General features: G+C 33.0%; 3 protein-coding genes across 3 annotated transcripts; 1 reads left to right on the forward strand and 2 right to left on the reverse strand.

Annotated features, from left to right (window-relative positions):
• The first annotated feature begins 25,738 nt into the window (after positions 1 to 25,738).
• LOC139494118 (uncharacterized) lies at positions 25,739 to 33,137 on the forward strand. Its single transcript, XM_071282292.1, has 3 exons — positions 25,739 to 26,199; positions 26,697 to 32,355; positions 32,853 to 33,137. The coding sequence occupies exon 2, from the start codon at positions 27,517 to 27,519 to the stop codon at positions 30,268 to 30,270; it is 2,754 nt and encodes a 917-aa protein (XP_071138393.1). The 5' UTR covers positions 25,739 to 26,199; positions 26,697 to 27,516; the 3' UTR covers positions 30,271 to 32,355; positions 32,853 to 33,137.
• An 11,557-nt stretch (positions 33,138 to 44,694) lies between these two features.
• LOC139494119 (nipped-B-like protein B) lies at positions 44,695 to 47,259 on the reverse strand. The gene is made up of 3 exons (XM_071282293.1): positions 47,161 to 47,259; positions 46,085 to 46,228; positions 44,695 to 45,765 (listed from the first exon to the last, which is right to left on the reverse strand). Exons 1-3 carry the CDS (start codon positions 47,257 to 47,259, stop codon positions 44,695 to 44,697), a joined length of 1,314 nt encoding a protein of 437 aa, XP_071138394.1.
• A 4,852-nt stretch (positions 47,260 to 52,111) lies between these two features.
• LOC139495426 (uncharacterized) lies at positions 52,112 to 53,988 on the reverse strand. Its single transcript, XM_071283718.1, has 2 exons — positions 53,094 to 53,988; positions 52,112 to 52,624 (listed from the first exon to the last, which is right to left on the reverse strand). Exons 1-2 carry the CDS (start codon positions 53,244 to 53,246, stop codon positions 52,154 to 52,156), a joined length of 624 nt encoding a protein of 207 aa, XP_071139819.1. The 5' UTR covers positions 53,247 to 53,988; the 3' UTR covers positions 52,112 to 52,153.
• Between the last annotated feature and the right edge of the window lie 18,101 nt (positions 53,989 to 72,089).

Genomic DNA, 72,089 nt, shown 5'->3' on the forward strand with positions numbered 1-72,089 from the left:
CTTCATTTTTAAAAGATACTCGTGTGTTATTCTATTTCCATTTCAGTTTCGTCGGCAAGTGATGAAAATCTGTTGTGCGAGGAGAGTCGTCGATCTCCAGGACCACACGCAGCTGGTTTTACTCCGCCTCGACCCCTACCCCGCGACCTCGAATCAGAAGAATTCTGCGAGGATGTATTTACTGGCTTCTTTTGGACATCCTTCTTTTCTGAACGAAGAGGAGATGGGGCTCTAGTAGACTTTGTACTGGACGAAGAAGTTAATTTCTTAGATGATGGAAGACTTTTGGAGGTGGAAGAATCATCTATGTCAGTGGGAAGATCCCAGACAGATTCACCGCTCCAATTGTGTATTTCTACTGTATCTTTTTTATTTGATTTCTTTTTCTCATTTTTTTTTGGTGATGATATTGAGCTCTGTAGGGAAGATTGAGTTGACTGAGTACTGGTTTTATAAGATTTTGGTTTTCTTGGAATTAATATTTTATCGGTAGGTTCTGTTTCAACAGGCAGCATTGTAAAATTGTCCGCATCAATTGGCCAAGTCATACGAGTTTGTGTATTCTCGTGACTGAATGAGCGGACAACCTTGCTGGCGTATGATGGTCTGTTTGAAACAAGGAGATGTCAACTCTGATTCCGAAGCAACCTAAAGTAATAGATGGAGGAGCAGTTGGAGTTCTAAAGGTCAAAAGATATGTATTTAATTTGATTATATTGCCATTCTTTTTAATTTGAAATCTAATAACATCAGTTACACCTTGGCTTGAAAGTTCCTCGCCGATTTCTTCCACGGTAAGGTCACCAAGGTATTGACTTCTGTCTCGAATGATCCCCTTACAGCTGTTCAAACTGTTATGAGGAGAGGCAGAAACAGGAAAGTTTGTTATTGTAGTCATTGTAAGTAAATTTGTTGATTGACTTTTGTTGGAACATTCAACCAACAAATTGCCAGATCTCATTTTGGAAACTTTTTTTACAGTACCAGCAACGCTTTGAATTGGTTTGTGAATTACAAAGGGCGATATTTTTGAAATTGGTTTTTCATCTGTTCCTTTTATTACAATAAATCTGGGCCAACTGTCATCTTCCCGACAGGGCTCTGAATCATCACATTTTCTTTTTTTATGTATTAAAGCTGATTTAGAGGGTTTGTTTTGTTGTGCCATATGAAAGGAGAAAGATTCACCATTCTTGTCATCCACCCACCTCGGAGTGCCTACAAGGGCGATGCTGTGTTTCCGTGGCGAACCGGGATCAAGTGCTAATGCTGAAAACGAGCTCCAAATATAATGTAGCTGGTCCTCAAAATCAGCACCTAAGATCCACTGCGGAAAGCACCAGATGTTCCAAGAATAGTATACTCAAGCAGAGCGTATCCATCAAGCGAAAAAGAAAGCGTACCACTTGATTGACCCATGAGCCATCGCCTTCTTCAGTTATCCGAAATATAAATAGCTTAATTTAAAATACATGTGTATATTATGAAAATTGTTACAAGAAAGCTTATTGTTGAGGATTAACTGAAGGGCTCGACATGACCAGCCGATTGATCGAACCGGGTCCATCCGACCTCCCGTTTAGATGATATCGAAGCCAAAGCAGCTTATTGACCTATAGTCTCGTCCGTCCGGGTATTTTCTGACCGTAAGGAGTCTGGCTATAGCCCTCATCCACAAGGATCTCGTCAACCACCGACACGGGTAGCAACCCACGGCAAACGGGTTGGAGAGCCTATTGTATTTAAAACATCGGGCATCTCGCGATGTTCGGATCACTTTAGTCTGGTCTCTATCCTTCGACCTGTCCAGCATGGGTAACCCTACCAGGAGACGAAGCTCCAGCTGGCATAGCTCTTGGGGTCACAGAGACACGCAAGCCCCCCGACCACGGCAAGGATAGCGATCCACCGGAGGGTACCGCTTTACATCTTTGCTGGCAATGGCATATATACTGATGAACTCCTCTTGCAGACATTTTCATCATTTATCACTGCAACAGATAGTAACCTTGTGAACCATCTATTATCAAACACAAATTGGGACGGTTTACACGCAGAGATTGTAAATCTCATCTCTACATATGGAGATTTTGAGGTACCAACAAAAGGTAATGTTAAACAGACTATTCTTGACTTGGCGAAACTAAATATGACTGTTATCCCATGTGTTCCTATTTCTAAAATCAAGGTGGGTATGGACTGCTACCATTGGTTATGGAATGGTGTTACTGAACATGTGATTATTAATTTAATGAATCAATACAAACCGACACATTTGAAAGTCATCATCAACCTAATATCCTATACAACATCAAATGACTCAACCCTATGTTCCGCAGAAAAAATAACAAGACTTATTTTGGAAGATTCATCAGAAGCCTTTCCAATCAACAACTCTTCCGTTTTCTTAAGTTTTGGACATCAAGTGACTTTATACCCAGGCTTTACGTTTCTTTCAATTCAACTCAAGGCTTCCACAGAAGACCTATTGCAAACACTTGTTCAGCTACTCTTCAAATAAGCCGTTTTTATTTTACTGCCGTTGAACTTATAGAAGAATTCAATATGTATTTATCACATAGTTCTAGTGCAATGTTTGATTCAATATAAATGGTATTGTAGAAACAGATCTGTTGCTATGAATGACACTAAAATTTATTGCTTCATGTTCTTGACATTTATGTTTACCTAACAATTTTCACAAAGCTAAATTCTCATCTGCTTTTATTTTTATAAAGATTTGGAAATTAAGAATGCATTATTGCTGTTTGTTTGAATAAATTTGATGAAACTGAAGGAAATATAGTGCTCAGTGGCAAAATTAACATTTGAAATTAATGTAAACTATATATAGTAGAAATATGTGATAGGAATATTTAAGCTTCTAGTCTCAAGATTCCTTAATGGTCAGTTTGAATTAGAGATATTATTAAATTTCTGATATTTTAAGATATATGTAAATACCTTTGTTGCTTCTTTAATAAAAAAAAAAAGAGAGGTTATGCTAATCTAATATTAGTGCTCAGTGGCTGGTTGGTGTTTGAATTCCAAATATATATTCTACATAGTTAAAGGTCCAAGTTCAATTTTAAGATCTGATATATCAAAACATATTCTTTGGAAGAAAACAAAAATTTGGATTCTTTTTTATATGGAAGTGCTCAGTGGTTCATTATCTTTTGAATTAGAGATATTATTAAATTGTTATATTTAGGAGTTATGGAAAGAAAAATTAACCACCGACTTTATTAATTATATTTAATTTTGTATGATAATTTACGTTTGAAGTTGGATTCATAACAAACTGGACATATATATATTATAGTTAATTGCTATTAAGTATTGCAATATGCATTGTTTAAATGTAATATCAGTATATAGTTCTAATATAATCTTAAATCAATCCTAATTCTATCTTACTTTTAATTATAGTTTTTCATATGTGACGTCATGCTGTTTCTAAATTTCATAAATTCAAATGTGGCGTAATGTTTGTGCCTTTTTGTCATTTTAAATTCACTTTCATGCTTACAAGCTATACGAAATACTAAAATTAACCAGGTGCTCCGCAGGGCGCAGCTTTATACGACCGCAGAGGTCGAACCCTGAACAGTTGGGGCAAGTATGGACAAAACATTCAAGCGTGATACAGCTCTGAATTTGGATTGTGATCAAATTTTTGACATTACATGGTTTTTTTTTACACAAAACAAATGTCAAGATTTTACAAATCAATTAAAAATTTCTTCTTCAAACTTTTTAAATCTAAAATTAAATAGTTGACACAGCATAGGTTTCTGACACAGAATGAATGTGGTTTAATGAACTTAAAAGTCTTTTTGCCTTTGAGCAATTCACTATGCTGTTGAATATTAATCCTCTCAAAAAAATGTTTGAAGAAATTTTCTTTTTATTTATGAAATCTGAAATGACAAAAATTAAACCCCCCCTCCTTTTTTTCACATCCCCGTTTCCCTTTTTCCAAAACTGATATCAATTCAAATTTCTAATGGAGTTTGCAACAATAACTACTCTTTTAAATACATCATAAAATATTAAAATGTAAAATAAAGTGCTTGTTATCACTGAATGGTAAAGATTGGTTGGTAGTAAAAGTGAATATACATTGTTTATTGTATAAAACAATAAAAAAAACTTCATCAGCAACATTTTATATTGGCAAATTTCCAATGAAGTTATTTACATAAAGTTATTGGCAAATAAAAATAGAAAATGACATCATAGTCATGTCTGGCAAATGTCCAACATACATTATCTAAAAACATTTTAGATAAGATAAGGGAAAAAAGCTTCATCAGCAACATTTTATATTGGCAAATTTCCAATGAAGTTATTTACATAAAGTTATTGGCAAATGAAAATATAAAATGACATCATAGTCATGTCTGGCAAATTTCCAACATATATTATCAACTACTATTCTATACAAAGAAAGATAACTCCAATTGAAAATTAATTGCTATTGCACAATATTGTGCAATTAGATATTTCTTGCTATTGTGCAATACTGTGCAATTGAAAATTTCTTGCTATTGCACAATACTTGATATGGAATCCTGATTTGGACCAACTTGAAAACTGGGCCCATAATCAAAAATCAAAGTACATATTTAGATAAAGCATATCAAATAAGCCCAAGAATTTAATTTTTGTTAAAATCAAACTTAGTTTAATTTTGGACCCTTTGGACCTTAATGTAGACCAATTTGAAAACTGGACCAAAAATTAAGAATCTACATACACAGTTAGATTTGGCATATCAAAGAACCCATTTATTCAATTTTTGATGAAATCGAACAAAGTTTAATTTTGGACCCCCATTTGGACCAACTTGAAAACTAGGCCAATAATTAAAAATCAAAGTACATTTTTAAATTCAGCATATCAAAGAACCCCAAGGATTCAATTTTTGTTAAAATCAAACTAAGTTTAATTTTGGACCCTTTGGACCTTAATGTAGACCAATTTGAAAACGGGACCAAAAATTAAGAATCTACATACATAGTTAGATTCGGCATATCAAAGAACCCCAATTATTCAATTTTTGAAGAAATCACACAAAGTTCAATTTTGGACCCTTTGGGCCCCTTATTCCTAAACTGTTGGGACCTAAACTCCCAAAATCAATACCAACCTTCCTTTTGTAGTCATTAACATTGTGTTTAAATTTCATTGATTTCTATTTACCTAAACTAAAGTTATTGTGCGAAAACCAAGAATAATGCTAATTTGGACCCTTTTTTGGCCCCTAATTCCTAAACTGTTGAAACCAAAACTCCCAAAATCAATCCCAACCGTTCTTTTGTGGTCATAAACCTTGTGTCAAAATTTCATAGATTTCTATTAACTTAAACTAAAGTTATAGTGCGAAAACCAAGAAAATGCTTATTTGGGCCCTTTTTGGCCCCTAATTCCTAAAATGTTGGGACCAAAACTCCCAAAATCAATACCAATCATCCTTTTGTGGTCATAAACCTTGTGTTAAAATTTCATAGATTTCCATTCACTTTTACTAAAGTTAGAGTGCGAAAACTAAAAGTATTCGGACGCAGGACGACGACGACGACGACGACGCCGACGCCAACGTGATAGCAATATACGACGAAAAATTTTTCAAATTTTGCGGTCGTATAAAAACCCAACAATCCTGAAAATTTCATATGTAATGAGGAATTTAAAAATTCTTCTGAAGAAATAATATTTCTCTGGGTTCCGAGTCATGTTGGTATCCTTGGAAACACAGCTGTAGACCTTGAGGCAAAGAATGCCCTGGGTTACCCTCTATCTAACTGTGATATAACATATACTGATTTTAAATCTAATATTAGAGAATATGTTTTTAATATATTGAAAAATAAATGGAGTAAAAAAGATGATAATAAATTGCATGAAAATAAACCTAATTTAGTTTTCTATGTTGTGTCGTGTGTACTATTGTTTTTCTGTTTGTCTTTTTTATTTTTTTAGCCATGGCGTTGTCAGTTTGTTTTAGATTTATGAGTTTGACTGTCCCTTTGGTATCTTTCGTCCCTCTTTTAGGCAAACCTTTTAATAATATTATGTGCAGAAAAGATCAGTGTGTTATTACTAGATGTCGTATTGGTCATACTAGAATAACACACGAGTATCTTTTAAAAAATGAAGATGAACCACAATGTGTTCCCTTCAACTGCAAGTATACTATTAAACATGTTTTAATTAATTGTATTGACTTTGCCGAATTTCGTAAGAAGCATTTCAATGTCAATAATATGTATGATTTATTTAATAATGTCCCATTTACAAATATTGTTGCTTTTTTAAAAGAAATTGGAATTTATTATAGAATATAAAAATGTAATTACGTTTAAATCGATTTTAATTTTTATCACGTTATTTTACTGTTGATTTTTATTTGTATATACTCAATTTCCTTTAGTCAAGAATTTTAGTATATTGAAGGACTTTTTGTCTTATTTTAAAAATATGCTTTAAATTGTAAAAATATTCGAATTAGCTCTCGCCGCGATATAGCCTTTTTGTGCTAATGCGGCGTAAAGCAACCAACAATCAATCAATCAATCATTTTAAAATTTACGATTTACTGCGTTTAGGCCTGAACTGATTCGGGTGTGTCTATTCTGTGTTGGTCTTAGCATTATGTATTCGGGTTAAGTTTTCAGTAATTAGTTAATACTTTAGTTTCATTATGTATATCTCTTTCATATTCATTTGATAAAATTTACTGTTTACAATAGCATTTATTGTTCTAAATAATTAGGATGTTCTTATCCCCAAGCATAAAAACTAACCATATTTGACACAACCATTTTCAACTTTTGATCTTCGGTGCTGTACAACTTTGTACTTTTTTTCACTTTCGATCTTTTATATCTGGGCGTCACTGGTGAGTCTTGTGTTGACGAGGCACGTTTTTGACTTATGAAATTTTAAACCTGAGTTTGTTTGTTATCTATTAATCAACAGTTTCTTTGCTTAATATGTTCTCCTATTTATATGTATTGTAGTCCTGTAATATTATGTTGTCAATTCAATGTTATATTTCACTTTGTCATTAGAGTGCGAGGTTTGACCCACCATTTTTAATGTCCTGTACCAAGTCAGGAAGATGGCTATTGTAATTTTATTGTTCGTTTCTGAGTGTGTTGCATTTTAATGTTGTGTCGTTTGTTTTCTCTTACTTTTGAGATATTAACATAAGACGTGGCTTGTTTATCCCAAATTTATGTATTTGGTTTAGATGTTATATGTGTTATTCTCGTGGGATTTTGTCTGATGCTTGGTCCGTTTCTGTGTGTGTTGCGTTTCGGTGCTGTGTCGTTGTTATCCTCTTATATTTAATGCGTTTCCCTCGGTTTTAGTTTGTGACCCCGATTTTGTTTAATGTCCATGGATTTATGAGACACTAGTACTACTGTTGCCTTTCTTTAGGACGTAAGGAAGGCCAAACTCTAATTTGAAAGTCCGTAATCACAAAGCAAAATCAAGTAACAAAACACATCAAAAACGAATGGACAAGAACGGTCATATTCCTGACTTGGTACAGGCATTTTCAAAATGGTAGATTAAACCTTGGTTTATAGCGCTTAACCTCTCACTTTGATGACAACTTATTATAAAGATATAGCAAAGAGCCCTTTACTGATTATATTCGATGGCTCTTTAGCATTGGCGAATTACACTACATATGTCATGAAATATACCCTATTTTGATTAATCATGGAAAGAGCTTTCTAGAAAAACTCACAAAGTCGACAAGGCTTCATGATTTTTCGAATCTTTTGGACTGAAACCTTCTAGTTTGAAACTAACCACTGTATCAGGAGAACAAAAAACGGTTACATTTAGCGATTAAAGATGATCAACCCGTAGGAGCATGTATCTGGAGAAAATGAGGGCAGTATTATTCTTTTTAAAAGTTTAAAATGAGTGACCAGGCTAACCACGAAATAGTAAGGAAAACCAAAGATCTGCCACGGCTTCATTCAATCGTGCGTTTGACGATATGGCGAAAAGTACGTTCGCAATATATCATACAACAGGCAATAGTTCGGGTTCATATGCCAGTCAAAAGTCAGCGCTTGGGAAATGTTATAAGACATTTGAAACATTGCCATCAGACAATAAGAAATTGAAATATCAGGAGACGGACGGTATACGAGTTACTCGAAGTTTAATCCTTTTCATCTGCATATTATTTCAGTATCTTTCACCGAGAGTCAATCTGATATTGTCGTGAGGCATATGCCTCATATCATAACTTTACAGTTAGTGATTTGTTTTCCCGAGGGTATCACCGGCCAAGTAGACATAAATTATTATTGATATGGTTATCTTTATAAATAACTGTTTACCAAATTTGGATTTTTTTGAAATACTAACGCTTTTCTACCTCAGGCATATGTTACCTTAGCTGGATTTGGCAACACTTATAGGAATTTTTGGTTCTCAATGCTCTTCAACTTCTTTTTTTGGCTTTTTAAAACTTTAATGGATTCGAGCGTCATTGATGAGTCTGTTGTAGAAGAAACGCGCGTATGGCGTATATACAAAATTTGGTATCTATGAGTTTATTTACAACCACTGGGTCGATGCAACTGCTGTTGGAGATTTATTTCCCCGAGGGTATCACCAGCCCAGTAGTCAGCACATTTTGTGCTAACATGAATTATCATTGATATTCACTGGGGTAAAGCTGATGACCGTAACTGCATTCACGGTCATCCCAAGATGTCGGATGAAAAATTAGGTCAGTTTCTGTATTGTCTGTTAAAGTGTTTCTATATCATTTTCTTTACAAATCATACATTGAAACGACGTAAATTCATAAAAGAATCACTCGGAAATCACAAATTACTACCGAGAAATGTGCGTGAAATGGGAAATTCGATTTGAAAAAATCGTTAAGATGACCGTAAATCATAATCAAAATATTTTCAAGATGACCGTAACATATAACAAGGATGACCGTGATTGGTAAAAAGATGACCGTAACTTGTAAAGGATGACCGTAATTTGTATAGGCTGACTGTAATTTATAAAGGACGACCGTCAATTCTAAGAAATATCCGTACTTGTATTCAAAGCTTTTTGTAGAGTTTGTCGATTTCAATAGGGGCTCGGTTAGCGGATATAAATATGTTTCATAAATTTCTTTTTTTAAACTATTTGCCGTATTTTGGGTTCATGACAATGATAGTAAATTGCATATTTCTCGTAAACAATGAAATATTTATTGATAACGACGTTAAAATTTTAATAAAAATTGACAGCGATACGACGAAAATTTGAAGAAACATGAATGTGTCCCTAGTACACAGATGCCTCATCTACACTATCATTTTCTATGTTTAGTGGACCGTGAAAATGGTATAAAACTGTAATTTGGCATTATAATTTAAAAGATCATACCATAGGGAAAACGTGTACTAAGTTTCAAGTTGATTTAACCTGAAGCTGGACAAACGGATAAACGAACAGACGAACGGACGAACGCACGCACAGACCAGAAAAACATAATGTTCATAAATGGAGCATAAAAAACATTAATAATATGTATGAATATTCAGTAATCGAGCCCATGTGTATGGTTCCAGAGGAAGCTGATTAAAATCTTAATTTGTCTTGATATATATATGCAGGCGGAAACCCAGTTGAAATAGAACAAAAGAATCGTAGCTCTTTGTTAGAGAAGGCGATAAATGTTTACTGTAATGTTTACTATAGTAACACAATTTTTAAAAGTTATTAGAAAAAAATAAAACGACAATTTTCTTCTCAATTACGAAGTGTTTAATTTTAAAAACACCATTTGCATAAGTTTTCAATTTATCTATTACATAGTAATGCAGAACAATAAGATATCAAGTCGACGACATGGGCACTATAAGTTGAATGTAGAAAATGCATACCCTCCGATTTTTTTTTACCACGGACGGAGAACATTTCCATCTAATAGTTCAGAATTTTTCTTGTCTGCCCTTCCATTATGTGAATCAAGAAAAAATTCCCAAAACGATTGTATCGAAAAGAGAAAATCGAGTGTACCTTTTTATGTTAGGGCGTGTTTGATTTGTATATTTTGTTTTTAAATAAAAACGTACAAAGCAGGAGAATTTGATATAGCATCTCGCTTCTGATTCTATAATTTTTATATATCAAAGCTACAGGTTGACTTTATATAACGTAAAAAAATTACAGTACGAAAAGATGAAATATATGGGTCAAGTGAAATACCTATCTAATGAATCACAAAAACAGAGTAGGTGTGTTTAAATAGCTATTTTTTTTCTAAAAGTACTTTACGACAGTCTTTTAATTTGGATGATGAAACTGCATATCTTCGAAAAAAAAAAAATTTTTGTGTGTGTGATAACTAGGGTTTATAATCTTCAACCACTGAACATTTTTAGTCTGCCCTTCCATAAAATATTTAATCAGATTTTTTTTTAAATGTTTAAGAATTTTCGAAAATTCCACCTGACATCCGATTAGACAATAGTTTTAAGTTGAATCAATGCAGACAAAATCATTTACTGATGCTCATTAGCTAGTAGATACATTTGTCTTTTAAAATTAATACAACTGACATATAAGGATCGTAACGGTGCTATGTGGATAAATTTATCGGTTTTCAAAATCAAAATTGGCAGCGCGTCGTCCCTACAATGGCTTCCATTTCTACGATTGTGAAAATGAACTGTCTGGCGTAATGGGGAGATAATTTTGACGAAGAAGAATCCTGACTGTATGAATAACATTTCTGTATATATACAAATTGACAACGTTTCCCCTTGTGATACGCTATTCGTACAAGACTATTTTAAGAATCTACTTTGCTGCAGATCACCATCACTAGTTTAGTCGTATGATATTTTCAAAATATTTTCTGTTATTTTATCTGCACGACAAAATGGAAGACGATATAATATCAATGGGTGTTCATGCATTGGCATTTTAAAAAATGTGTGTGTATTTATTATCCCAGAAATAAAAAAAAATCTTGTCTTGTAGTTGGAGGCTGTACACCGCATTTTTTTTCATTATACTTGTAAGGTGTCATTTTATCGCACTTTTGTTGCATGGTTTCCCCACTTGTTCATGTGCATGTCTTGTTGCAAATTCATTTTAAAAATTCAACCCTGTACTGTAAAAAAGATACATACATGGTGAACTATGCATTTGAAGCACGTCTTAGTTTCTTTTACTTATAGAATAATACTCTGATATTAATACGTTTATACCAACACGATTAACTTCATTGGATACAAAAAGGTAGTTATATAAATACGGATATTTCTAATAAATGATGGGCATCCTTTAAAAGTTACGGTCATCATTTACAAATTACGGTCATCTTAAAACCAATTACGGTCACCCTTGTTATGAATCGCTGATTCTGTTACGGTCATCTCGATTGTGATTTACGGTCATCTGAGCGATTTTTTCAAATCGAAATTCCTGTTTCATGCACATTTCTCGGTAGTAATTAGTGATTTCCGTGTGAATCTTTTATTAATTTACATCGTTGAAATGTATGATTTGTAAGGAAAATGATATAGAAACACTTTAACAGACAATACAGATACTGACCTAATTTTTTATCCGACATCTTGGGATGACCGTGAATGCAGTTACGGTCATCAGCTTTACCCCAGTGGATATTGTTATATTTATAAATTAACTGTTTATAAAATTTTGACTAATTGACAATACTATAAATGTAATTCAGAAAGTTTTTAAAAAATGAAGAGTTAAACTGATGTATCGTTGCGTTCTGACACACAAGCTTCAGCGAAGGGTATGCTTTGAACAATATTGTCTTTGATATTTTATGACATTTAAAAACAAAGTTTTACATGATGTCTTTTTTATAAAAGCAATATAACAGTGGATTATTGGTGATTAAAAGGAAGAACAGTTTTTGATGATAAAGAAAATGTATTTCAAAATGAAGTACAAGACCTTGCTTTTTTAAGTGCTCTTATTGATGACAGCGTACACCTTTTAATTGATGAACAAAAGAAGCAATGAGTGATGTGATAAGTGTAGTGGAGAGAAACAAGGAAAACTCATTTCACAAATGTACTTCATGCTCTTTGGATTTGAATTGTGAAAACTAATGTTGTCAATGAATACTACTTGAAAATACCATTTGTAATACATGGTTGGTTAAGCCTGTCCTACCAAATATTTGTGCAGTAGCTTGTCATGACAATGGGTCTTTGTATTTTTCTATGATGGGAAATGCAAGCACGGGAATATCGTATCAATTGGGAACTATATACCCCGTATGCAGGTGCTGCTGGAATGTGGAATGTTTCTTCTGAGAAATAGAAAGTTCACAATTGGAAAGCTGAAATCATCATCTTTTTTGTCGTCAAGTTGTTTTCAACCGACCCTCATAGTCCAGTGGTAAATATTTCATACATGGTCAAGACGAGAACAAGTTCACCGCCATATGATTTTTACTTTAAACAGTTTTTGTTAGCACTATCACGTATACATTTCTTTTTCAGAATTTTATGAAATTTTTGTCAAAGTTACTAATAAGCAATATCCCGAACAAACCAAAAATTGATGGCGATAGTTTTATTTTAAATGTTGTGCCCCTTAATTATACACTTCAAATTGCAACGCAAGTCAATTAAACTAACAGATTAGTAACTGATTTGTTAATTTAGGGGAGGGTGCAGGATTGGTTTTTTTTATAGGACTCGTCAATATTGACGATGGTGGGTCAAGCCATTTATCAAATGATTGGTAAAAACTATATGCCCCCATTCCATCCATTCCACACAGCCGGACGGACGCCCTACATCGTCAAGCGTTTTATTGCGGGTCGGGAGTAAACAAAGTGACCATTTTTGATGTGCAATGTGAAACGTTAGCTAGCTCAATTTCCGTTATTCCTGTGCGAAAATAGTGCTTTTAAAATAGTTAATAGCTGCATTTCTCCATACTGTAAACGACAATTTATTTTCCCATTACCTGTGTGACGTAAAAAGAATAATTGCCACTTCATCTCCTGTAACTTGCTGACCTAAATATACGACCTACGTAAAAGACCAATCGTTAGAGATACACAGTGTTTAAAGTTTCATTTATTGGTGGATTAGACCTTTTTAAATCATATATATATTACTTAAGCTAAATGAAATTGTTTAATACTGTAAATTAATGAAAGCTATTGTGATGTCAGAACTGTGCCACTTGTGCCATAGATTTTATATTGAACTTTAAAAATATAAATTTGATGATTGTTTTGAAAATTAAATAACATATCTTTAGCCAAACTAGAAAACTGATTGTGCTTGACATTTTATAACACACGTAACTATACAGTGTATACAAGTTTGTTTTATGTCTTTACAAATTAATACTTTTGAATTTGCAGATTCATATAAAATGGCTGTAATGAAGTCAAAGTTAGCTTTTGACACATCCAATGTAGAGAGTGAGGATCAGGGGGAAACCCAGAGAGATAGTATTGTCAATGTCCAGCCAGCACAAACAAATAGTCCTGTCAATGTTCAGCCAGTACAGACAAAATCTAGGACAATTAAAAGGCCTCAAAATATGCCAGTATTCCAGATGGTAATATTTGTATACTATGATTGCGATTTTGTCATTTTAGGCTCAAATGCAATTTTAAGTTTAGCGATATTGAAAAAATCCTGTTTAAAGCACAAAATTTAGACATGTGAGTTTCAATTACATTGTATTTTCAATTTTCCTCTGAGTTCAGTATTTTTTTGTAAGATTCTATTAGATCTATTAATTGCTTACCAATACAAGAAATTTTAAGATAACAACTTATATTTCATTTGCATATTTATACAGACTGGACCTCTTCACCACCCCAGCACTGTCACCAGGACTATCCCTTACCCCAGCACTGTCACCAACTCCAGGTGCAGTTCAAGTAGTAGACTTTCAAGACATGCTAGTCATAAAAAATCATCTAGATCTGATGCAAATTTAGCCGATTCCTTTTTTGTTATCATTGATTGATTGGTTGTTGGTTGCTTAACGTCCAGTGGCAAATATTTCATGCATATTCAGGACGAGAACAAATTCACAATAAATACAATTGGTAGGTTGATATATTAGAGACCATCTGGGATAATGGTCAGGGAAATTTGAACTGCCACTGGAAAATGAGGGAATATTGGATTCGTTTTTTGTTATCACAACCTCCATGTTCATGCATATATTAAAGTACCTTGTACAGTTAACCCAATACTTGTGTATATCATTTGTTGCTAGCTTGTGCCAAAACATTCCAACTTTAACTTGATTTGAAGTTCAAATAGAAATCTTCAAAGTTCCCCATACACCATTAAATTTGGCGTAAATGATCGCACCCCCAAAATGCCTTTACAAAACTGGTGATATATTTTTTTTCAGTATTATTTGTATTTCCCAACCCCATATTTCCGAGGAGTAAGTGAAAATAACCGCCAATGCATCAAATACAGTCTACCAACTTTCTTTTTCGAGCTAAAGAGAAGTTTCCGTTGTAATTACATAGCAGACCAAGATAAACATATGATCTTTAATTTCAATAATGTCATTACATTTAAAAGTAAAATCCTTATGAAACTTTCTCTTTGAAAAAAATACTATCTTTGTGTTTGTCAGTGTATAGTTGTTAGAATGTTTTGATGTAAATGTAATTTTTTTAGTGCTTGCTATTTTGGTCTTCTTTTTCTGCTATTTGAGTGTGTAGTAGTTTATATGTGTTATTTATAAGGCATGAGTGTTGATTGATTGTTGGTTGCTTAACGTCCAGTGGCAAATATTTTATGCATATTCAGGACGAGAACAAGTTCAAAATAAATACAATAGGTAGGCTGATACACTAGAGGCCATCTGGGTCGGAGAAATTAGGACTGCCACCGGAAAAGGAGGGTATATTGTATAGGGACAGAAATTATGCCTTGCAACAGGCCACCTACGGACCCCTCAGAGAGTTGTTGCAAGGGTTATTAACGTGCAAAGAGCGTGGCACTCTCTTTACACGAGGCAGCGGATTTAACATCCCCCTTCTGACCGGACGTGACTGCGAATTTGATACATCCCGCACTGCCAAACGGACGCCCCACTTCGGCAAGCGTTTTACTGCCGGTCGGGAGCAAGTGACCATATTTCTATACCCCAGTCACCCCTTGGGATGGCATGAGTGTTTGTTGTGAAATGAAATATAAGGTTTTTAGTGCTAACTGTATGAGAGTTTTACGTACAGTTTTAGTGTTTACTTTTGTTGTATTTGTTAACTGCATACATACATGTATATTTTGTTGTGAATATCACACCGCAAATAAGAGATCCATGACTGTTTTGTTCTTATTTCTCCATGAACAATTCATCTTTTTTCAGAGAAATTGATATCGAAAAAAATCACCTCAAAATCTGGTTCATGATTTCTTTGTCTCTCTGTATTTTTTCTTGTGTAGTACTTTTACATATTTTTATAATGATTTAATAATGTACATATATTATGGTATGTACAGGTTTTGCGATAACATTGGCTTAAACTAATTGCCAACAGAAGAAATCAGTATATAATTATTTTCTTAATCAAAACACCTATAATTGCCATTCAAAGCATCTGTGAAGAGTGAATTTATATATAATTAAGCATGGGAAAACTCCTTTAAAAAGTCTGTCATGGTAAGAGTCAGTGAACTTGAGCGAATATTTGACAATTGAAGTGCCCTTTATCAGTTCCACAAATGCGGGACATTTCCCCAAAAGTACAGTGTTCACTATTCAAACATGTGTCTTTCTTAAAATTAACTGTTCTTAAAAAAACAGAAAACAAGAATGTGTCCTCAGTACACGAATGCCCCACTCGCACTATCATTTTCTATGTTCAGTGGACCGTGAAATTGGGGTAAAATCTCTAATTTGGCATTAAAATTAGAAAGATCATATCATAGGGAACATGTGTACCAAGTTTGAAGTCTATTGGACTTCAACTTCATCAAAAACTACCTCGACCAAAAACTTTAACCTGAAGCGGGACAGACGGACGAACGGACGAACGAACGGACGAACGAACGGACGGACGAACGGACGCACAGACCAGAAAACATAATGCCCCTCTACTATCGTAGGTGGGGCATAAAAATGTGATTTAGATTGATTGTTGGTTGCTTAACGTCCAGTGGCAAATATTTCATGCATATTCAGGACGAGAACAAGTTTACAATAAATACAATAGGTAGGTTGATACAATAGAGGCCCTCTGGGATGATGGTCGGAGAAATTTGGACTGCCACCGGAAAAGGAGGGTTTATTGGATAGGGATAGAAATTTTGCCTTGCAACGGGCCACCTACGGACCCCTCAAAGAGTTTTTGCAAGGGTTCTTAACGTGCAAAGAGCGTGGCACTCTCTTTACACGAGGCATCGGATTTAACGTCCCCCTTCTGACCGGACGTAACTGCGAACTTGATACATCCCGCACAGTCAAACGGATGCCCTACTTCGGCAAGAGTTTTACTGCCGGTCGGGAGAAGACCAAGTGACCATATTTCTATACCCCAGTCAACCTTGGGGACATGTGATTTAGAAAACTTAAAACTTATGAGTAACACTGAGGTGTACGACCGCACTTTTCAACATCACTGAAGAAACATTTGTAAGAGTGTAAGCATAACCCCAACTACTAAACTACAAAAGATAAAGACATGCTGTCTTCGCCATCGTCTTGGTTTCCTTTTAGGATAAATATTTTAATTTCGATCCGATAAGAGCGCTGATTTTAACAAATTCTGGGATTGCATTACCTTCTGACAGTGTCTGGTACACCTAATCTGTATGCTTTTAATCGTAATCGATGCAACAAATAGCGGGACGAAACACAAGTTTTTGTCCCGAAGATGCGAGTCCATCAGCCTTTTCGGGACAAAATGGATTTAAAGAGATTTGATAGATGTTATCACTACAAACTGCTCAGAGTCTGAATTGAACAGTTTTTGTGCTTGACAAGTTATATCGAGCACACATTTTACTCTACTAGTCTCGACATTGTATTGACTGAACTTAAGTATACTCGACTAGGTCTCGACTTTTCTTAATTTAATTCAGTACTTAATTATCTTGGTGTAGTCTGAAATGGTCTTTACTGAGGCTCGATCTCTCTTGACATGTCTCGACCTGTCTTGACTAGTCTCAACTAGTCCTGACCTGTCTCTACTAGTCTTGACCTTCAAATATAGTTGTAAATCAGCCCATCCAACTAAATTAAATATTTATATATTTTAAAATTCAAGCTTATTTGGTAGTTTAATTTATTGCTGAGAAATTAGAAATTTAATTTTACAAAAGGTAAAATTAAAAATAATTATTTAAATTCAAATAGACATCTTAATTTTTTTTATAACTTTTTTCAACTCAACTTGGATTCTCATCAAACTATGCCGCTATATTCAATATGTATTAAGCTTACTAAATCCCAGGTCATTTTGTGTTTTGTTCTATTGCTGTAAAATTTGACAATTAAAATAATCTTGGTAAAAAAAGCTAGGATATGCAATTCGGACAAAATAGAGATAGTACACATTAATTTTTTTACAACCTTTTCAAACCAAGTTGGATTTTCATCAAACTATGCAGCTATCTTAGATATATATCAAGCTTTCTGAATCCCAGGTCATTTTGTTTTATGATTGATTGATTGATTAAACACGTTGATTCTGTTACTAAGTTAGTTAGTATAGGAAGTTCCTGGTTAAACTGAATGTTTTATAAACGTTGAATGTTAAGAAGGAATGGTCTCTTCTGATACTGAAACAAGTTGAAGACAACCCATACTTTGCAAATTTAAGGGAGGGCGCACGCCCGCCACGCCCCCGCCTAAATCCGCCCCTGTTTATCGCCCAAAAAACACATGTCGGCCAAATGACTTGGACAGTAGTAAAAATATTAGATCTGACAAAATTATGAAGTGTAAATAATCGCAATCAATATGTGGTTAATACGATTTCTGCCATAGGTTCAACTTACTAGAAAAAAAAGTGCCTCAAACCCTAAATCTGTTGTATCTACTCTGCATATTCGTCCTGTATTATATCCTGATCGAAGATGTACTGAACTGATGATGATTTCAGGAGAGTATGCTGATATTTCAGGACAGGAGGGATCTTGATCAGTACTTTACGTAGTTGACATTGGTTTTTCAGTTCTCTTGAATGATTTTGGATAGGTCATGGTGGTAATAGTTAAAGAGCAGTTGCGTATTGGTTGATGGAAGTTACTGGTGATAAAGATGTTCATACTGATTCTGGAGCTAAAATATTAAGATCAGGAGCTGCCACACCATCCAATAGATTCGAACATTTATCTCCAATAACTTTCGAATTGGTTCACTTGTAAATAAACTATGTAAAATTAATATTCAAACGTTTGTATAGCGAAGGACTGCAGGAACAAGACACCCTTAAATGTGAAGCAAATAGGGTTCTAAGAACAAGTTTGAATCCAAATGTAAATGACCATTTTGATGCAGATAAGAACTTTATTGTGTCGTTCAGAGATGCGTATATTATTGAGGCCATTACCTTTTTTTTTTTGTATGGAAAGTCTTTTTTCTGCACAAAGAAAAATGTATTACCTGACAATGTCTGAACAGAGGATCAAAAGAAGGAATTATATCTTAATTTGAGCATTTAAGGTTTTATTTAAAGTTTTGAAATCAGTGGTACATTATACATTTTGTAGATTCTTATAGTGAAATTATGATATTTAATTGGTCAGTAAACAAAGTTGGCAAACGGTTAAAATGGTAAATACAAAAATAATATTTTGAGATATTAAAAAAAATTGAATGTGTAATAAAAACAATATTCTGAATAGGAATTATGATTTATAAAAATCAATGTATAATGTTTATTCTTATTCAATTGCAATGTTGTGATGATAAAAATAGGAAGTGAGAATTTGTGTCAAATAGGTGAAGTTGTCCCTTTGATATTTCTTTTACAAATAATTTTATCGTTTCAGTTCATGGTGTTGTCATTCCAATTTAACTTGGGTTACAGTTCAAGGCAAAATTGGATCTTTGTAAACTACCAGATAGGAATGGCGGTCTACGACTAGTGAAAGTTTAGATGATACATTTCAAGGCAAACGACAACTTGTCAAAGTATGCCTATGAAATTTTAAGACCATTGGTTCTTCAGTTGCGCATATTGTCAGACCAGGAGGCACATACAGAGTTTTATGGACTGTTTGTTAACACTAAAGGGAAAATAGACAGCCATATACTATGTGATTTACAAATGAAATACATTGAGAAGTCCATAAAACGTAACATCAAACTCATGTTTTAACAAGACCGATAAAAACATAACGACAAGAACAAGTGCTCTTCCAGCAATAAAGGATATGCACAATATAACCACCCGATGCAACTGAGGTTTTCCTTTTCAATAGGTGTTAGGTACTGCGGGGTTATGCTGTTCAACTGTGGACATGGTATACTTCATGACCCAATCACGTTCGACTAAAATTTCGTCTTCTTTGAGATTTTCTAGGACAGATTTACGAGCACAGGTCTCAGCATCATCGGCATATGGCATCCATAATGAAAAGATATAACAGTAGGTTTATTAATTTGAAGTATTACCCTGAGAATACAAAACACTACAAATTTCTAGCAAGTAAACTAGCATAAAAACTCCGTTATATATACTAGTAATACAAAGGAAAACGGCTCCAAATATCATGAACATTCCGTCTAAATCAGACCTATGTCGCCTTCCATGATTTCGAGCTTGGGGAAATTTCCACACATTTTCGAACGTATATTCAACTTGGTGCTTTGAGATGAACAAGTATTGTAATACTATATTATTTACTTGTTACTTATGAAGTGAATGGCTATAACTTATAGTTGGATAGTTGTTTTAAATTCACGTAATTTAAAAATATCTCAGGCACGTTATATAACCCTTGAGGTCACTAAAAGCCGACTTGGCGATCGTAAAGCCTCTAAGCTACTAAAATTAAGTGTTGGTCGCCATTTGACGAACATTATTTTTACAACTGGGCTACGTTTTCCTTTAACCCTTACCCGGATTTAATCGGGTCCGATACGGATTCAAAAATATCTTCAGCGGTGCATTTGAAAGTAAGCTGATTACTGGTTGCAGCAGCATCAAGCATTTTATTAACCATATCTATCTATACTATTAAACGAGAAGACCTCATTTCGGGTGTCGCTTCTCTTCCTTCCACAATAAATCAATCATCATGCCTCTGTGTCCTATAGGTAACATGCATAGTCGCATTTGTCATCCATTCTTATGATTATTCAGATTGAGTTATTTTGGGAGAAAAACCAAAAAAAAAAAAGGAGTCCGGAAATGATTCCGTCATCAGACTGACTTTTAGTCATAGATAAGACTTCCTGTTTGAAACATCCACAAATACAACCAATCGTATGATTGATAACAAAAAAGAAAAAATAGATAGACCAATCAGAGCGTTCTCCATATCATGATGGTTAGATTGCAAGAACCACCACTATTATACCTCCTTAGAGAGTAATATATAGAGTATCTCTGCAGTCTGTCTACTGGTTTTTTTATGTTTACTATTCAAGGGGTCACTCATACGAGTTGCATTTATATTAAAACAAGAAAAACATGTGACACAAGTACAACCAATCGAAGAGCGTTCTCCATTTCATGGTGTTTAGATCGCAAAAATAACATGTAAACTACGAGTATGCTACTTCAATATAGAGAGAAACTCTGTATTCTGTCAGGGAATTTCTATACATAATTTATTGTTAAAAGGAAAAATAGTGATTTGGCAAAAATGAAATTAAGGTAGAGAGTAGAGGGAGGCAGGACCTTTTTCGGGGCGTCGGGATCGGGTGTTTTTAAGATTTGGGGATTGATCCTTACGGGATCCGGGAATACATTTTTTCGATTTCATGATATGCTTCAAATCCTACCAATGGCATATAAATAAGGCTCTCAAAAAAAGCACTGATGGTTTGTCATAGAAGCATATTTTTTAGACTAATAATGTATATAAGCAGTTACATTTATTTCATGTTTAAAACGGTGCAAATTTTTAACTTGATTTGACTTTTACCAAAAGAAGCATTGTAGCAAAGGAGAAGAATAATTCTGCATGGTCGTAAGCCAGAAACACGACTGTAATTGAATTTAACAGAAAGGAAACAAATATCGGACTTTGGAAAAAGGGAGATACCTTTTATGTAATTCTCAATACATAATATCTTTTACAAAAGACCATCCTACAACAGTTCACAAGCTGTATATGCCCGCGATTTCGCGGGTGTGTTCTAGTTTATATATAACGAACTAAGTCAAATAATACAGAATACTATAAGATGAGATCTTCTTCTGTTTCTTTCTTTTTGTAACACTGGTTCATGGTCACTATCTGGCACATGCCGGAATTGAGATAAACATAAATTATTCGCGACAGCATTGCATTAAACAAAACATAAAAATAAATATTAATAAAAATATCAGGTTTAGAAAATATACCTGAACATATAGCTCTACTGAGCTTTAAAAGTTATTACAAATATGTGACCATCGTCTTGCGCTTTCAATTATCTTGTAAACAATGAAAAGTGGATTCAAAGTATATAGATTTTTGCCTAAAATTCTATGGATATGAGTAATACAAGACTAGTCTGACGTCCAACGTCTGTTTTGCCAGAAAAGCCTGGGCCATGGGACATCAGAGATAGTCTCATATCAAAAAGGAGATATTAGCCTGTCCAAAATGTGTGCACTGCTTCCTTGCTTCTGGTACTGTCTAAGGGCCTTGGCATTATATATGTATCAATTCGTTAATTTTTAAACAATCTTATATATACTATCATGTCGTCATCTGCGTCTTCCAAAGACACATTTAGTTTCCGGACAATAACTTTAGTTAAAGTGGATGGAACAAATATAACATCAAAACCAGTCATGTACCGTGACACTTATCGCAATGTGAATTTACATTAAAAAATTAGAGAGAACCAACGACGCATCGTTAAATTATAACACACACAGAAACGAACTATAATATAATAATGGTCATATTCCTAATTTGGTACAGGACATTTTTAAAGGAAAAAGTGATTTTAACATACTGTTAACCTCAATATTTTGTTTAGCTGTAAATGGTACATGACGAAAAAACTTGCATGTGCACGGTTCAAGTTTAATTGATAGCACAACGTATGATATTATATATATTATAACATATTTTGACCCACATATTTTTTGTTACATACGCATAATTGTTCTGGAGTTGCCAGACTACAAGCTGAGGGAGACTGGGTTGTCAGGTCAGTGAACACCTCAAGGACCTACACCGCCAAGGGAGAGCGACCTCCCCACCCAACAGCAGTGCCCATCCAGGGTTACCTCATAAGGGCATTGGATATTCAGCCACATGTGATGCTTGAACATGTGGCTGAAGTATTTGGAGAACCACCAGATCAATCAAGGGCTTCCCTCGCCCCAATCAGGGTAGCGGCACTACAGGCACAGGCCTGGATGCTAGTGGGTGGGGACCTAGAAGACTTTGACACCCATGTTAATATGCTGGCGATAACCCGGCCTCCACATTATTGGGTAGACAGTCTAGGGCCAGATGGAGGAAGTATGCCTGGAAGGGGGACGACCAGTTCCCCCATACTTTGCAACAGCGCCGGTCAATAGGAGATAGGGCAGAAGCATTCAGGTGAATGTTTAGGTTGCAAGTACCCAGGGCAGCCACATGGTCCCCATCAGGCCAGTCAGAGGGGGAATAGATCCTTTGAGCCCCCCTCCGACTTCCCTCCAGGGAAAAAAATATTTGTGGAGAGTGCAGTTAGAGGCCCCACACCACCCGCATTTGACTCCCACTTCCATTTGGACCAGGGGTTGAGGCAATGGAGGATGAACGGAAGGATGCGCCTTCCCATCCCCAAAGAAACACAGTGGACCTAGTGGGCAAGCGTTTTACTGCCGGTCGGGAGAAGACCAAGTGACCATATTTCTATAGCCCAGTCACCCTTGGGGATAGCAATCAACAGAGAAGCAGCATTTTAAAATTTTGTAATACGGGCAAGTCAATATTTGATTGTTGATTGTTGGTTGCTTAACGTCCAGTGGCAAATATTTCATGCATATTCAGGACGAGAACAAGTTCACAATAAATACAATAGGTAGGTTGATACAATAGAGGCAATCTGGGATGAAGGTCGGAGAAATTTGGACTGCCACCGGAAAAGGAGGGTATATTGGATAGGGACAGAAATTTTGCCTTGCAACAGGCCACCTACGGACCCCTCAAAGAGTTGTTGCAAGGGTTCTTAACGTGCAAAGAGCGTGGCACTCTCTTTACACGAGGCATCGGATTTAACGTCCCCCTTCTGACCGGACGTGACTGCGAACTTGATACATCCCGCACAGCCAAACGGACGCCCCACTTTGGCAAGCGTTTTACTGCCGGTCGGGAGAAGACCAAGTGACCATATTTCTATACCCCAGTCACCCTTGGGGAGGGCAAGTCAATACAAACCAATAATACTTATTGGCCATAACGTAAAGTTATTTGACTCTAAACGTTTAATTTTAAATATAAAGAATTTTACATGTTTTGCCGAATTCAAAACAGTTGTTAAGGGTTTTGTCGGTTACACGCCATTATTCCGACAAAAGTTGCTGCAATGGTTTTTAACGTGCAAAAGAGCGTAGCATGTAAAAGGCACAAAAATTTAGCACACCTGCTAACATCAACTAAAATTCGTAAAAAGGAAATCCTTCATGATGGCGGGCCTGTATCTATAACCCATTTTAGAATTATAAAAATGCCGCCGAAACACAAAATTAGTGTAGGAATGATACAAGCAGTTCTATTGATTTTCTAGAATATATTAAAATATAACCAGGAAAGAAATATTTTTATTCCTTAGTCATGTTAAGTAATGCTTGACATGAGTTAAATAAGAATGTTGAAATATTTGAATGTGAGGTTCCATTTTTATTTTCCCAACAATGTGTCCTTCTGGAAACATTCTAGTTTTTGGTCAGAAAAAGTAAACAGTTTGTATTTTGCAATGATGGAGTACATTTGAACATTAATACAGGTTACCCTAAATATTACAATAGTATTCGAGCTGTAGTTGTTTCAGCTCGTAAGAGTTAAATTTATTTATTTATTTGGTTGTCAATGTGAATGTTTATTGATTGATTGATTGATTGATTGTTGGTTGCTTAACGTCCAGTGGCAAATATTTCATGCATATTCAGGACGAGAACAAGTTCACAATAAATACAATAGTTAGGTTGTTGTAATAGAGGCCATCTAGGATGATGGTCGGGGAAATTTGGACTGCCACTGGAAAATGAGGATATATTGGATAGGGACAGAAATTTTGCCTTGCAACAGGCCACCTACGGACCCCTCAAAGAGTTGTTGCAAGGGTTCTTAACGTGCAAAGAGCGTGGCATTCTCTTTACACGAGGCATCGGATTTAACGTCCCCTTCTGACGGACGTGACTGCGAACTTGATACATCCCGCACAGCCAAACGGACGCCCCACTTCAGCAAGCGTTTTACTGCCGGTCGGGAGAAGACCAAGCGACCATATTTCTATACCCCAGTCACCCTTGAATGTTTATTAAAAAGGTTGCTAATAAGTAATGATTTTATTTGGCATTGAGTTATGTGTTAGCAGATGGACTTGTGCTTAATATAGGCAAAATACAAGACTTTTCAGTCCAATGGTTTCTCCCAGTAAGACATTTTGTAGCAGTTCGAACAAAGTTATCAATGCATCACAGGTAGTAGAACAAAGAAATATCACATTATTATCAGAGAATCAAAAATATAAGAAGGCTTTCCTTGTTGCTCAGAAAGTAGCAGCTGCTTGTTCTGCTGTTGGGATGTCAATAATATGTAAGATTTATTCAATAATGTTCCTTTTACAAATATTGTTGCATTTTTAAAAGAAATTATAATTTATTATAGAATATAAAAATGTTATTACAGTATATCTTTGTCGTTTTTAATTTTTATCACCTTATTTTACGGTTGATTTTTATTTGTATATAATCAATTTGCTTTTGTCAAGAATTTTAGTATATTGAAGGACTTTTTGTCTTATTTTAAAAATATGCTTTAAATTGTAATAATATTCGAATTAGCTCTCGCCGCGATATAGCCTTGTTGTGCGGCGTAAAGCAACCAACAATCAATCAATGCTGTTGAAATGAGGGAATTTATTTCAAGAATGAAACTGTTGACGAAAAGGCAAAGATTACCTTAGCTGTATTTGGTAAAACTTTTATGAATTTTGGTCCTCAATGCTCTTCAACTTTGTACTTTATTTGGCCTTTTTAACTTTTTTGGATTCGAGCGTCACTGATGAGTCTTTTGTAGACGAAACGCTCGTCTGGCGTATATACTAAATTTAGTTCTGGTATCTATGATGAGTTTATTTATATTCAACCCAACACCACAAAGTGTTGTGAAGAAGAAAGGAACTATGATAACTGTTTCTGATAATAACGAAAAGTACACGAAACGCAATGCTTCGTTTTTCAAGAAAACAAGTCACAATGCAAAATTTTAAGATCAAATGGACAAAGAAGAACTCGATATCTCTATTCAATCAAAGGAGTATGATAAAGCTAAGACTCCGGCTCAAGATCGTTAAACACGTATTCGCAAACCTGTCACGATCCAGATGAATTTTATAGAGTAATTCACATATTTATTCAGTCAAACTTGTATATAGATAATGATTTCGAAATTGTCGTAATGATCAGAGAATTGCACTTGCAGTCTTTGCGCAGGACGCCTTTTTTCACAGTTTATTTTATACATAGTTTTAACATACGCTTTTATGTATATATGTACGTTTGGCCTAAGTTTGGTTCACCTGTGTTTAAACGCACACTGATTAGGCTTAGCCTATTTACACACCTGTTGACTATTTTTTAAATAGTGGTCAATCGAGTTCTTCGGACAGGTTTGGCTATTTTTAAACAGTGGTCAGATGAGTTCTTTGGACACGTTGTAATTTTATTTCTGCTTGGGATTTTCGTGTGGAAGGATGCCACACTCGTTAGAGCATTTTCATATTGATAGCTAAATTTAACCTACAATGGTTCTACTGTATTAGTGCATCAATTCCGAGGTAAGTGTTTTATTCTTACATATATTTATACTTTTCTGTGTCTCACTTTTGTTTATCAAATTTCCGAAACTTTCAGACTTCTGCAGACAATTTTCCATTATGTAAATTGTCCAATTTATAATGTTTTGTAAACGGATTTAAAGATATGAAAACCATGTTTTATATTCAGATATTTGCGGTTTTACTAGTGAACAAGAACAAGATTGTTAATTACGGGTACAAATTGAATGTACGTGATATTTATGTGTACAAGGTTCCGAATTTCCTTATGTACGTGAAACTATCATGCAAATTATGATATTTATTACAGTATGACACATTTTGCTACATATAAAATGTATGTGCGTATTTATCTACGTAAATTAATAGAATATATATGTTCATTTTATGAACGTGAGATTATAGAGTTCATGTTTATGTTGCATGAACGTGCAAGTAAAATGCATATCTAAATTGATAATCGTACTAAAGAGTTTGTACAATTATATTATTGCTAGGTTCCAGCCTGCACCAGAGTGATACAATGCTGCGGTGTTAAGGAGTGGTCATATGGATTGAACGCATTCATACATAATTCATCAAACAACATATCTACATATTATAGTGGAACTGTCGTGCACGATACCATAACCGTCATAACGATACAAAGGGAAGTAATCTGGATATACAAACTACTGAAGCTGTTGAACTATTTATTTGAACTTTAATGTTTAGAATAATTTGATGTATATTTTCTTCTTAATTGTTTTTTTTTTTTGTTTGTTTATTAAATAATTTATTTATTCTAATCGTTGATTCTTTAGTCAATATTGTAAAATAGCACTGAAAGACTTATCCATCCGTCCGTCCGTGACAATTGGTGTCAGAAGTGGGATAAGTCTGAAGTGTTTTTCTTATACATTTTGAAGTTAAATTTATATTTTCTATAGAAGAATTTGTTAATTTTATTTTATATACTTTGAATATACATTTATAACGTGTAGTAAAGCTTACTATTGTATTTTTCAGAAACTGTAATGTCAACAGAATCCTGATAGTTTGGAACCTCAGAATTTGTAAAATTTCTATACTACATTGCCTCGGTGTTGTTGCACGCTGCAAGTACAAACAGTAGATTTAATGTAGGTATTGTTATTTAGAGTAAATTTAGACTAAGGCTATTGTTTATTTTGTGTTGCGATTGACACTTGTGGACCAGGCTATGGTCAACTGTGATACTAAAGCGTAGTGTTACGAGATATAGATATGTGATATATTTAGCATTGTCCTTGGTCTAGTTTATTGTTACATAGCAAGTCATATTAGCAGGAATCAATCATGGAGAGTCTAAAAGAGTTACGACAGTATGGTGAGTCATTGGGGTTAGCCAATGAAGATTTAATTAGGTTCATTGAGTCACAACAGGCGAAACAACGCGATGATAGACGTTTTGAAAGAGAGAAGGAAGAATGGGAAGTTGAAAAGGTAAGATTAGAACATGAATTGGAATTGAAAAGGCTAGATAATACTCGTTTATTTGAAACTGAAAAACACAGGGAAGAAAAAGGTAATGTTAACCCCTCAAAGGTACCTAAACTACCTCCTTTTGAGGAAGGTACTGATGATATGGATGCATATTTGCGTCGTTATGAAAGGTATGCTATATCGCAAAAATGGGACAAATCAATATGGGCTACTCATTTGAGTGCACTTCTTAAAGGTAATGCATTAAATGTGTACGCTTTGCTACCATCAGATCAAGCATTAGATTATGATCCTCTTAAGACATGTTTGTTGAAGAGGTATAACATGACTGAAGATGGTTTTAAGCAGAAGTTTAGATCTTGTCGTCCAGAGTTTGGTGAAACGTTTCAACAGTTTTCTGTTCGTTTGGGTAGTTATTTTAGTAGGTGGATTGATATGTCTAATGTTTTGAAGACGTTTGATGGACTTTATGATCTTATGTTAAGAGATCAGTTTTTACACATATGTAATAACGAGGTAATGTTATTTCTGAAAGAGAGAGTACCGAAGTCCATAGATGATATGACTCGGTATGCTGATCAATTTAAGGAGGCAAGGCGAGTAAATATAGTATCACTTACAAATCAGACTCAAACACTTACAAATCAGACTCAAAAAGGTAAGCCACATCCGTCTCAAAAACCCAACAATGCACGGAACCAAGAACCGCCCAAGCAAAGTGACAGAGATAGAAATAGACATACAGGAGGTTATGGTGGTGGAAACAGATTTGATAGAAAGTGCTTTAAGTGCAACAAATCAGATCACTTGATATCGAACTGTCCATTATTAAAAAACAAAGTTGGTAATGTACAGAATAGTGGTTCACGGGTAAAGGAAACTCCTATTTGCGGTAATGTTATTACTCTAACTGATAGCATTATTACTACACAGGTTAGTAGTCTTACAATACCTGAACAGTGTGAAAAGAAACCAATCAAAATGCCTGTAGCTAAAGGTAAGTTAGGTAACCGTGTTGTGACAGTACTTCGCGATACAGGATGTAATGGAGTCGTTATAAAGAAAAGTCTTGTAAGTATAGATTGTTTTCTAGATGATTATCAGACATGCGTATTAGCTGATGGATCGAGTGTTAAAGTACCTATAGCTATAATTACTATAGACAGTCCTTATTATCAAAGTGAAGTAAAAGCATGGTGTATGGAACAACCATTGTATGATGTTATTATAGGAAACATAGATGGTGCTAGGGAGCCTTATGATCCCGATATATCTCCGTCGGCAAATGTAGTAACTCGACAGCAAGCGAAGAATAGAGATAATTCATATCCGAAATTAAAAGTTCCAGGAAGTATTAAGGATGTTAGTCTAGAGGACATTGAGAATGAACAGCAGTCTGATGCAAGTTTGTCGAAGCTTAGACAGTATGTTGCTGAAGGCAGAAACTTTGAGAAGACCAATGGTACAAAAGTAAATTACATAGTGAAGAAGAAACTTGTGTATAGAGAATTTATGTCACCAAAAGTAGAAAATGGTAAGTTATTCCGTCAGTTGGTCGTTCCTGAAGTTTATAGAAGCGATGTCATGAAATTAGCACACGAGTCATTAATGGCTGGACATATGGCTACACGACGTACAGTATATCGTGTATTATCAGAGTTTTACTGGCCAGGAGTTGAATCCGATGTCAAGCGGTATTGCCAGTCCTGTGATATTTGCCAACGCACTGTACCAAAAGGTAAGCAAGTTAGAGCCCCTTTGGGTAAAACCCCTATCATAGATGTACCTTTTCGCAGAGTAGCTGTAGATATAGTTGGACCTTTAGTACCAGTAACTGATAAAGGAAATCGTTATATACTAACTCTTGTTGATTACGCTACAAGGTATCCAGAAGGAGTAGCGTTAACATCTATCGAGACAGAAAGGGTAGCGGAAGCATTGATTGATATATTTTGTAGGGTAGGTTTTCCAAGAGAGATGTTGACAGATATGGGCGCACAATTTACTTCCAATTTAATGTCTGAGGTGAGTAGACTGATTTCTCTTCGGCAGCTTACTACTTCACCGTATCATCCTATGTGTAACGGACTCGTTGAAAGGTTTAATGGTACGATGAAGATGATGTTGAAGCGACTATGTGCAGAGCGTCCGCGAGATTGGGATAAGTATTTAGGACCAGCATTATTTGCCTACAGAGAAGTACCTCAGGAGAGTGTTTTATTTTCCCCATTTGAATTGGTATATGGTTGGCCAGTCAGAGGTCCAATGACAATTCTTAAAGAGGTGTGGACTAGAGAAATTACTGATCCTGAAGTGAGGTCCACATACGAGTATGTTATCAATTTACGAGAAAGATTGGAATCGACTTGTGAATTGGTTAAACAAAACTTAGAGAAAGCTTCACGTAAACAGTCACGTATATATAACAGAAAGTCACGTTCAAGAAAGATGAAGGTAGGTCAAAAAGTATTGGTGCTACTACCTACTAAAGCAAATAAGTTGCTGATGCATTGGAAAGGACCATTCTCTATAGTAGAAAAGATAAGTGATCTTGATTACAGAATTGATATGAGAGGTAAATTAAAATGTTTCATGTCAACATGTTGAAACTGTATGTTGAACGTGAGCAAACTAACGTGTGCGTTAGTGCACCAGATCACAAGGTAAGTTTTGTTGCTACAGTATCAGTTATAGATCTCGAAAATGAAGATACAGACGATGTAGACAATTACGGAAGTGAGTTAATCGAAACGCCTGTTGCAGTTGCTAAGGAGACATTACGAGATGTTCATATCAACGAAGCTTTAAAAGCAAATGAAACAGTTAAGGTACAGTGTTTACTAGATAAGTTCTCACACGTGTTAACAGATATTCCAGGTAGGACAAATGTACTACAGCACGATATCAAGTTGACTTCTGATGATCCTGTTCGATTTAAACCTTATCCCATACCATATGCTATGCTAGACACGGTAAATAAGGAAGTCGATAAGATGATAGAAATGGATATCAATGAGCGATCAGATAGTCCTTATTCAAGTCCATTTGTGATTGTGAAGAAGAAAGATCAGAGTAATCGGTTTTGTATAGATTTCAGAGGTTTAAATAGTATTACAATTTTCGATGCAGAAACGATGGGTAATATAGAAGAGATGTTTTCAAAGTTGTCTGGTTATCAGTTTATATCTAAAATTGATTTAACCAAGGGATATTGGCAAATTAGTCTTGTGGATGCTGCAAAACCCAAAACAGTATTCCAAACACCTAGAGGATTGTTCCAATTCAAGGTTCTGCCATTTGGCCTGGTCAATAGTAGTGCGACTTTTGTACGTTGTATGAGAAAAGTTTTAGAAGGGTTGGAAAACGTTGATAACTTTGTTGACGATATTATAGTGTACACACGTTCTTTCAATCACCATATGGAGGTTTTGGATAGTGTATTTGAGAGGTTGGCATCTGCTAATTTGTCAGCAAGACCCTCAAAGTGTTATATAGCGTATAGCAGTCTTGAAGTTTTAGGTCACATTGTTGGAACAGATCGTCTTTCACCAAATCCAGATAAGATTGAGGTAATCAAAAATGCTCATAGGCCTACAACCAAGAAACAAGTCAGAAGCTTCATTGGCATGGCTGAATTTTACAGAAAGTTTGTTCCCAATTTCTCAGATATAGCTATTCCACTTACTGATCCGACGAAAAAGGGACAACCAAATCAGGTACGTTGGGAAGCTAATCATTAAAAAGCATTTTCGAGTTTGAAGAATGCATTAGTAAAAGCTCCTGTTTTAAAGTTGCCGAACTTTTCTCAGGTATTTATCCTTCAAACTGATGCTTCTGATAACGGAGTAGGCGCTATACTGCTACAGGATGAAGGTAATACTAGATTGCCTGTATCGTACGCTAGTAAAAAACTGAAAGCTAGTGAACGAAATTACTCCACTATCGAGAAAGAATGCCTAGCCATTGTATGGGCAATCAACAAAATTCAAAGGTATTTATATGGTAAACAGTTTATATTGGAGACAGACCATCAACCTTTGATATATTTGCAAAAGTCTAAAATTGCAAATGCTCGATTGATGAGATGGTCACTCTTGTTACAGCCGTATAGGTTCAGGATTGTTGCCATCAAAGGAAAGGACAACGTTGGAGCAGATTTTTTGAGTCGTATATAGGATCGTGGAGATAAATGAAAGTAAGAATACTTTCTTAAATTGGGGAGGTGATGTCACGATCCAGATGAATTTTATAGAGTAATTCACATATTTATTCAGTCAAACTTGTATATAGATAATGATTTCGAAATTGTCGTAATGATCAGAGAATTGCACTTGCAGTCTTTGCGCAGGACGCCTTTTTTCACAGTTTATTTTATACATAGTTTTAACATACGCTTTTATGTATATATGTACGTTTGGCCTAAGTTTGGTTCACCTGTGTTTAAACGCACACTGATTAGGCTTAGCCTATTTACACACCTGTTGACTATTTTTTAAATAGTGGTCAATCGAGTTCTTCGGACAGGTTTGGCTATTTTTAAACAGTGGTCAGATGAGTTCTTTGGACACGTTGTAATTTTATTTCTGCTTGGGATTTTCGTGTGGAAGGATGCCACACTCGTTAGAGCATTTTCATATTGATAGCTAAATTTAACCTACAATGGTTCTACTGTATTAGTGCATCAATTCCGAGGTAAGTGTTTTATTCTTACATATATTTATACTTTTCTGTGTCTCACTTTTGTTTATCAAATTTCCGAAACTTTCAGACTTCTGCAGACAATTTTCCATTATGTAAATTGTCCAATTTATAATGTTTTGTAAACGGATTTAAAGATATGAAAACCATGTTTTATATTCAGATATTTGCGGTTTTACTAGTGAACAAGAACAAGATTGTTAATTACGGGTACAAATTGAATGTACGTGATATTTATGTGTACAAGGTTCCGAATTTCCTTATGTACGTGAAACTATCATGCAAATTATGATATTTATTACAGTACGACACATTTTGCTACATATAAAATGTATGTGCGTATTTATCTACGTAAATTAATAGAATATATATGTTCATTTGATGAACGTGAGATTATAGAGTTCATGTTTATGTTGCATGAACGTGCAAGTAAAATGCATATCTAAATTGATAATCGTACTAAAGAGTTTGTACAATTATATTATTGCTAGGTTCCAGCCTGCACCAGAGTGATACAATGCTGCGGTGGTAAGGAGTGGTCATATGGATTGAACGCATTCATACATAATTCATCAAACAACATATCTACATATTATAGTGGAACTGTCGTGCACGATACCATAACCGTCATAACGATACAAAGGGAAGTAATCTGGATATACAAACTACTGAAGCTGTTGAACTATTTATTTGAACTTTAATGTTTAGAATAATTTGATGTATATTTTCTTCTTAATTGTTTTTTTTTTTGTTTGTTTATTAAATAATTTATTTATTCTAATCGTTGATTCTTTAGTCAATATTGTAAAATAGCACTGAAAGACTTATCCATCCGTCCGTCCGTGACAAAACCACCATCCTATCTTCAAGATTATGAATGTAAAGTGAGGGGCATAATAATCCCCTAAAATATTATTTCGTTTAGAATAACGTTATTTAAAAAATTATGATGGGGCATAATAATTCCCTTATCAGTGTATATGTTACCTTTTCTTTTAGTTTAGCAAAAAGTTAGTTGTAGTTGTGCAAATATTGATTAGAATTATATGAGAGAACAAAACCCGTCCTACATGTTAAATAAAAACTACAGAAAATATCTATATACAAATATACATTTGATTTTTGAACTATATTTGACAATGAACTATTAAGAAACTACAAGTACATTATTGATAGATAATCAGAACATTTCAATCCGTCCGATATACATATTTGCTTACATGAACACTAGACACGTTGTTTTGTTAGTGAATCATTTGTTGAAAGGGAAATATATAAGCACATTCATTCAATCTTTTCCAGTTCATTCATTCATATATTCATGTCCAATGAAGATAGTCACATTTTTATCAAGTGAGCAATTTAATTAATAATTTAAATGATGTTAGAAAACAACTATAAGAAACTTAGTGAGTTTATATATTTTACAGAGGCATAATTTAGATATCTGTAAAACTTCTTATTGTAGGATCATAAAAGCACCAGGGGAAAAAAAACAGAATATTTAAATTCAGTTTCCAATATTTTTAAGGATCACTGTATTTGTCAAAGATGAAGCGTGATACGTTTTATAAATATACATTAGTGTGTTTTTTCTGTTCTCTTCGTTGTAATCAAGGATTTACTTTATATATAGTCTTACTATATAAATCCTTGTTGTAATCATAGATTGAATTGTATTCAAATAATGACAATAATTGTAATTATTTTATAATCATTTGCACCAAATTTAACTTGTAATTATTCTGCCTGTAATGGGCGTCTTTAATTGACAATAAAATATACTTCATTTGATTTATATTCATTGATTCAACACTGTGAGTAAATTGTCTGTCAATCACTCTTCTGTTTCATTTTAGATAATAATAATCTAGTCAAAGAAAAGATTCCTATTTTTGATTTTAAGAATTCACACATTTTTACATACTAGTATTCAAAATCCAGTAAGTTTCTCAACCCCTCGATAATTAGTGCCTTGCAAGCAAGAGTATTAAATTATTGTTGTCGTTCTACAACATACAAAATCGTATTTATCGATTGTTTTATCCTTAATAATAGCATCACGTGGTAATCTTTCCCTGTCGTTCTGCAATCCTGGTTTAAAGCAAATAAATGTAACAACCTCTGTTACTGTACTTTTCATGAATTTGCCGACCGTGCAAGGGCTGTATAGCCAGTCAAGGTCGTTAAAAACTTCCATTTGTTTGTTGAATTTCATATTTTAAACACCAGGTACAAGAAGTGTCAATTAATTTTTGTCAATTACACAGGTATTGGAAAATATTTTTGTTGTTTCATGTTGTAAAGCACAGGGTATGTGGTTTCCCGTCATACTTTGAACCACACATTATTTATCTATTATTATTACATTTACTGTTGAGTCTGTTGTTTGTTATATCAACTTTACATGACTATGCATGTATGTATGTCTTCATACTTTGAACGACAAAATTATTTTTATGTCTACATGTGCGAATTTTACAACAGCAATGAAAACCTTCTATCCTTTACGGGTAGACTTTATATAGATAAATTAAGTGGTATAAGAAAAGCAAAATGAGTATATTAAATTTGATGTATGCTTTTTTGTGCTTCTTCGTTACATTTGTTGTTTTTATAGTGATGCAAGTATGTATGCCTTCATACTTTGAACGACAAAATTATTTTTATGTCTACCTGTACGAATTTCAAACGCGCATTTTTACACCAGCAATGAAAACCTTCTTTTCTTTACGGGTAGACTTTATATACATAAATTAAGTGGTACGAGAAAAGCAAAATGAGTATGTTAAATTTGATATATGCCTTTTTGAGATTCTTCAGTACATTTGTTGTTTTTATAGTGATATTAAGATGTTAACACACTATTGACTGCTGTACCCCTACTCTTTGAGTATGTTTGTTTTGTTCATACATCGTTGACAATGTAATGGAATTTGATGCGACTGTCATACAAGTGAGAGGTTTAGCTAGCTATAAAACCAGGTTCAATCCACCATTTTCTACATTAGAAAATGCCTGTACCAAGTCAGGAATATGACAGTTGTTATCCATTCGTTTAATGTGTTTGGACTTTTGATTTTGGACTTTCCTTTTTGAATTTTCCTCGGAGTTCGGATTTTTGTTTTTTTACTTTTTAATAGGTACATTGTACATGTGTATGTTTGTTCTCCTCTATTTAATTCACATTCGTTTTCTTCTAAATATAAATTTGAATAGAGGATTTCAGGTATTCCATATTCCAGCTACTTTATGAGAAATTCCCTACTCTACAATAAAGTTATGCCATATATTGTAGTTCCATAATTAATGGTATGACAGTTCTTATCTTCTAAATTTACATCAGTACCTGATATTCTGGCAAAATCAGGTAGCATAACTATTTAAGCGGCGTGTCTCCACCATAAGATTCGATTATCGATGTCTGCCTTCTGTTGGGTAATTGCATCTGATGCAACACAAGATTAATGAGTATGTTGTAAGCATTTGGTGGCTCAATTTCTGTACAATATTAACATTGCTAAATTATAGCGTTTGTAGAATATATACAATGAAATAGAAAATGTCAGGCATTAACAGTAGACATGACGGTGGCTGTGACGCCATAAACAAAATAAGAATACGATTTGTTTATTATAGTGACGTTGTGTATATATACAGTATAAATCTACTATTTATCGATACAATGTTTGTACATCCAGCCCATTGGACCTATAAGTTACTTAAAAAATATAAATCTTTAATATAAGGACTAACAGCAATACGGCTCCATAAGGAGTCACCACGTGATGGAGTTTAACCAATCACAACGTCATGATAAAATAACTACAATTCGATACGAAATATAATATATTTATTTATATAATTTAATTTTGGATGTAACGCGTCTTCTGATTGGCTGACGTAGTTTTATTTATTAGCCCATAGGCATCATTTAGTTATTTCTAAATGAAGTCTTAAGCTTAATATGAATACCACCTAGTAGATTTGCTATATTTACGATAACCCCTTACTAGTATGGTGATTTTATATCTGTTTTTACCATTGTCAGTCAGTCTTCACTGTGATCTGTCTCTACCATTGTCAGTCAGTCTTCACTGATCTGTCTCTACCATTGTCAGTCAGTCTTGAAGATGGTCTGTCTCTACCATTGTCAGTCAGTCTTCACTGTGATCTGTCTCTACCATTGTCAGTCAGTCTTTACTGTGATCTGTCTCTACCATTGTCAGTCAGTCTTGACCATGATCTGTCTCTACTTTTGTCAGTCAGTCTTCACTGATCTGTCTCGTCTAGATCCTGCTATGTCTCCTTCGACATTATCTTTTGACCATGATTTTGTACGAGGTTTTGCTGGTCTATTTATAACTGGCACTTTCTTAGGTGGCTGTTGCATAGAGCTACATCTAAAACAATAAATATTAAGCCATTGTTGAAGGTTATATTATATCATACTAGTAGCATATTCACAGATTGGTTCAATGAAATTAAAGACTTCGTTAAGACCAACTCATAGATAATTTTTTGGAAAGTTTGCTATAGCTTGCTATTGCTACTTTCCATAGCCATCGGCCTCAAACTTATGGTGACAGATTATCGCCATTTATTCTGATCCGAGATAATTTAGTACTAGTACTAGTGTTTGAATTCTAATTCTTGGAAGGTTCTTTTAAAATTTTGAGTAACTTCTCATTTGTGACAGCTTTAATAAAAAAGAATTGAATGTTCACCGACGATTCAGATGAATTTAACTTCATTTTGAAAATGAGTATCTCCAAACTACATCGCGGATCTGCCATACGCTGAAGAGAAAATCAGAAGAAATCTACGCCAGATTGCGTCAGTTTCATTCATGAAAATTTCATGAATGAACATTTTACGCCCTACTTTTACCTGTTTACTATGTAGGTACGTAAACGTGGTAAAAGCCCGAGAGTATCGAAAAAATCGGGAATGAGGTGCAAGCCGTCGGATAATTGACAAGTGATAATGGTTTGTTGTAACAAAACACAGGTGATAGAATATAAAATACTCGATAATTATATGTCTAATGTCTAATGTCTCAGTAATTGACGAGTACAGGTAAATACGGTACCGGCTTTCATAAATTGGATATTTTTAAAATGCATTGTTTTTGTCTAAACATCGATCGAAATGTTTTGATGCCAAAATGGCAAAAATCATTTGAAAACTTTCAATTCCGTTATTTATCAAATACATTCCAATGTGGATATAAGGGCCTTCACTCGTTCAGCATGCTCAAGTGGATCAAACTGACAGCAGAAAAACATTGACCCAACGTCAATTCTTCTTCAGTCTTCTTCCAATAATTTACATCATACCACCTCTGGTGTATTATCACAAATTCGTATAATATAGCATCCATATTAAAAGCAACCAGCCTACGGTCAGCATCTACTTCTTGAATAACATAGCTCAGGGTATGAAGACAAGTGCTGTAGAAATGATTAAGGTTCATGAAATTATGATGATGTGTACCCTTTGGCTTAAATGGCTGCATTTCACCTCAAAATTTATATAGATTACAGACAAACATGTGCATAGCATGCCCTATTTAAATAGAAATTTAATTGCTTTGTCATACAAACATAGAGGCAATGATTACCATAACATATCAAACGAATGGCTTACAACAAAAAAATTATGAATCTAGCGTATATAAACCTTTTATTCATGTGGTCATTATGCTCCCACCGTATTGAGTTTTATCCTTGTTCTTCTGTAAGTATATACATTCTTCCCTTACTTATAAGTACCTCCGTATATATCCCAAAATCGTTTCTGTTCTCTTACTTTAGTTTGCCTGAACCAAATTGTATGAAACTGATACGCAATGCTTATAACCACAAGTCAAGTTTGAATTTTTGTTGCGTAACTTGTACCATTCTAGCGTTTAATGCTACTTTACAAAAAGAAAAGTTGCTGGAAATGTTCTGTTCTCTAAGTATAGTTTGTCTTAACCAAATGTTATGAAACTTATACACAATTCTCATTACCACAAACACTGATCTAGTTTGAATTTGTGGATTTATTTTTACTGCTCTAGGGTTGTGCTTTGTTACAAATGAAACCAGATGCTCTGCAGGGCACAGCTTTATACGACCGCAGAAGTCGAACCCTGAACAGTTGGGACAAGTTCAAGCTTGATACAGCTCTGAATTTGGATTGCGATCAAATTGTTGACATAACATATTGGTTTCTGACACAAAACAAATGTCAAGATCTTACAATTTTATTGCACAATACTGTATAATTAGAATGAATACACAATGTTTATTAACCCATAATTCAGATCAAGTAAAAATTTTGGTAGTGTCACATTTACAGTTCATGAGTTTATAACGTTAATGCTAGCGAGGGCATCATTTGAGTCCCATGGACATGTTCCCTATTTTTGATAAAAGCCTTTAATATAAATTCACTTTCTTTACAGTTGTATTGATTTAAGTTACTGTAACTGTCTTATTTATAAGTAAGGATGCAGTATTTTTTGCAAAGAACCAATGCTATCCAAAAGAGTTCAAATAATGAAAATGTATTAATAACTATAGGCCACAATGAAGGTCGTCAATAATGAGAAATGTTTGTACCATATACATGTAGAAAGCTTTAACAGGCCCCCACAGAAACATGTGGAACAATTTAAACAAACAAAAAACTTACGTGTTAACTTAATTTACTTTAAACAAATATGAAGGCCCTTGAAGTTGACATGGCATGGGTACTTAAAGAAATTAACAGAGCTTTCTGCATGTATATTTCATTATTTTAGATCTACAGTCATGACAGATTAAGGTTGCAATCATGAGAAAAATATCAATTTTTTTTATGATAAACATAAAAAAAGTGATTTTTTATGATTACTGAGGAGACAATGGTTTAGTTTAAAACATCAAAGCTGTGATGAAATATATATTTAAAATAATACACGTCTATAACCTTTTTGGAATAATACACAGCTAAAGTTGCAAACTTTCCAGAGGTGCTATCCAGCACTTTGATTTTTAATAACAACGGCTTGACTAATCATATAAAGACAAATTATTGTACAGAAAACACCACATAGAAAAGTAAAGACTAAGCAACTGGAACCCCACCAAAATCTTCGGGTGATCTAAGGTGCTCCACATATATTTATAAGGATATAATGTACTTTAATGGCTAAGCAACAGTAATTAATTGGTGATGAAATTTGATTAAAATGAATATTTTTGGTTATGTCTTTTTATTTAGATGATCACCAGTACTGTATTAGGTTTATTGATATATTATTTGAAACAATATATGTAACAACATGAATCCCCAAGGGTGACTGGGGTATAGAAATATGGTCACTTGGTCTTCTCCCGACCGGCAGTAAAACTTGCCGAAGTGTGGCGTCCGTTTGGCTGTGCGGGATGTATCAAGTTCGCAGTCACGTCCGGTCAGAAGGGGGACGTTAAATCCGATGCCTCGTGTTAAGAGAGTGCCACGCTCTTTGCACGTTAAGAACCCTTGCAACAACTCTTTGAGGGGTCCGTAGGTGGCCTGTTGCAAGGCAAAATTTCTGTCCTTATCCAATATACCCTCATTTTCCAGTGGCAGTCCAAATTTCCCCGACCATCATCCCAGATGGCCTCTATTGTATCAACCTACCTATTGTATTTATTGTTAACTTGTTCTCGTCCTGAATATGCATGCAATATTTGCCACTGGACGTTAAGCAACCAACAATCAATCAATCAATGTAACAACATGGTTTTACACAACGACCAATGAATTTGCATTAGAATGCTCAGTATCTGCAGAAATTTCTGAAGGTGACCCATTAAGTGTATCGTACTTTAAATTTATAATTGAAGACTGCATATAAATTTAAAGAATCATCCCAAAACATGTTTGAGAACTTTCTTGAGATGGTATTGGAAAGTACTATATATATATATATCCATAATATACCTTGATTCTACTGAAGACTCCAACTGACCAGCAGATGTGTAACAACAGATTTTTATTTTCCCAAACCGTAGTACTACATGTATGATGATCCAGCATCTCTCTGTCCAGCAGCAGTATCAGTCAATCATACCGAATTCTTTCGATGGAAGAAAGCCATTTCGTACCCAACATTAACAAAATGGACATCAAATATCATATATAGTATATTAATAAACTCATCATAGATACCAGGAACAAAATTCAATATGTACCCTAGACGCGCGTTTCGTCAACAACAAATTCACCAGTGACGCTCGAAACAAAAATGTTACAAAAGACCAAAGAAAGTACGAAGTTGAAGAGCATTAAGGGTAAAAAATTACTAAAAGTTTTGCCAAATACAGCTTATGTAATATATTCCTGATGCAGAAAAGCTTTAGTAAAGATCAAATAATAGTAAAAGTGATAAAACTACAAATACATATATAACTGGAAAGCTCTAAGGGACCACAATGTTTTAAATCATTCAGAAAAAAAACTTATCAAACTTTTTGAAAAAGTAGCTATACAACTCAAACTTATAAAACTATGTATAATTTATCGGGTAAAATACAAAGATCTATTGTCATGACAAGCTACTACACAAATATTTGGTAGGACAGGCTGTACTAACCCTGAATTACAAATGGTATTTTCAAGTATTCATTGTGCTTTGAACTATCAAATACAAACACTGTTGTCTTAACTGTACCATTAAGCAAAACAATGCAAACATCATGAGGACAATACGAAAAATGTTGTTGGAAGGGAAAGTTGCTGGAGGTATCATCAATGATGAGTCTTGTGAAGACGAAACCCGCGTCTGGCAAACTAAATTATAATCCTGGTACCTTCGACAACTATTTAAAACTTTGATTACTCTTTACTTATTTCTTTTTCAATACCAATGTTTTGCTTTTTGCAGTTTATAAAAACACACATGGCAAGTGGTTCTGATTTGTGAAACGCTATTTGAACAAAAAAGGTAGGCTAAACATGCGAAGAGCTGTGATCATATTAAATAGGATTTAGTTATTCTAACTGTTTTAGAAATAAACATTCCCCAAAACTTTTCTAGTTATTATACTTTTAGACTTGAAAAAAAGTAAAATCACAATTAATTTGTTTTTAGGTTTATCTAAAGATCTTGAAATTTATAAGAAAATCTAGAACAGCTTTCAAATACTAAGTCTGGTGGTGCTAAAATTCTTGAAAAATCGGTATGAATGGCAGAAAACTGTTTTTGTTCTAGACTCCACTTGTTGTTGGATATTTCTTTGAAATACTGGACCCAAAACACTGAATCATCATCATCATCTATTCTGTTGATCTGAAATATATAAAAAGAAATTATATGGATAAATTTTTATATTATATTACATGTAACAGATATTTAATCTAAAAAATACAAGCAGTTCTATTTTGTCCATTTTGAGCATGTTTGGCAATTTTTTTCGTGGCAGTTAATTTTCCAATGAATATAAAACAATTCATCATTGATACTCAAACATGTCAAATGAAAGGTCAATTTCATCTGCTTTTTTTTTGGGGGGGGGGGGGGGTGTTAAAGTTAATTCATTTGTTTTACTCTTTCTTTAAGATAAATCAAGAACATGGATCATGTAACACCTCACCTGTACCACGTTAAGTCAATAAATGCAAATATATAACTTGCTTACCATAGCTGGAAAAATAAAAATATAACTTGCTAACCAAAGATGGAAAAAAAAATTACCATGCCTGATCTCCTACGTTCACCTGCATTATCTTTGTTGTAATTCAACAGTGGCTTCAAAGATACTTTGAGAGAAAAAAATATACTTTTGTGTCTATATGCAATATACAGATGGGAAAAAAACACGGGGGGAATGATTAAAGACGTCAAAAGATACAATATATATTTAGACAGAGATTCATAATAAATCTTACCTTCAACTTTGCATCCATTGATGCCTATGCCAGCCCCCGACCCAACCCGTTCTACAGGATGGGGACTGACATATCACAATGGGGAGAGTTGATTCTATCCGTTAAGAAGGCGGAGGAACATTTCTTCCAATATTCACAACCAACTAAACGACAAAAAGCAAGACATTCAGCATTTTCTCTGTTATCACTTTCACTTAGTATTCCCAATCACCCCTTTACAATAATATTGGAAGTAATAAAATCTGGAAATTTGAAGAAAACAAATCTGATAGAAAGAAGTTTTACCAGGGTCCCTAAAAAAGATACAAAATCACATCCAGTAACACTATATAACATTTGAAAAATTAATGGTATATCGTCAAAATTGTAAAATGATGAAAAATTGTCAAAAAAGCTCTGGTTGGTGCAAGAGTACATCTAATACAATTGTCAGTACATCTAAGAAAATTATCTGAAACGAATGACCGATTTAAACTAACAAGTACAATTTCTAAAAGAGTGGTTGAATTAAGTGAACAATGTAAAATTTTCATTAAAAATATGCTTGGTTTATGTTTACATCTAATACAAATGTCAGTACGTCTAAGCAAATTATCTTGATCTAATGACCGATTTGAAGTTACATCAAATACATTTATCAAAAACCTTGTTAAATTTACAGTAAAATGTACAAAAAATATAAATACACCGATGACAGGATTTGGTGTTACATTATCTACATTAAATACTAAGGCTTTTCTACTTGTATTTGATGTTACCTTCAGTTGGTCAGTTGACCAAAACAACTGTCTAATATGTATTGATAAATGTATTTGATGTTACCTTAAATCGGTCATTTGACCGAAATACTTTCTAATATGTATTGACAATTGTATTTAAAGTAAATTTTAACCAACCAAACCTTCATTATAGAATTATAATACTTGTTTAGTAAATTTTACCACTTTTTGGATAATTTATTCAGATGTTACCTTAAATGGGCCATATTCAGAGGATAATTGTAAGTAATACAACAGCAAACCTAATTTTGGTATATTGATCATTTTTCAACATTTTACTGTAACTTTGACAATTTTTTTGATAATTGTATTTGATGTGAACTTAAATCGGTCATTTGAATTTATAAAAATGACCACATTATTGATATTCAAGTTGACTACTAGGCTGGTGATACCCTCGGGGACGAAACGTCCACCAGCAGTGGCATCGACCCAGTGGTGTAAATAGTTATCAAAAGGCACCATGATTATAAGCCATTCGTATTTTATAATGCATCCAACGATAGGAGAAAGTATTACGTTTTCTCGTTTAACTTTTTTAAATAATAAAAAAATGTCCGACAATAATCATGGTAAAAAGAATATAGCAAACGCACTTTACACTCTCAGGTCAAGTTGGATTTAGATGAATTTGGCTATATATTTCTGACACATCGCTCTTCAACGGTTTCAATACCTATACCTAAACCTCTTCGGATTTCAAATGTTTGGCTTTGAGCGTTCCTGATGAAGGTAAATCCAGAGAAGCGATACAGGCGCAAGAAATTATTAAACGTGTTATTTTCAATTATTATTGTTTTGTATATTGTTCATGGCATTATAATTCTATTTTTTATGCCTTTTATAGTTTTTATGCGGTATGGGTTTCGCTGAGAGAAAAAATTATGACTAACGAAAAAACAGAAAGGGATATGTAGGAAAAATATTAATACAAAACAATAAAACATTTTGAAGTGTTGCCAATACAATAGAGGGACAGTGGAAGTCCGTTTATTGATGTGTATGTATGCAACAACTGCACCTGTCTAATTACAACTGCCAACAAAAAAGCTGAACAATTAGGGGAGACAGAAAGCAGACTGAGAAAGGTAAAATTAGCAGAAGCTATATTAGCCAAAAAATACAGGTCACACCCTTTCATTCCAGTTTTTTTTAAGAGGAGGAAGATTGAAATCCACCCCAACCAGCAGAAACAGAAGAAAGAAATCTCTGTGCTGACATGTTCGCTAAATACAAAGACCAACAAAAGCAACAATGGAAGCGAAATTCGCGAAGCTAATTTATTGTGGAAGAATACATAATAACAAGATAGGTGTCGTTTCAAATTCGCTCGAGATCATGAACAGAATCGAAACTCGTCCATTACCTGTTATACTACAAGAGTTACAAAGAGATGGGATTGTTTCAGAACGTTCCGGTGGTGCAAGATGTATCGTCAGAAAGTGAGTCAGAAAATGATATGGATGTAAAGCCAAGGAGACTGCCTGCTATGGTAATAAATATTGACTTACAAAGAAGCCTCTCTTAAAAGTCAAAGTCTGGTACGTCCGAAGGTATATGTTCAGATTTTTCTTTTGATGAGAATGTTTGACCGAAAGATCATTGCAACTAAATGAATTTGGGATTTAACCTAAACATTGGAATTTGGGAATCAACTATACATTGAAATAACTGACACACGAGCACACTGAAGACAGTAATGACGAACTCCATGTTCTCTGTCATCGTCTTGTCCTCTGTCAACGTCTTGTCCTCTGTCAACGTCTTGTCCTTTATCAACGTCTTGTTCTCTGTCAACGTCTTGTCCTCTGTCATCGTCTTGTCCTCTGTCATCGTCTTGTCCTCTGTCAACGTCTTGTCCTCTGTCAACGTCTTGTCCTTTATCAACGTCTTGTCCTCTGTCAACGTCTTGTTCTCTGTCAACGTCTTGTCCTTTATCAACGTCTTGTCCTTTATCAACGTCTTGTCCTCTGTCAACGTTTTGTCCTCTGTCATCGTCTTGTCCTCTGTCAACGTTTTGTCCTCTGTCATCGTCTTGTTCTCTGTCAACGTCTTGTCCTTTATCAACGTCTTGTCCTCTGTCAACGTCTTGTCTTCTGTCATCGTCTTGTCCTCTGTCAAAGTCTTGTCCTCTGTCATCGTCTTGTCCTCTGTCAACGTCTTGTTCTCTGTCATCGTCTTGTCCTCTGCCAAAGTCTTGTCCTCTGTCAACGTCTTGTCCTCTGTCATCGTCTTGTCCTCTGTCAACGTCTTGTCCTTTATCAACGTCTTGTCCTCTGTCAAAGTCTTGTCCTCTGTCATCGTCTTGTCCCCTGTCAACGTCTTGTTCTCTGTCATCGTCTTGTCCTCTGCCAAAGTCTTGTCCTCTGTCAACGTCTTGTCCTCTGTCAACGTCTTGTCCTTTATCAACGTCTTGTCCTCTTTCAAAGTCTTGTCCTCTGTCATCGTCTTGTCCTCTGTCAACGTCTTGTCCTCTGTCAACGTCTTGTTCTCTGTCATCGTCTTGACCTCTGTTAACGTCTTGTCCTCTGTCAACGTCTTGTCCTCTGTCAACGTCTTGTTCTCTGTCAACGTCTTGTCCTCTGTCAACGTCTTGTCCTCTGTCAACGTCTTGTTCTCTGTCAACGTCTTGTCCTATATCAACGTCTTGTCTTCTGTCAACATATTGTCCTGTCAACGTCTTGTCCTCTGTAAACGTCTTGTCCTCTGTTAACGTATTGTCCTGTATCAACGTATCAAATCCTCTCACGCACGATACAGTAATAAATAGGACAACAAAAGTGCTATAGAAACAATCGAAAAATATTTAGTTCATCAGATCGATACAAAGGAAACTAAATTAAAAAAAATGAACGAATATGGTGGGGTATTTATCCACTTTGTAAAGATCTAATGAGTAGTCGCGGTTACTAAACCGTCAAAGATATAAACTACGTATTAAAATATCATGTGTTTAGAATAAGTATCAGTTAGTTAAAAAAACGAAAGATTAATTGGTGGTTTATAAATTACAGATATATCAAATCTATTACGATACTTACTTTAACAAATGAGCCTGAAATGGCAACTAGTTGGTCTTGGACCAACAAACCAATTTTGCCAACATCCCTCAAATCTATCGGGGTTGGCGAAATAAGTGCCTTAATGTGGGTCTCGTCCACTTCAAATGGGTCTATTTCCATAATCTGGAATTAGAATTTAAAAATAAAAGATACATAAACGCAAGATCAACTTTACATAGTCATTATTACTTAATTGTGAAAATAATAAATAGATAAATAATTGATGGAAATTTGTCTTGTTATATTTGATTTATGTATTCAAATATTTAAAAAGTAAAGTTTAAAAAAAATCAAATTATATTTATTGCCAAAACGATAAATCACGGTTGAAAGGGATGGGAAATTCTGTGTATACGAGTTTTTGGCGACCAATTGTCCAATTCGAAACATGTACGTAAATATAGGTTAATTGTTTCTTTTCGGTGCCGGTAGCCGTTTCAAAACAAGAGATTTCTATAAATTGTAACGAAATTTATTTTTGCAATATTTTCATAATTAACTTAAGAGGATAGTAGTACCTAGATGATGTACACCAGCGTATACACAAGGCTCGCCAATGAAGCTCGAATAAATAAATATTGAGGTCAAATGAAGTACGTAGCAAGTTTTGGAAATAGTCTTTATAAATCTGACATTTATGATAGGTTAAAGATGTTCAGACATCTACGACCTAAGTGTAATATTACTTACTGTGGCATAATCTTTGTAAATGAACAGATTTTGGGGGTTAAATGTATGTCCTTTGATTCTGAAATATTGTCCCTTCCTCATGGTTTGAAAATATTTTTTCTTTTACTGTTAGTTTGTACAGATTGCTGTTCAAATATACATTATTATTGCCATTTTGGCCATATGCTGTAGGGAGGGGGTTTAAAGACGTCACTCGTTTTACCCTGATGTCCTGAAGAAAGAATTATAAAAAAAGTGATTTCTGTATGAATTTTATTACAAATCACATCTGGTCAAATGTAATAATATTCATCTAGTTTGAAAAGGTTTTGCATGACCCTATCAGATTCATCAATGAAAAATCTCAGAGAAAGGCAACACTTTACCCCTATTACACCTGACCTGTCATCTTTAGCTTCATTAAGAAAATCAATTATAGCTGCTAATTTGACATTCATATCATAAATCTGTGACTTGTTTTCCATAATGGTGCTGTCAAAGTTTTTGATATAACTCTGAGATCGGTGCTTTACTGGACATTCTTAACAGACGTATGGTACCAAATTCATTGTTGTAGATGTATGAATCGGTCTCTTCTTCAACAGGTTTTGGATTTTCTTCCTGGTACAAATTTTCAAATTTTGCTTCAGCACAAACTTCGGCAAAATTGACAAGAAGATGTAACGTACAAACCAAAATGTTGATCCGAGAAGCAATAGTCTTTCCCTCATCAGATAGTTATCCCCAATCTACTGTAACACGACTTCAAATTTGGGTTCTGTATTCTTCCAAATGGATTTGATTATTTTTTTTCATTGTTCTTGCCCGGTCTGACATTGTGTTTTTTATGTTAGTTAAAAATTTAAACACTACACTTCAGTCATCTATATCTTTTTCGGCACATATTTCAATAAAGTCGTGTAGTATCTCTTGAAGATTATATAAAACAGTTTCTGAACCTTTCCACTGCATTTCTCTTAGACCAAGCACGTAGCTATTCTTATCTTCATCACTAACAACAAAATACTCATATGACTTTTCAAACTTCGAAGTTTCGTCCGAATATAATGTTAGAAATATCAATGAGTAAATTGCGAAGGTAATCATTTTTTTCGATTAAATCTTTATTTTGTGATTTTAATTTCTTCAACTTTGCTTCCATTATCATTCACTTCTAGTTAAATTTTGTATTTCTGAAATTTGGTATCTTTGGCTTTCAATTCTGTCTGTAGGTATCTTGATATATTACATTTTTCTCGGAGATTACGTTCAAGCCTCTTGATTTTTGATTTTAAATAACAATAAATTTACAAATTATTTTTTTTGTTTTTTTTCTGTTGTAACATTTTTTACGTAACATTTTTTACCTTCTGTATTCTCCTTTCTGATGACTGGTAAAAATTTAGAGTTTGATTTAATAATTTTACATTGTGCTGCCTTGACTTTTCTTTGAAGGGCTTTCTGGTCTTTGCGTAAAGCTGATTTTCTCAATACATGTTTCTCAACTGTCGACTCTGTGTACTGTAGAGCCGACAATTCAGGTATAATACGTTTTTCCTTTTTGATACATTTTGTGTAGCCGTAGTCGTTGGTATTAAAAAAATATCTATGATGAGTTTATTATATATCAACATTTAAAAAGTCAAATCATACCACATTAACTTTTGTAATCCTTGAGCCACCCGCAGCATCAGTTGCTCCTATTGTTTTTTTGTCGTTGTTAGCGACAGCATCCGAGATTTCTATTGGACTTTTAAGTTCGACCCGCGTTCCCTCAAAAGCGTGGTCTGATACTTGCCAAGATGAAACCTGTAGAAATGCTGTTCGCCAAAATACACTGGGAGGATAAATTAAGCAGTATTATAAAGTTGAACGATATCACATTTCCTAGAAAGGTTATTGGAAAATTATTGTGAAGACGATCTCGTGATCGCATTATGCTGGAAGAGACCATAAGATTTCGGAGATCAGTGGTAAGTTCATGAATCATGAAAACGCAGCATCCAAATTAACTGTGCATACACCTGGAACTTTTCATTTTTCATAGATTATTTTTTATTTATTTATTTTGTAAACAAGGTTAGGACTTAATGATAAGGCGTTGAACAGAGAATAACATTTCATTAACAATCCTTAAAATTCAATCTAAATGTCAGTCCATGGTTTCAGGGGTTAATTTTCGTTCGCCATAGTACCCAGTTTTTACGCTGAACAGCAGCCGAAGCTTGTGAAACTGCTCTCGGGCCTGTAAAAAATTATATCTACAGGCCAACAGAATTAAACTAAAAAAATCTAAAATTGAGCGTCGGGCCTGTAGAAATTTTAACAGTTCATCAACCAGACTACCTTTTCGTCCAGGGTCCATTCGCTCCGATTTTTACCAAATCATCATTTGAGTAACCTTTTTTAAAAAATGTGTCCGGTGACCTGGCAAACCAACCAAGATGGCTATCCATAATAATATTCAAGATAATAACAAAAAACGGCAAAATTTCCCCCTCAAAATAACCAATTCATGGGCATCAACTTAACAACCGGTGATCTGATTCATCTGGAAATTCCAGGGTAGGTAGATCTTTACCTGATAAGCAATTTCACCTCTTGTCTGACTTGCTCTAAATGCTTTGATTTTTAAGACAAAAACTGCATTTTACCTATTTTATTTTTAGCCATGGCAGACATCTTGGTTGGTTGGCCGAGTCAACAGACACATTTTCTTAACTAGATGATGATTGTGGCCAAGTTTGGTTAAAATGGCCCAGTAGTTTCAGAGAAGATTTTTCTAAAAGATTACAAAGACTTACGAAAAAATGGTTAAAAATTGACTATAAACATGATAAAGGGCAATAACTCCAAAAAGGTGTAAACTGACCATTTTGGTCATGTTGACGTATTTGTAAATATTACTTTGCTGAACGTTATCAGTCCGGGAAATCCACTAATTCGACAACGTTGTTGAAATCGTAAACGTTGTCATATTCGACAACGTTTGATGTAAATGTCTTAAAACATGTTGAAAACATGTTAAAACTATATTTCAACATATATATATTTATGTTTATCATTAAATGTGTGTTCTTTTTATAGTCGAGTAGGTGAGAGTCGGTAGCGACGGTGTTCCTTACAATCTAATCTTAAATATCATCAGCAATGTTTTCACTTGTAGTTCTTGTGGCGATAGAGTGGACAAAGCACATACTACATTTGAAAAACATTTATCAGAAAAACATAGATTGAATCATGATGGCATAACATTTAAACTGTTATATGATTTCGTTCTCCCTATTCCTGGGGCTGGTCATATGGAAATTAACTTATTTCTAGCTTTATTTTCTCTTACAAGATCCATGTTCATGGAATTTTTAGCAGAAAAACTAGGTTTTTCCTCTAAAAAGGCCAGGGAATTCATTATTGGCTGTGGTGACCACCACCTCACATGGCAAATATTTCAAGTCTCATTATATGCGATTTCGAGAGAACTATGTCGAATTTATGTCGTCACTTGTTTAAGACAAAACAGTGATCCATCTGCAGGTGGTTTTTTGCTCTGGGTTAACAATACAAAGAATCCAAACATAGTGTTAATGTACCATATGGCATTTACATTTTTCTTGTCGATGAAATGTTTCCGGAGTGGGGTCAGAAATAACAATTCTGATTACATGCTTGCTGGTAGGCAAGCTGCTGTGCCCGTCATGTTTGTTAAAAGGCATACAATTTACCCAAAATTGATATGTAGTGATATGTCTGATAGGGTCAGTGCTCCAGATGAAGTGAAAGAATACATTGAAAAACATGAATCTTTCTCTTCGTCTGGACATTTCTTGCGCGCTGAAGGTGGAGATTACATAACCGAAAATGTGAATCGGTCCATAAAAAATCAACTGCCACCAGGTGTACCCACACTACAGTCATGGGTAACTGCCAGTCGGTGTAACGGTCGTCTTGACAAAATCAGACAAAAGGTATTTGAGAATACTGGTGTATATGAATCTTCTTCAGATCGAGGCATGATAAATGTGTCAAACGAAGTTCAGATGTTCAGAGGAGAAATACGTAAGTCGGGTTGGTTTGCTAACCCAGAGGCAGATGTGCCTTTGGTGTCCGTAACAAACGAGGAACTGCATCCGGAACTTGTAAATGTCACTCATAATAGTAAGAGTAACTATGTATCCTTCTTACGAGGAAATATTAAGGATCAGGTTCCAATTTTTATCACATATCAAGATGAAATCAATTTCAATGACGCAAATAACTGGACCATTAGCAAACTTAAATTAGAAATATTGTCTCTAATCAACAATATAGTTGATGAAGACTTAACACTATTCTATTCAAACCATTTTAAGAAAAACTTTACTAATGCAAACAAGACCAGTCATGTTAACCTTTACGAAGAACTTGCCGAGATTGTCAAGAATGGGGTACAGGAGGTAGACGCAGAGATAGACACAAATGAGCTTAATTAAATTTTCAAAAATGTCCCCAGTTGTACTATGTATATGAACTTTGTGTTGCTGCTTTTATCTTTTTGTGACAATTGAAATTTAATTTGAATTTGTTGTTAAATATAAATAAGAAGTGGTATGAGTGCCAATGAGACAACTCTCCATCCAAGTCACAATGTATAAAAAGGTAACAAGTATAGGTCAAAGTACGGCCTTCAACACGGAGCATTAGCTATAAGCTATAAAGGACCCCAAAATAACAAGTGTAACACAATTCAAACAGGAAAACCATAAGTTATTTTTGTATGTATTTGAATCTACAATGACCATGTTCACCACATTCAAAAAGGAAAAATTACAAAGAACAGATATGCGTTAATGGCACAAAGACATCACTTCCTCAATGTATAACAAATAGAAATGTTCACCCTTCCTGAGCACCTGAGGTCTTCCTATTTTTTTAGGGCCTGTGTTTTTCATTTAGTTTTTAGTTTTCAGTTTTCAATTTTCAATATGAAAAGGAACTGATATGGGTCAATGGCACGACAACATCACCAACTCACTAAATGTATTACACAAATAAATGAAATTGAGTGTTAACCACATGAACTTCAATAGACTAGGAGTTACCCACTATCAGGCAGCTAGCTTTGGATTTCCCCAAAACACAAAATGTTGTTTTTTGTCATTGAGGGTCTTAGATCTTGGCTTTAGTCTTTTGCCCTTTTTTATATTGCTTCAGTTGTTGAAGCTTCTCTTTGTTGTTCACCTCTGTTCTCAATAATAGATGTAATATGCACATATTTGCTAAAACTATCATTTAATTGCAAGAAAGATAAAAAAATATTTAAAGTGTAAAAATAATTTAATATTTATTAATAACAGAAGTAGAAATAGAATTTTGAAAGCTCAATGCACATATATTAATAATTTATTTAGACAGTCCATGTTTTGGACAGAAGAATGGTGTCTTTGATAACTCCTCTTTCTTCCTATGGTACAAACCAATGCACTTCTGATGGACCCAATAGCAACAGTCTTGCCTTTTGGAACGTGGGTTTGTATACCCACAACCAAGCCAAAAAGATGTCTCTTTTGATATGGAGCATACCCTACATGCTTTCTTATTGGTTTTTGGCTTGGTTGTGGGAACTACTGCTTTCAATGATGGACCCACTTTCCTCTTTGCAGGACTTGCTGCTACTGGGTTCACCAGAAGTACACCGGTTTGTACTGGTGCTGGTGCCTCCCCTGCTGGAGCATCCCCTGCTGGTCCCAGTTCTGCCATTGGCTCTTCTTCCTCTTCATTTTTTGACTTGTAGGAATGGATACGGCCATTCCTCCATGTTGGTGCTATTTCCAAACTGACCGAACAGTGTGTCTGGATCTCCAACTCCATGGCCTAGAATAGAATAGATGAACATGTACACTTATCATTATATTAAGTAGTTTGATAGATTTATAGTTATGAATATTACATATGATATTTTGTTTGCATCTTTTTTTGCAGTCTTAATAGTTAATATATTCAAATGTGTTTACCAATTGTGGACATACAAACATACTTTATTGTAAAAAGAATTAATCATAGCAAATTACTTTAAATATTCAATCATGAATGAATATTATGCTTTCTATGGACATGTTTAATTAGGATTCACTTTACTTATTATTCTCATGAAAAGAAGATAATCAGATTACTACATTGCATTGGTTTAATATATACCAAATGTGAGGTAAGGTTGAAAACTTGACAACTTCTGGCAACAAAATGATAAGTCAAAATATAAGAAACTAACATGCTCAGCAACTTCTAGAAAAAAAGAAAACATGACAGAACAAATGATAACATCAATGCTTGAATGCATTACCGCTATTTTCAAAGATGTAGACCTTCTTGAATAAGTTGAACGTCTTGTGACGTCATTTTCAATAAAATTTGTATCTTTTTTTCCTTGTTTTCTTTCATTGTCATTTTTTTTTAATTTCATTAAATCCTCTTTTACTTTTTCATAATAAGCCATTGCTGAAACAAAACAGTGGTAAAGTATACACAACTGTGAGCTATATTATGAAATAAAGTGAGGGTATGGTATAAAGGGCGACAAGGGAAGAAAATAGGACAAAAAAACTTTCTAATCGCATTTTTTCAGTCCTTCCACCCCTTTCAGATATCAAATGGAACAGCCCATTTTGGCCCAATTTTTGTATAACTCTGAGAAAGACAATCAAGTACACATATATCGTTCTTTGTCACATGTTTATAAATTAAGACTTGAAAGGAGATATATGGTAGAACATGAAAACACGGTAAGGATTCTATCGTTCGAGAAAGCATTTCACATGGTTTTCATATTTTTACCCCTTCCACCCCTTTCAGATATCAAATGGAATGGTCCATACTTTCACATTTGTATATTCCTGTGAATGGTGTAAGAAAATAGATATCGTTTTATGCTATTGTATATACCACCAAAGACATGAAAGAGAATACATAAAAAAAAATTCTGGCAGTTAGTTATGTGTAAAAAATATGAAAACTCACCGATGAAATTCTACCAGTCAAAATAAAAGTTGAAGAAGAAGTGTTGGCGCCAATTTAAGACCGCTTAAGGTAATGCCGATCTTTGTTTGTAAATGCCGATTGCCGCTTAGGTGCATAGGTTGTTGAATTCGACAACGCCTTTTTGCTGAATTCGTAAACGTTGTCGAATTCGGAACACTGTCGTTTCCGAATTCGTAAACGTTGTCGAATTAGTGGATTTCCCGGACTGTTATTGCTGTATACAGTTTATCTGTATCTATAATAAAATTCAAGATAATAACCAAACGACCAGAATTTCCTTGAAATTTTCAATTCAGGGGCAGCAAATTATTAACAGCACATAGGTGAGTGACACATGCTCTTAAGAGCCTCTAGTTTCAGTATGGATGAATAACCATTATGCAAAATAACCTACAAAATGGTTCTTGGTTGTAAGGATATTTGAAAATTCCTTGCTACCATCCCACAGACATTTTAAATGTGTAGTCCTATTTGACATTTAAAGATTAAACATAACTTTTAGCTCTGTACATTAGAAACTGTTAGCCTTGTACCTATTTCCGACAGTTTTCCCTCACCAATTGTTCTTACTTTTGGCTCTTTAAATCCTTTGACTAAGTCAATATTATATTCCTCTAATTCTTCTGGTGTTTCAAGAATCTGAAAAATTATATGAATTGCAATGTATTTCTTAAGTTTGTTGGCTATATGCAGCGGGGGGGTAGGACCTTCAATGGGACCCTGGGATATCTGGTATAACCATTTCTGGATACAGGAATTTTTTTCTCTCGAATTTTGGGATGTTGATCTGGTACATGTATGACCATTTCAGGATACAGGATTTTTTTTCTCGATTTTTTGGATGTTGGGATTAAGTTTATTTCTCCGCATTAATTGTTTTAAAGCCCAGAAGTTCAGGTTAAAGTTTTTGGTCAAGGTTGTTTTTGATGAAGTTAAAGTTGCATCAACCTGAAACTTAGTACACATGTTCCCTATGATAAGATGTGTCCTATTTTAATTCCAAATTAAAGTTTTGACCCAAATTTTTACGGTCCATTGAACATAGAAAATAATAGTGCGAGCAGGGCATCCGTGTACTATGGACACATTCTTGTTTATCAGTAGTTTTAATGTTTTTATACACCTGTTTAGTAAAATATGGTGAGCGACACAGGCTATTGAGAGGGAGTCTTTAGTTAATTATTAACCTTGAATTAATAATATATACATGACAGCACAGATATCTGTTCTTTAAATAATACTAAATTGAAACTATTAAAATTGAGATCGCTTAATTTCTGTATAATTGTGATTTTAGTGATAATATCACATTAGAGTCTTGAATTCATGTTATTGCCTTCCTATGCCTAAAATTGTTTTTAGTTAAATTAAAATTCCATAATTATTTCTCTCCGCCATGCATATCTTATACTACCTCTCAGGCTTTAAGTCAAACTCCTGGTAAGATGATATTTGGATTATATTACTTTCCAACACATTCAGGGCCATAACTGTATGTAATGTTCAGTTTCTTTGTTTTAGTTTACTCTTAAGTTCACGCTCTTCTTTCTGTTGAAGAATGAAGACAGTATTTCTGAAATAAAAGATATTAAGTTACCAAATTGTCAAGAATTAATTGATGGCACTGCAACGTAACAGTGAATTATAAAACAAATCCAATATTTTTTAGCTACATGTTTATAATTGAGAATGGAACTGAGGAATTTGTCAAAGACACAACATTCCAACTTGAGACCAGAAAACAGCAGAGTGCCAACAACATGGAAGAAAAATCCCACACTCTGAGGAAGGCTTCAGCTGCCTCTTAATAAAAAATGTTTTACTTTTACTAGTTTAGGAGACTCGGGGGTACAAGATTTTCCGAAAAAAAAACCTTTAATTGTTCTTTACAAATTTTATTTATAACCTTAAGTATTGGTTACTTTATCATATGATAGTTTTAAACGTCATTAATGTTTCATTTGTTACTGTTCTGCATGCACTATCTGCTACCGATGCAGTGTGCTCTAAAGAAATAGTTCAATTAGCTAATATAATTTTTCCAATTCAAAAGCAGTTGATTGAGAGTAAATTTATTTCCTTCAACTGAAATTTGAAACAAAATTTGTGTTCAGAATTTTTTTTTAAAACAACTTTTTGATATTTAATTTGACCTTTTACGGCGTCAACTTTTTTGTCATACTTAGATTTTCCAAAGCCCTTTCCATGTCTTTCTCTAATACCCACTGCCCTCCATGGGTGTCAATATCTCCTTTTATGTTTATGCTTTCATCAATTATGCGTTGCTGTTTTGAAATAGCTTCATCTTTATTTTTCTGTAAAGTTTCTATATGTTTTTGATCTTTATAATATTGAAGCATTTTTGGTGCATTTTCTCTCGCCATCTTGAACACTGCATTATTTTTATTCTGCTTTCAAATTATCAAGCCAATTTAATGTTGTCTTGTTTGAGAAAAGTATGATGCTTTCCAAAGCGATTGTATTTGCATTTGCATTTGGTTTTTCACGCCTATCCTATCTACATTTGGAGAATCCCTTTCTGAAACTATGTTGGTTCGGGAACAAGTAATCGAATTGTCTTTTGATTTTCAAAACTTAAGGAACTGTCAACACTAAATTTCCCACCTGGCAGATGGGGTACTACTAGTTGACATACAACATTGTTGATTGATTGGTGTTTCCACAGGTTGGACAGTGCCATGAGTCGGAGCTATTACAATGAAGTCGACTGTCTAATAAAGAGGTGGATGCACTACATCTAATGGGTTCTGGTGATCCAATGACATACCATAACGTTTTTACTGCCAGAGAGAACCACATATGTTTTTCAAGATCCCCTCTAAAAATAACGAGAAAAACAAGAAGCACATCTGGAATTTTGAAAAGAGAATGTGTGCGGGGAAGATTTTCCGTTTTAACTTTAAATCATATTCTGTTTCTCAAGATGGTCTTTATTGTTTGCCCTATCGTCTGTCTACGGATTCATCGTATCGACGACGCATCAAATTGATACGAGAACCCCCAAAGCGTCAAGAAATACTCGAAAGGAGATTTGAAAATGCACGCTACAACAGACCATTATCAGTAATGGAGGACTAAACTTCAGGTTTTTCGTTCAACAATACTTGAATATTCATCAAGAATTGATGCAACACTTACTTCTGGAAACCAATCAATTATTGAGCCTAACTATGAGATACTTATGGTCATAATCAATCATTTGTGTTCTGTGGACAAGTTAGTGCCTTGCGCGGCCACAAGGATGATGATACTAATAAGGGAAGCAACCGTATCAACTAACCCGTTGCCCTTGCCATTTCTTGGTCTTACTCAAGCCTTGCTCGCTACTGGGCCTCTTCTTTCCTTTTGGTCAGGTACGACTGATCTCTTTGGTAAACGGTCTGGCGAAAATCGATAAGAACCTGTTTGGCTTCCTCTCCTGTGATGCCAGACTGCCTTACCAATTATGTTATATTCTAATAAGATACATTTGAGTGAAATGTTACCTGGTCAAAGACCCCGTGTGCATCCTGCGTCTCATTTTGCCAAGGACAAGTAAAGTTTTCGACAAAATAAAGACACATGACTGCCTATTTTTCTGGGACAGCCATTGTAATCTTTATTAATTGCTGCTCCTGCCATTAAGCATAGAAAATATGTTAAGCAAAGGGTTCAAGTTTAACTTTTAATATTGATACAAAGTTATTAAAATTTTCTTCATTTGGAATTTTCATCATCTTCTAGCTTTCCTTCCCTGCTGCGTTTTTATATTTAGTTCGTTTCCATGCTGACCATTTTATATTGTCATTTGCATTATCATCAAGGATACCATTGTTATATTATTGTTCGTTTCTGTGTGTGTTGCATTTTATGTTGTGTTGTTTGTTTTCTCTTATTTTTAAAATATTAAGATAAGACGAGGCACGGTACTTGTTTATCCCAAATTCATGTATTTGGTTTAGATGTTATATGTGTTATTCTCGTGAGATTTTGCTTGATGCTTGGTCCGTTTCTGTGTGTGTTGCGTTTCGGTGTTGTGTCATTGTTCTCTTATATTTAAGGCGTTTCCCTCGTTTTTAGTTTGTCCCAGGATGTATGAGTTTTGAAAAGCGGTATACTACTGTTTCCAGCTTTTCATTTATTTGGCGTGTGCCACATTCTCTATTAAAACATTTTTTTTGATAGGTGAAAATTTGTTTTGGACATAAAGTCCAGCTAGAAAGTTGGTATTTGTCCCGTATAGCCAATATCTCATGTGTTTCATTATCGTTTTCATTATTCTGTGTCCTTTCCTCATCTACGATCTCAAATTATTTGCTGTGAGAAAAATCTCGAAGCGTCGACACATAACTCCAAATTCGTAAATTTGTTCACGACTAAAATTATCTGTCGTCGGTGATTTCCATATTTTTTGTAAGATCCCATAAATATGTCGATTGGCATTCCAATAGGGATATAAAAAAACAACATGAAATCGTTTAAATGTAGTTCAGATATAGTTCTAGAAAAAGTCCTAATTCTATCAACTTATTCAGTTATTAATTAAAACTGAGCGCCGGACTCAATTTTAATATGTTTCTTTCTTCATTTTGAAGGTAAGTATAATTTTGACACAATTTACACAATTACCGTTTAAAAAATGATACATTATATCTAAAATATTGTACTCTGTGTTTACAAGACTTACAAGTTACCCCCAAATGCATTGAAACTTAAATGAAAACAGCGAGTTGTGATTAAAAAGTTAAAAAGATGCCGACGTTTTTTCTTTAATTTAAGATGAACTCAGTGACAGCTAAAGGCAGCATCTACATTGATTTTCTAATCTAAACGTATGTAGATTTTAGGGGTTTTGCAAAACAGTGAACAGTGTCACATTTTAAAATGCGAACGAACATTTATTTCGAATAACGTTTCTTAGTATAATTGTGCATGGAGAATATTTTGCTTTTATTTCGGGACATTTAAACCTGAATTAACACGAAATCTTACCATCATTCCTAATTTGTAAATTCTCAAAGTCTTGTTTTTCCCCTCGCTGGTATCTATTAGAAATTTTGCAATTTTGGCCTGCTGAATTATGTCTAAAGGCAGTCGGTAGTACTCACGAAGGACTCGGATGTCATGGCCAAGAAACCATACAAGACAAACCATTCCCTTGATCTCCCTCAATGCATCTGATCCTCTGTATGGCTTTGTTGACGGAACTTGTCTGAAAAAGACATATTTATTGGTTATTTGTTCCTTATCTCTTAGCTCTAGTAATGTGTCCAGTTTGAGTATCATCGATTTGGTAAATATCATCGGAACTGTTCTTCCAAATTTCCCACGTATTTCGATCCTTATGTGGCTCTTGCAGAGTTGAATTTCAAAATCAGTTAAGGATCCATCCTCTCTTTCTGTTTAACAGTGGAACCTCGTAAAGAGGTCCTCATAGCTGTTCTCCTTTCTCCCTTTTCCTTCACAAATCGAAAGAGCTCTTGAACGTCACTGCGTATAAGAAGTTTACCACTTTTTGGACAATTTTCTTATATGTATTGATAATTGTATTTGATGTTACCTTAAATCGGTCATTTCACCAAGACAACTTTCTTTTATGTATTGATAATTGTATTTGATGTTACCTTAAATTGGTCATTTGACCGAGATACTTTCTAATATGTAATGACAAATGTAATTAAAGTCAATTTGGACCAACCAAACCTTCAATATAAAATTATAATACTTTTTTAGTAAATTTTACCACTTTTTTGATAATTCATTCAGATGTTACCTTCAATTGACCATGTTTATAGGATAATTGTAAATAATACAACAGCATACCTGTTGTTGGTATATTGATAACTTTTCGACATTTTACTGTAAATTTGAATTTTTCTTTGGATGATTGCAATTGATGTTACCTTAAATCGGTCATCTGACCAAGACAACTTTCTAATATGTATTGATAATTGTATCAGGAGTCAACTTAAACCAATCAAAACTTCAACTATAAGATTTTTAAAAAAAAATAATAAAATTTTACCACTTTTCGGACAATTGTCTTATATGTATTGATAATTGTATTTGATGTTACTTTAAATCGTTCATTTGACCAAGAAAACTTTCTTTTTTGAATCGATAATTGTATTTGATGTTACCTTAAATTGGTCATTTGACCGAGATACTTTCTAATATGTATTGACAAATGTATTTGAAGTCAATTTGGACCAACCAAACCTTCATTATAGAATTATAATACTTTTTTAGTAAATTTTACCACTTTTGGGATAATTCATTCAGATGTTTCCTTTAATTGACCATATTTATAGGATAATTGTAAATAATACAACAGCAAACCTGTTGTAGGTATATTGATAACTTTTCGACATTTAACTGTAAATTTGAAAAATTTGTGAAAATTTTGATTGATGTTACTTTAAATCGGTCATTTGACCAAGACAACTTTCTAATATATTGATAACTTTTTGACATTTAACTGTAAATTTGAAATTTTTTTGAAAATTTTAATTGATGTTACCTTAAATCGGTCATTTGACCAAGACAACTTTCTAATATGTATTGAAAATTGTTTTTGATGTTGCCTTGAATCAGTCATTTGACCGAAATACTTTCCAACATGTATTGACAAATTCATTTGAAGTCAATTTGAACAAACCGAACCTTCATTATAGAATTATAATACTTTTTAGTAAATTTTACCACTTTTTTGATAATTCATTCAGATGTTACCTTCTATTGACCATATTTATAGGATAATTGTAAATAATACAATAGCAAACCTGTTGTTGTTATATTGATAAGTTTTCGACATTTTACTGTAAATTTGATTTTTTTTTTTGGATAATTTTGATTGTTGTTACCTTAAATCGGTCATTTGACCAAGACAACTTTCTAATATGTATTGATAATTGTAATTGATGTTACCTTAAATCGGTAATTTGACCGAAATACTTTCCAACATGTATTGACAAATTCATTTGAAGTCAATTTGAACAAACCAAACCTTCACTATAGAATTAAAATACGTTTTTTAGTAAATTTTACCACTTTTAGGATAATTTATTGAGATTTTACCTTCAATTGACCATATTTATAGGATAATTGTAAATAATACAATAGCAAACCTGTTGTTGGTATATTGATTACTTTTCGACATTTTACTGTAATTTTGAATTTTTTTTTTGATAATTGTAATTGATGTTACCTCCAATCGGTCATTTGACCAAGACAAATTTCTAATATGTATTGATAATTGTATTTGATGTTACCTTAAATCGGTCATTCGACCGAAATACTTGCCAACATGTATTGACAAATTCATTCGAAGTCAATTTGAACAAACCAAACCTTCATTATAGAATTATAATACTTTTTTAGTAAATTTTACCACTTTTTTTATAATTCATTCAGATGTTACCTTCTATTGACCATATTTATAGGATAATTGTAAACAATACAACAGCATACCTGTTGTTGGTATATTGATAACTTTTCGACATTTTACTGTAAATTTGAATTTTTCTTTTGATGATTGTAATTGATGTTACCTTAAAACAGTCATTTGACCAAGACAACTTTCTAATATGTATTGATAATTGTATCAGGAGTCAACTTGAACCAATCAAAACTTAGATCATATTAAAAAATCATAAAATTTTACCACTTTTTGGACAATTTTCTTATATGTATTGATAATTGTATTTGATGTTACCTTGAATAGGTCATTTGACCAAGACAACTTTCTTTTATGAATCGATAATTGTATTTTTTTTTTTTTTGAATTTTCATTTTTTATTGAAATCTGTACATTTGTTAGTAATGAAAACATCAAATACCGGTACCTTATCCCGGCCTCGTTAACGTTAGCAACAGATCATGTAAATATATATGTGTTAGTATTTGTTAGTTCATTTTACAACAAAATATATCAGCTGTAGTTACAATATAATACCACATTTTTCATTTGCATTAAAAAATAACATAATAAAAGTTCAAAAATAAGGACCACAAATACATGTATTTATCATATTAAAATAATAATTTTAACAAACATACAGATATTCAAGTTTTTTTTTAAGAATGAAAAACTTAAGGAATAGTAAGATAAATCAATCAAAATTTAAAATAAGAAAAAAAAAGAAAAAAAAGAAAAATTAATACAGAGAAAAAATAAAATGAAAATAAATATAATGTTCTGATGAATATTTTTGATGTAACTTTTTTGAAAATTGACATTCTACAAATGTATCTGGTTTTTCACATATGAATTATAATAGGACTTTAATCACAATCGAACAAATGAGTAAATTGAATCCACAATTTATTAAAACTCTCAAGTTTATTATTTCTTACTGCTATACACTTCTCTAAATTATATAGATCTTTTAGTACTTTCTTCACAGCATAAATTGATAAAACTTTCTGGAAATATCTTGTATTATAAATATATTGTTTAAGACACAGAAAAATCAGGTTTGAAATTTCACCCTTGTATACATGTGAGACATCACCAAACAAAAAATTCTTTTTGGTGAATGAAATACTTATACCATTAGATAAAAACCATATATCTATTTCTTCTAATAAATTCTGGACATTTTCACAATTCTATAGAACATGTTCTATAGTTTCTATTTCTTCCTTACAAAAATTACATAGCTGACTATTTATGACATAAATTTTACACAAAAAATTTTTTGTAGCTAATATTCTATGATTTACTCTAAACTGTAACCATTGTAATTTTGTGTTATTAGTAACTGCAAAAGGAAGTTTGAAAATTTCTCTCCATTCCAATTCATTAAGTTCCAAAATTTCATTCAACTTTTCTCCCCATTAGGAACCACTTTCGGTATTAACATCCAATATATATCTTTAGTTCCCTTTTTTTCTTTTTAAAATGGTTTGAACAAAAAAGGGAATAAAAGGTTCTGTGAGCTTATTATCTCCCTTAAATACAGCTTTTTTTGTCTTATTTAATGCTGTAATGATACTATTATACATCATTATATTCCCAGAAATATCAAATTTGTCTTTTAGTTCCCCATAGGAGAGAAACTTTCCACTATTACTAATCACATCATTTACAAAAACAATACCTTTATTATACCAACTTCTATAAAATACATGTTTATTGTTGATATTTATATTCTTATTCATCCATAATGGACTAGCAAGAAAATATTCCCATGTAGAATTTATATCTTTATCTACAAAATATTGCCATGCTTTAAATACATCAATCCAAAATTTGTTTTTGACATTTGAAATATTATTTGATGTGTAACTATTTCCTTGTTTGAACAATTTGTCTAAATCTATATGTGTAAATAAAATATTTAACCATTTACAGTTAGAACTAAACAATTTTCTTATCCATGTACATTTTAAAGCTATCATAAATAGATGAATATTTATCATCTTTAAACCACCATTCTTATAATCCATGTGTAACACTTCTTTTTTAACTCTATGAACTGGTGAGTTCCATAAAAAAAATAGTAAATAGCATCATTAATTTTCTTAATCATCTCAGCATTTGGGTTTGGTAATGTTAAAAAGAGATGATTAAGTATTGGAAGAATAAGAGTTTTAACCACAGATATTTTACCAATAACTGTTAAGTTTCTTTTAGACCATGTATTTATCATTTTTTTTTTTATCTGAAGATACCTATCAGTATAATTTAAGTTTAAAATTTTATCAAGATCAATATCACAGTTTATCCCTTACAGCCTAAAAGAAGTTGACCCCCATGATAAATCTCTGTTCTGGCATAACATTTCTCTACTGTATTTTTTACTTCCAATCCATACTACTTGAGTTTTTGAAAAATTTATCCTAAGTCCAGAAAGTTTTACATACCAACCTAGCTCTAATGAAGCTTCTTCCATAGATTCTTCACTTCCATCTAAGATCAGTGAAGTGTCATCTGCAAACTGAGATAGTTTATGCTCAACTTGAGAAATTTCTATACCCTGTATTTTCGTATTACCTCTAACTTTAGTGCCAAAATCTCTGCACATAATATGAAAAGGTACGGTGATAATGGGTCCTCCTGTCTACAGACTCGTCCAATACCAAAGAGATAATTGTATTTGATGTTACCTTAAATTGGCCATTTGACCGAGATACTTTCTAATATGTATTGACAAATGTATTTGAAGTCAATTTGGACCAACCATACCTTCATTATAGAATTATAATACTTTTTTAGTAAATTTTACCACTTTTGGGATAATTCATTCAGATGTTACCTTCAATTGACCATATTTATAGGATAATTGTAAATAATACGACAGCAAACCTGTTGTTGGTGTATTGATAACTTTTCGACATTTTACTGTAAATTTGAAATTTTTTTGATAATTTTGATTGATGTTACATTAAATCGGTCATTTGACCAAGACAACTTTCTAATATGTATTCATAATTTGTAATTGATGTTACCTAAAATCGGTTATTTGACCGAAATACTTTCCAACATGTATTGACAAATTCATTTGAAGTCAATTTGAACAAACCGAACCTTCATTATAAAATTTTAATACTTTTTTAGTAAATGTTACCACTTTTTTTATATTTCATTCAGATGTTACCTTCTATTGACCATATTTATAGGATAATTGTAAACAATACAACAGCATACCTGTTGTTGGTATATTGATAACTTTTCGATATTTTACTGTAAATTTGAATTTTTCTTTTGATGATTGTAATTGATGTTACCTTAAATCGGTCATTTGACCAAGACAACTTTCTAATATGTATTGATAATTGTATCAGGAGTCAACTTGAACCAATCAAAACTTTACTATAGATTTAAAAAAAAAATCATCAAATTTTACCACTTTTTTGACAATTTTCTTATATGTATTGATAATTGTATTTGATGTTACCTTAAATCGGTCATTTGACCAAGACAACTTTCTTTTATGAATCGATAATTGTATTTGATGTTACCTTAAATTGGTCATTTGACCGAGATACTTTCTAATATGTATTGACAAATGTATTTGAAGTCAATTTGGACCAACCAAACCTTCATTATACAAGTATAATACTTTTTTAGTAAATTTTACCACTTTTGGGATAATTCATTCAGATGTTACCTTCAATTGACCATATTTATAGGACAATTGTAAATAATACAACAGCAAACCTGTTGTAGGTATTTTGATAATTTTACTGTAATATTGAATTTTTTTTTCATAATTGTAATTGATGTTACCTTCAATCGGTCATTTGACCAAGACAACTTTCTAATATGTATTGATAATTGTATTTGATGTTACCTTAAATCGGTCATTTGACCGAAATACTTTCCAACATGTATTGACAAATTCATTTGAAGTCAATTTGAACAAACCAAACCTTCATTATAGAATTATAATACTTTTTTAGTAAATTTTACCACTGTTTTGATAATTCATTCAGATGTTAACTTCTATTGACCATATTTATAGGATAATTGTAAATAATACAACAGCAAACCGGTTGTTGGTATATTGATTACTTTTCGACATTTTATTGTAAATTTGATTTTTTTTTAATAATTGTAATTGATGTTACCTTAAATCGGTCATTTGACCAAAACTATTTTCTAATATGTATTGATAATTGTATCAGGAGTCAACTTGAACCAATCAAAACTTAACTATAAGATTTTTAAAAGTTAAGATTTTTACCACTTTTTGGACAATTTTCTTATATGTATTGATAATTGTATTTGACGTTACCTTAAATCGGTTATTTCACCAAGACAAGTTTCTTTAATGTATTGATAATTGTTTTAGATGTTACCTTACATTGGTAATTTGACCGAGATACTTACTAATATTTATTGACAAATGTATTTGAAGTCAGTTTGGACCAACCAAACCTTCATCATAGAATTATAATACTTTTTTAGTAAATTTTACCATTTTTGGGATAATTCATTCAGATGTTACCTTCAATTGACCATATTTATAGGATAATTGTAAATAATACGACAGCTAACTTGTTGCTGGTGTATTGATAACTTTTCGACATTTTACTGTAAATTTGAAATTTTTTTGATAATTTTGATTGATGTTACATTATATCGGTCATTTGACCAAGACAACTTTCTAATATGTATTCATAATTTGTAATTGATGTTACCTAAAATCGGTTATTTGACCGAAATACTTTCCAACATGTATTGACAAATTCATTTGAAGTAAATCTGAACAAACCAACCTTCATTTTAGAATTATAATACTTTTTTAGTAAATTTTTCCACTTTTTTGATAATTTATTCAGATGTCACCTTCTATTGACCATATTTATAGGATAATTGTAAATAATACAACAGCAAACCTGTTGTTGGTATATTGATAACTTTTCGACATTTTACTGTAAATTTGAAATTTTTTTGATAATTTTAATTGATGTTACCTTAAATCGGTCATTTGACCGAGACAACTTTCTAATATGTATTGATAATTGTAATTGATCTTACCTTTAATCGGTCATTTGACCAATACAACTTTCTAATATGTATTGATAATTGTAATTGATGTTACCTTAAATCGGTCATTTGACCAAAACTATTTTCTAATATGCATTGATAATTGTATCAGGAGTCAACTTGAACCAATCAAAACTTAACTATAAGATTTTAAAAAAAAATCATTAAATCTTACCACTTTTTGGAAAATTTTCTTATATGTATTGATAATTGTATTTGATGTTACCTTAAACCGGTTATTTGACCAAGACAACTTTCTTTAATGTATTGATAATTGTATTTGATGTTACCTTACATTGGTAATTTGACCGAGATACTTACTAATATGTATTGACAAATGTATTTGAAGTCAATTTGGACCAACCAAACCTTTATTATAGAATTATTATACTTTTTAGTAAGTTTTACCACTTTTGGGATAATTCATTCAGATGTTACCTTCAATTGACCATATTTATAGGATAATTGTAAATAATAAAACAGCAAACCTGTTGTTGGTATATTGATAACTTTTTGACATTTTACTGTAAATTTGAATTTTTTTTAATTATTGTAATTGATGTTACCTTAAATCGGTCATTTGACCAAGACAACTTTCTAATATGCATTGATAATTGTATTTGATGTTACCTTAAATCGGTCATTTGACCAAGACAACTTTCTAATATGCATTGATAATTGTATTTGATGTTACCTTAAATCAGTCATTTGACCAAGACAACTTTCTATTATGTATTGATAATTGTATTTGATGTTACCTTAAATCGGTCATTTGAACGAAATATTTTCTAAAATGTATTGACAAATGCATTTGAAGTCAATTTGCACAAACCAAACCTTCACTATAGAATTATAACACTTTTTTTAGTAAATTTAACCACTTTTGGGATAATTTATTCAGATGTTACCTTCAATTGACCATATTTATAGGACAATTGTAAATATTACAACAGCAAACCTGTTGTTGGTATACTGATAACTTTTCGAAATTTTACTGTAAATTTGAAATTTTTTCGATTATTGTAATTGATGTTTCATTAAATCGGTCATTTGACCAAGACAACTTTCTATTATGCATTGATAATTGTATTTGATGTTACCTTAAATCGGTCATTTGACCAAGACAACTTTCTATTATGTATTGATAATTGTATTTGATGTTACCTTAAATCGGTCATTTGACCGAAATACTTTCTAAAAAATGTATTGACAAATGCATTTGAAGTCAATTTGCACAAACCAAACCTTCAATATAGAATTATAACACTTTTTTTAGTAAATTTTACCACTTTTGTGAAAATTTATTCAGATGTTATCTTCAATTGACCATATTTATAGGATAATTGTAAATGTTACAACAGCAAACCTGTTGTTGGTATACCGATAACTTTTCGACATTTTACTGTAATTTTAAATTTTTTTTTGATAATTGTAATTGATGTTACCTTCAATCGGTAATTTGACCAAGACAACTTTATTATATGTATTGATAATTGAATGAGATGTTACCTTAAATCGATCATTTGACCGAAATACTTTCCAACATGTATTGACAAATTCATTTGAAGTCAATTTGAACAAACCAAACCTTTATTATAGAATTATAATACTATTTTAGTAAATTTTACCACTTTTTTGATAATTCATTCAGATGTTACCTTCTATTGACCATATTTATAGGATAATTGTAAATAATACAACAGCAAACCTGTTGTTGGTATATTGAAAACTTTTCAAAATTTTACTGTCAATTTGATTTTTTTTTGAAAATTTTGATTTATGTTACATTAAATCGGTCATTTGGCCAAGACAACTTTCTAATATGTATTCATAATTTGTAATTGATGTTACCTTAAATCGGTTATTTGACCGAAATACTTTTCAACATGTATTGACAAATTCATTTGAAGTCAATTTGAACAAACCAAACCTTCATTATAGAATTATAATACTTTTTTAGTAAATCTTACCACTTTTTTGATAATTCATTCAGATGTTACCTTCTATTGACCATATTTATAGGATAATTGTAAATAATACAACAGCAAACCTGTTGTTGGTATAGTGATAATTTTTTCGACATTTTACTGTAAATTTGTTTTTTTTTATAATTGTAATTGACGTTACCTTAAATCTGTCATTTGACCAAGACAACTTTCTAATATGCATTGATAATTGTATTTGATGTTACCTTAAATCGGTCATTTGACCAAGACAACTTTCTAATATGTTTTGATAATTGTATTTGATGTTACCTTAAATCGGTCATTTGACCAAGACAACTTTCTAATATGCATTGATAATTGTAACCTTAAATCGGTCATTTGACCAAGACAACCTTCTAATATGCATTGATAACCGATTTGATGTTACCTTAAATCGGTCATTTGACCAAGACAACCTCGTAATTTGTATTGATAATTGTATTTGATGTTACCTTAAATCGGTCAGTTGACCAAGACAACTTTGTAATTTGTATTGATAATTGTATTTGATGTTACCTTAAATCGGTCATTTGACCAAGACAACTTTGTAATTTGTATTGATAATTGTATTTGATGTTACCTTAAATCGGTCTTTTGACCGAAATACTTTCTAACATGTATTGACAAATGCATTTGAAGTCAATTTGCACAAACCAAACCTTCACTATAGAACCATAATATTTTTTTGCAAATTTTACCACATTTGGGATAATTTATTCAGATGTTACCTTCAATTGACCATATTTATAGGATAATTGTAAATATTACAACAGCAAACCTGTTGCTGGTATAATGATAATTTTTTGACATTTTACTGTAATTTTGAATTTTTTTTTTATTATTGTAATTGATGTTAACTTAAATCGGTCATTTGACCAAGACAACCTTCTAATATGTATTGATATTTGTATTTGATGTTACTTTAAATCGGTCATTTGACCAAGACAACCTCGTAATTTGTATTGATAATTGTATTTGATGTTACCTTAAACCGGTCATTTGACCAAGACAACTTTGTAATTTGTATTGATAATTGTATTTGATGTTACCTTAAATCGGTCATTTTACCAAGACAACTTTGTAATTTGTATTGATAATTGTATTTGATGTTAACTTAAATCGGTCATTTGACCGAAATACTTTCTAACGTGTATTGACAAATGCATTTGAAGTCAATTTGCACAAACCAAACCTTCACTATAGAACCATAATAATTTTTTGCAAATTTTACCACTTTTGGGATAATTTATTCAGATGTAACCTTCAATTGACCATATTTATAGGATAATTGTAAATATTACAACAGCAAACCTGTTGCTGGTATAATGATAACTTTTTGACATTTTACTGTAATTTTGATTTTTTTTTTATTATTGTAATTGATGTTAACTTAAATCGGTCATTTGACCAATACAACTTTCTTATATGTATTGGTAATTGTATTTGATATTACATTAAATCGGTCATTTGACCAAGACAACTTTGTAATTTGTATTGATAATTGTATTTGATGTAACCTTAAATCGGTCATTAGACCGAAATACTTTCTAACATATATTGACAAATGCATTTGAAGTCAATTTGCACAGACCAAACCTTCACTATAGAACCATAATAAATTTTTTTCAAATTTTACCACTTTTGGGATAATTTATTCAGATGTTACCTTCGATTGACCATATTTATAGGATAATTGTAATTAATACAAAAGCAAACCTGTTGTTGGTATATTGATAACTTTTTGACATTTTACTGTAATTTTGAATTTTTTTTTGATAATTGTAATTGATGTTACCTTCAATCGGTCACTTGACCAAGACAACTTTCTAATATGTATTGATAATTGTATTTGATGTTACCTTAAATCGGTCATTTGACCGAAATACTTTCCAACATATATTGACAAATTCATTTGAAGTCAATTTGAACAAACCAAACCTTCATTATAGAATTATAATACTTTTTTAGTAAATTTTACCACTTTTGGAATAATTCATTCAGATGTTACCTTCAATTGACAATATTTATAGGATAATTGTAAATGATACAACAGCAAACTTGTTGTAGGTATACTGATAACTTTTCGACATTTAACTGTAAATTTGAAAAATTTTTGGAAATTTTGTTTGATGTTACCTTAAATCGGTCATTTGACCAAGACAACTTTCTAATATGTATTGATTATTGTATTAGAAGTTACCTTAAATCAGTCATTTGACCGAAATACTTTCCAACATGTTTTGACAAATTCATTTAGAGTCAATTTGAACAAACCGAACCTTCATTATCAAATTATAATACTTTTTTAGTAAATTTTACCACTTTTTTGAAAATTCATTCAGATTTTACCTTCTATTGACCATATTTAAAGGATAATTGTAAACAATACAACAGCATTTCTGTTGTTGGTATATTGATAACTTTTCGACATTTAACTGTAAATTTGAAAAAAAAATTGAAAATTTCAATTGATGTTACCTTAAATCGGTCATTTGACCAAGACAACTTTGTAATATGAATCGATAATTGTATTTGATGTGACCTTAAATTGGTCATTTGACCGAGATACTTTCTAATATGTATTGACAAATGTATTTGAAGTCAATTTGGACCAACCAAACCTTTATTATAGAATTATAATACTTTTTTTAGTAAATTTTACCACTTTTGGGATATCCATTCAGATGTTACCTTCAATTGACCATATTTATAGGATAATTGTAAATAATACAACAGCAAACCTGTTGTAGGTATATTGATAACTTTTCGACATTTAACTGTAAATTTGAAAAAAAAATTGAAAATTTCAATTGATGTTACCTTAAATCGGTCATTTGACCAAGACAACTTTGTAATATGCATTGACACTTGTATTTGATGTTACCTTAAATCGGTCATTTGACCAAGACAACTTTGTAATATGAATCGATAATTGTATTTGATGTTACCTTAAATTGGTCATTTGACCGAGATACTTTCTAATATGTATTGACAAATGTATTTGAAGTCAATTAGGACCAACCAAACCTTCATTATAGAATTATAATACTTTTTTAGTAAATTTTACCACTTTTGGGATAATGTATTCAGATTTTACCTTCAATTGACCATATTTATAGGATAATTGTAAATAATACAATAGCAAACCTGTTGTTGGTATATTGATAAGTTTTCGACATTTTACTGTAATTTTGATTTTTTTTTATAATTGTAATTGATGTTACCTTCAATCGGTCATTTGACCAAGACAACTTTCTAATATGTATTGATAATTGTATTTGATGTTACTTTAAATCGGTCATTTGACCGAAATACTTTCTAACATGTATTGACAAATGCATTTAAAGTCAATTTGCACAAACCAAACCTTCACTATAGAATTATAATACTTTTTTTAGTAAATTTTACCACTTTTGGGATAATTTATTCCGATTTTACCTTCAATTGACCATATTTATAGGATAATTGTAAATAATACAATAGCAAACCTGTTGTTGGTATATTGATAACTTTTCGAAATTTTACTGTAAATTTGAACTTTTTTTTGATAATTGTAATTGATGTTACCTTCAATCGGTCATTTGACCAAGACAACTTTCTAATATGTATTGATAATTGTATTTGATGTTACCTTAAATCGGTCATTTGACCGAAATTCTTTCCAACATATATTGACAAATTCATTTGAAGTCAATTTGAACAAACCAAACCTTCATTATAGAATTATAATACTTTTTTAGTAAATTTTACCACTTTTTTGATAATTCATTCAGATGTTACCTTCTATTGATCATATTTATAGGATAATTGTAAACAATAC

This window comes from Mytilus edulis, chromosome 11, assembly GCF_963676685.1.
Source record: "Mytilus edulis chromosome 11, xbMytEdul2.2, whole genome shotgun sequence".
Classification (NCBI taxonomy): domain Eukaryota; kingdom Metazoa; phylum Mollusca; class Bivalvia; order Mytilida; family Mytilidae; genus Mytilus; species Mytilus edulis.

Bases quoted from the DNA above. Each gene is read 5' to 3' on its own strand.
- LOC139494118 (XM_071282292.1), top strand. From the start codon at position 27,517: ATGGAGAGTCTAAAAGAGTTACGACAGTATGGTGAGTCATTGGGGTTA.
- LOC139495426 (XM_071283718.1), bottom strand. From the start codon at position 53,246: ATGGCTTATTATGAAAAAGTAAAAGAGGATTTAATGAAATTAAAAAAA. The intron at 52,625-53,093 runs GTAATGCATTCA...ATTCTATTCTAG, and splicing joins CTACATCTTTGAAAATAGCG to GCCATGGAGTTGGAGATCCA.
- LOC139494119 (XM_071282293.1), bottom strand. From the start codon at position 47,259: ATGGAAAACAAGTCACAGATTTATGATATGAATGTCAAATTAGCAGCT. The intron at 46,229-47,160 runs GTAAAGTGTTGC...TTCTAATTCCAG, and splicing joins ACAGGTCAGGTGTAATAGGG to ATTATGGAAATAGACCCATT. The intron at 45,766-46,084 runs GTAAGTATCGTA...ACGTTGATACAG, and splicing joins TTTCAGGCTCATTTGTTAAA to GACAATACGTTAACAGAGGA.